The sequence below is a fragment of the Pristiophorus japonicus genome, chromosome 4, assembly GCF_044704955.1.
Source record: "Pristiophorus japonicus isolate sPriJap1 chromosome 4, sPriJap1.hap1, whole genome shotgun sequence".
Classification (NCBI taxonomy): Eukaryota; Metazoa; Chordata; class Chondrichthyes; family Pristiophoridae; genus Pristiophorus; species Pristiophorus japonicus.
In genome coordinates, this window is record NC_091980.1 from 256,580,538 (window position 1) to 256,652,626 (window position 72,089).

Below are 72,089 nucleotides of genomic sequence, written 5' to 3' on the forward strand. Positions count from 1 at the left end.
ATATTCCATGATCTTACTGAATGGCGGAGCAGGCTCGAGGCTCCTGTTCCTATTTCTTATGTTATTCAGACAACTGGTTTCAGCAGTTTATTGGACGTGAGACGCACACAGATTAAATTATTTTCATGGCTCAATTGAAGGGCATGGAGGAAGTTGATGTGATTCGGCCAGTGCTGCTGAAAGAGGTTGAGTGCACTGGGGGTGTGATCCTCAGGAAGTAGATGAATGCAGAATGGGTTCAACAAAACAATGGATAGGATTGAATGATGAGTGGAGGAGGTTATGAGAATGGACAGAATCCTGGAGAACCCTGGAGTTGGCAGCAAAAAAAGAGGGCAAACTAGATAGCTGTGGTAGGAAGCGATGTGATGAGAACCAGTTTTACCAGATGCTGTCAACAGCTTTGGCAGATGACCTGTCATTGCCTTGAGTATCTCAAGTGTTCAAGTGCACAGTTCCAGGGGTACATAAACAATGGAATAAGATGCTGCCAATTATGGATTAGGCCAGTACTTTCAAACTGGTGGTTGAGTTGAGATAACATACTTTCTAAAGTTATACAGGATCACGAAGGGAAATAGGTCCTACATAGGAGGGTATAGCAAGCAAAAAGAAGAAAAACATTGGTTGGTGGTTTTAAAAAAAAAAACTCTAGATGGGTATTTTGGGGGAATGTATCTTGAGGACAATGTTGGGGTCCAGAGGATGGAAAATGCAACAAAGATAACACTTGGAAGGTAAATTTCCTAATTTACTTGCACATTGCGCAGAAACATTGGGAAAATAGGACAATTTTCACAAAACAGAGCAAACTAAGTGCATGCTGTGGAGTCTTGTGGTAGTCTGAATCAGTTAAATTAATAAAGACATTGATTTATATAGCGTTATTCACGACCCTGACATCTGAGTGCTTTACAACCAATGAAATACTATTGAAGTGCAGTCACATGGCATCCAACAATGTCGCATTTCCTCAGTACTACACTGAAGTGCCAGCCTGGAATATGTGCTCAAATCTCTGACGTGGGACTTGCACTCCGAAGCTTCTGACTCTGAGGCCAGATTGCTACTACTGAACCGTATTAAATATGGAATTAGGAACAGGAGTAAGCCATTAGGCCACTCGAGCCTTTTTTTTTACTCGTTCTGGGATGTGGGCGGCACTGACAAAGCCAGCATTTATTGTCCTTGAGAAGCCACCACCTTGAACTGTTGAAGGTACTCCCACAGGCTGTTTGGGAGGGAGTTCCAGGTTTTGACCCAGTGACGAAGGAACGGCGATATATTTCCAAGTCAGGATGGTGCGTAACTTGGATGGGAACTTGTAGGCGATGGTGCTCCCATGCGCCTGCTGCCCTTGTTCTAGGTGGTAGAAGTCGCGGGTTTGGGAGATGCCGCCGAAGAAGCCGTGGTGAGTTGCTGCAGTGCATCTTATTGATGGTAGACGTGGCAGCCACGGTATGCCGGTAGTGGAAGAAGTGAATGTTGAAGGTGGTGGATAGGGTGCCAGAGCTTTGATCTGATGTTAGACACGGCAGCCACGATATGCCTTTAGGTACGCCTGGTGTTGCTGCTGACGTATGTTCCACCATTCAATTAGATCAGTATCTTGTGTTTGTGGGAGTCAGAAGTACTAACCGGCTGCTCTTCCTGGCCACTTAGCCAGGTCAAGATGATCAGCCTCTTGACGCAGAGGCCACACAACCATCCTTGAATGGAGGGGAGCAAGATGATTGAGATTAGAGTGGGAGGAGAAACTGAGTCAAAAGTTAGCTTTTGCGACACGGAGAGCTAAATCTGTCATCAGCATGGAAAGGGATGGACAGGAGGATGTGCAGAAGTTGGGAGAGAATTTTGACAAGGGACAAGAAGCAGTGGAACAGAAAGACACTAAATTATAGAATGGTTATAGCACAGGAGGCCGCCATTTGGCCTGTCAAGCCCATGTCGATTCTAGAAACATAGAAAGTTACAGCGCAGAAGGAGGCCATTCCGGCCCATCGTGTCCGCGCCGGCCGACAAAGAGCCACACAGCCCTTGATCAGTAGCCCTAAAGGTTACATATAAACCTATGAACAATGACGGAAAGGCAAAGAGCACCAAACCAGATAAAAATCCAGGCCAATTTAAGAAGAAAAAAATCTGGGAAAATTCCTCTCTGACCCATCCAGGCGATCAAAACTAGTCTAGGAGATCACCCTGACCGTATTCTATTCCCTGCAGTACTTACCATTATATCTACTCCGTCCAACAAAAGGTCATCTGGTCTAATCCCAATTACCAGCTCTAGGTCTGTAACCCTGCAGGTTACTGCACTTTAAATGCCCATCCAACCAACTCTTAAAAGTGCTGAGGGTTTCTGCATCCACCACTCTTCCAGGCAACGAGTTCCAGATTCGCAGAACCCTCTGTGTAAAGAAGCCCCCCCCCCAAATCCCCTCTAAATCTTCTACCAACCACCTTAAAACTATGCCCCCTTGTAATAGATCCCTCCACCAATGGAAATAGACCCTTACTATCCACTATGTCCAGAGCCTTCAATATTTTGTACACCTCAATGAGGATCTCCTCAACCTCCTCTGTTCCAACAAACCCAGCCTACCCAATCTGTTCTCATAACTAAGATTCTCCATTCCAGGCAGCATCCTAGTAAATCTCCTTTGCACCCTCTCCTAGTGCAATCACGTCCTTCCTAAAATACGGTGACCAGAACTGCACGCAATACTCCAGCTATGGCCTAACCAAAGTATTATACAATTTACGCATAACCTCCCCTCTTATATTCTATGCCACAGCCAATAAAGGCAAGTATTCTGTATGCCTTCTTAACCACCTTATCCACCTGGCCTGCTACTTTCAGGGATCTGTGGACAAGCACGCCAAGGTCCCTTTGTTCATCTACACTATTAAGTGGCCTACCATTTAATGTGTATACCCTTTCCTTATTAGCCCTCCCAAAGTGCATCACCTCACACTTCTCTGAATTAAATTCAATTTGCCATTGCTCTGCCCATCTAACCACTAGATTGATATCCTCCTGCAGCCCATGACCTTCCTCTTCATTATCAATCACAGCCAATTTTAGTGGCGTCTGCAAACTACTTAACTTCTCCAAGAGCACTTCAGCTAGTCATATTCCCCTGCCCTTTCCCCACGTAGCCCTGCAAATTATTTTTCTTCTGGCACTTATCCAATTCCCTTTTGAAAGACACAATTGAATCTGCCCCAGCACCCTTTCACGCAATGAATTCCAGATCCTAACTAGTCGCTGCGTAAAAAAAGTTTTCCCTCATTTCGCCTTTGGTTCTTCTGCCAATCACTTAAATCTGTGTCCTCTGGTTCTCGACCCTTCTGCCAATGGGAACAGTCTATCTCTATCTACTATGTCTGGATCCCTCGTGATTATGAACACCACTAATCAAATCTCCTCTCAACCTTCTCTGCTTTAAGAGCAACCCCAGTCTATTCACGTAAGTGGAGTCCCTCATCCCTGGAATCATTCTTGTCAATCTTTTCTGCGTCCTCTCTAAAGCCTTCACATACTTTCTAAAGAGTGGTGTCCCATTGGACACAGTACTGCAGTTGAGGCTGAACCAGTGTTTTATAAAGGTTGAACATAACTTCCTTCCCCCTTTATAATTGTACCCTTTAGTTTAAATTGCCTCTCCTCGTTCTTCCGACCAAAATGTATCACTTCGCACTTTTCTGTTAAATTTCATCTATCACGTGTTCACCCATTCCACTACTCTTGTCTACGTCCTCTTTGAAGTCTTATCTCTATTCTCACTGTTCACCATACTTCCAAGTTTTGTTTCATCTGCAATGAAGTTTTGGTTAAAATTACAAAAGAGAAATAATTTTGTATAATTGCAGGAGAGATGGAGATAAAATTTGACTAAAACCCAGACTTAATGGAAAATAAAATTTATGCCTTGAATATTTCACAAGAATGAAATTTTGGGAGATTAAGAAGTACTAGGAACTATATTGACACTGGTAATGAATGGCTTTCTAGACATGAGACCATAGATTTACTGTTACTGAAAAATGCCAAGGAATGGCAATACAGAAAATAACACAATTATTCATGTGGACCGGTTTCCCAGTATCTATTTGGAATTTAAAGTGACAGAAGTGTTTTTCCAAGAGTACCATGAATACAATAATAATTAAATCAGTAATGAGTGAATCTCAAGCATGCAGCAAGGGTAAAATTAATTAAGTGTGCTCCATACATGTCTATCATTCAGTTAATCCCACTGATGAAAGAACTTTGAATTTAGCATGAAGGCATGTTGCTGGGATCAGCAACACAGAAATGGGGTGTCACAATCAAGCATTGCTTATGCATGCACTGATGCAGGAAATTACAAGAAAATTATCTTTTCCAATGATTATTGTATGGCAAGTTTAATTGTAGTAGATAACATCAAATAGAAGGAAGACATTCACAAGGGGATATTTTAGCCTTGGGTCAGCCCCTCTAGATTACTGAGCCAGATTGTTCCACCGAAGATTTGCCTGGTTTTTCCTTTGGTGGTCTTTTTCAGTTGGATAACCTTTCATCAAAACTGGAAAAAGTTAAAGATGTAATATATATTTTAAGCGAGGCAGGGAAGGGAGGGGAGGAAAGAACAAAAGGGAAAGTCTGTGATAGAGTGGAAGGCAGGAGTGATTAAATGTCAAAAGGTATGATTGTACAAAGTAAAAGGGGATTGTAACGGAACAAGTAAAGAAACAAAAGATGGGTCTAGAAGAGGTGTAAATGGGAATGGCAGAATCATCAACAGCTGCTATCTGAAAAAATTGGGGCAGAGGTTATGGCCTGAAATTGTTGAACTCAATATGGATCCAGAAAGCTGTAAAATACCTAATCAAAAGATGAGGCGTTACTCCTCGAGATTACGTTAAGCTTCATTGCAACAGTGTAAGAGGCCGAGATCAGAGTGGGAGTGGAGTGGATAATTAAAGTGACCGGACAAGAAGCTCAGAACCACGCTTGCGGACTGAACTGAGGTGTTCCGCAAAGCGGTCACCTAATCTGCATTTGGTCCCCCCAGTGTAGAGGAGACCGCAGCGCGAGCAGCGGATTCAGTATACTAAATTGAAAGAAGTTCAAATAAATCGCTGTGTCACCTGAAAGGAGAGTTTGGGACCCTGGACAGTGGGAAGGGAGGAGGTAAAAGGTGGTACATCTGCGAATGGATGGGAAGGTGCTGAGAGAAGGAGAGGGGGTGTTGTGGGTAATTGAGGATGGGACCAAGGTGTCGCAGAGGGAATGGTCCCTTCGGAATGCTGAAAGGTGAGGTGGGTGGGGAGATGTGGTTGGTGGGATCGTGCTGGAGGTGACGGAACTGGATGATGATCTGTTGAATGTGGGGGCTGGTGGGGTGAAAGGTGAGGACAAGGAGACCCTCATCTTGGTTGAGGGAGGGGAAGGGGTGAGAGCAGAAGTGCTGGAAATAGAACGGACACGGTTCGGGGGCCATGTCAACCACGATAGAGGGGAATCCTCGGTTGAGGAAAAAAAAGACATTGGAAGCATTAGTGTGGAAGGTGGCATCGTCAGAACAGATGCGACAGGGATGGAGAAACTGGGAGAATGGAATGGAGTCCTTGCAGGAAGTGGAGTGGGTGAAAGTATAGTCCCTATGGGAGTCAGTGGACTTATAGTGAATGTTTGTCGCTAGCCTATCCCCAGAAATGGAGATTGAGAAGTCGAGGAAGGGAAGAGTCAGAGATGGATCATGTGAAGGTGAGGGAAGGGTGGAAATTGGAAGAAAAGTGAATGAAATTTTCTAGCTCAGGGCAAGAGCAGAAAACAGCACCTATACAGTCATCAATGTACCGGAAAAAGAGGTGAGAGAGGGAACCTGAGTAGGACTGGAACTATAAATGTTCCACATAACGCATGAAACCACAGACATAGCTAGGACCTATGCGGGTTCCCATAGCACCACTTTTAATTTGGACGACGAAGTGAGTGGAGTCAAAGGAGAAGTTGTTCAATGTGAGAACAAGTTCAGCCAGGCAGAGGAGGGTAGTGGTGAATGAGGACTCGTTGAGCCTCTGTTCAAGGAAGAAGCGGAGCACCCTCGGCCGTCCTGGTGGGGGAATGGAGGTGTGGAGTGAAAAGGATACGGTTGGGGGCCAAGAAACTGGAAACTTAAAAGTGACAGAAGAGTTGCGGATGTAGATGGGAAGAGATTGGACAAGGGGAGAAAAAGGTGATTTGTTAATTTGAGTATTCGGAAAAACGTGTTGTAAACCCTTTGATCCTGTTGGTTTGCAAGAAGGACAGGCTTGTTGGTACAGAATGAAATGTTTTTAAGAGTAGAACAGACACCAAGGAAGTCAGTCTGGGTTTTCGAAACAGGACACTGTACAGGTAGACAAACACCAAAAGGTTGCGAAAGACTGGACTGCAGACAGGGAGAGTGGTTCTGCCTTGTGCTGTCGGACAGGATGCAGAGGGATTATTCTGTAAAGGTAGCATTACAGTGAACACTGATGGGACATGAATTGACCACCTGCAAAACTATTTGTTGGTGATTACTATTTGTTGGTAATTAAGTTAGAACAACAACAACATGTATTTATAAAGCACCTTTAACGTATTGAAATGTCCCAAGGCACTTCACAGAAGTATTATGAGACAGCATTTTTGACACCGAGCCACATAAAGAGAAATTAGGGCAGGTGACCAAAAGCTTGATTAAAGAGGTAGGTTTTAAGGAGTGTCTTGAAGGAGGAAAGAGAAGTAGAGAGGCAGAGAATTCCACAGCTTAGGGCCTAGGCAACTGAAGGCACAGCCACCAATGGTTGAGCGATTATAATCAGGGATGCTCAAGAGGGCAGAATTAGAGGACCACAGACATCTCAGGGGGCTGGGATATGGGCCTGGAGGAGATTACAGAGATAGGGAGGAGCGAGGCCATGGAGGGATTTGAAAACTAGGATGAGAATTCTGAAATTGAGGCATTGCTTAACTACCAAGCATACCAGCAAAATACATAGAAAATGGTTGCCTCCCATCTGAGAAAATAATCTGGGATCAAGCAGACCACAATTTTCATGTCACCAAGTTAAAATTCTTTAAAATATTCCTTCCAGACTGTGATAACTGACAGTGCCATTGGTGCTGGTGGCCCTACGTATGTCACCAAAGTGGCCAGTCGTCTTTGTGAGTAAGGTTAGATAATCCACATCAGCAGGTCATCTATCACAATCAAACCCAATCCTCTCCTCGTCTGACTTCCACACACCCACTTTCTAGCGAAGGATACGGGAGAGTGATCAAAGTAGTATCGTTGGGTGATTTTACTCCTCTAGCTCAGGAGATGTTGAGGTCATGTATAGTGGTTTACCAATCCTTGATTGGTCATAACAGCAAAGATAAGAGAGGAAATCTGGTCTGTGTGGGTCATTGCTACTCTGGACATTGCACTTACCCAACAGACTTCGAGGTTTTTTAATCTTCTTTCCTGCTGCCAAGATTTTGTGTAGGTGGGATTTAAGTTCAGTGGAAAAGAATATCGGCTAACGAGTAAAATAGCTCCAGCACCCCCAGATTTGAAGTTATTCAACACTGTTGGAGGAAGACACTAGACTCTTAAGGGGGGGAAATTGCGTAGCGCACCATTTGGGGGCAGTAACAGCTGTGAGGCGGGATTTCCTGCGCCAGATGCTGTAAGAATAAAAGTGTTTGGTAATGACAAAATTGATTCTGTGCATGTATAAATGTTGAAAGTGTAGATTATATTGAAAGGCTGCAGTTTGAAGAGACAAAATGGATACCTTCTCCAAGTTCATGTCTCCATGGCTTTGAAACTCACCAGACTAGAAAAGATGTTAATTGAAAGCCCTTAACCTAATCAAGGTATGGCACCAGGTCCTCCAGATATACACATGTGTGAGGAGAGCCAATAAGGAACTGCCCTCGAACCATGACCCAATCCTGGGGCTTTCTGAGGAACAATGGACTTAAGGGATATAAAAACCCAAGCACAGACTGCTCCTTCTCTCCTGAGCACACGGCAAACCACCCGCTCAAGACCAGCTGAAACATCAAGCCGTGTGCTCAGCCAGCCAGAGGAAAGTGACGTATACCTTTTTATAAATCATTATTGTAACCTTGTATCTGTTGTAACTAAGTCGATCTGTAGGATAGCTGACGACTGCTGATAGATGTGCATGTGTGTGTTTAATAAACTATTCCAAATTGTTTTAAAAGAATCAGACCCGCTGTCAATTTAATGCCAGAGATTTAGAAATCTTACAAGTTGGGGGCTCATCCGGGATCTGGCGAGACAGCTTTTGATTCTTTTGAACAATTGGAAATTTCGGGAGTTGCGATTCTAACCTATGTTGCGAAGTATAAACTATAAACGGATCGGGAGAGTTACGTCTTAAGGAGCAGTGTTCTCGATAGTTGTAACTGTTTAAGTGGGGACCCACTAGTAGTTAAATTCAAAAGACACAGGATAAAGGGATCGGTCATGAACAGAAAGCCAACAAAAAGAAATGTTGAGATAGTATATCAGGAGAAGTTATCCAAAACGGTATCCATAGCGGACATTGGAGTCACAGGCACGGGCACTGTACTTCCATAAGGGCCGACATGTGTCCTTTGGGGAGCTCGTGGCATTTATCCAGGAGAAAGTAGATCAGAGAGAGCTAAGGCGAAAACGGATAAATGGTCTCTTGGCATTCAGTGCACTTTATTGTGCCCAGAGAGCTGAAGAATTAATGAGGCAGGATGCCAAAGTGATTCAAGATTTAAAAGAACAAAGGGCAAAAGAGATACAGGATTTAAAAGAATTGCAAGTAAAAGAGATTCAACTAAAATAGAGAGAATCAGGGTATAAAACAACAAAAGGAAGAAGGCCTCCAACTTGTGAAGCAGTTAAAAGAGGGAGAAATGCAGCATTTAAGACAAGAAATTTTACAATTAAACCACAGTATTAGGCAATTAGAAAGAGGGGCCGAACAGGCAGCTTCATTGCTACAACAACAAAGCCTCTCAAATTTAAATGCCACAGCAGCCATCGTTAAAGCAAATGAAAACAAATTAGAGTTGAAAAAATATAAATTGGAAAACTTGGGGCTCCAGCAAGAGATAGAAGATGCTAGGGGAGCATTAAGGGAAGTAATTAAGAAGCCACATAGGGAGGCAGATCACTCCCAGTGCCAACTAGAAATAGGGAGGCTAAAAAGTAAGTTAGGGGAGCAGAAGGCCCTGGTATCCACAGTAACATGGTGAGCCATAACAGAGACAGCAGAATGGGACATGGGGAAGATAGATTGGGAAGAGGAAGACGGTATAGTCCCCAGGAGAGTGGTGTAGCATGGGATACCTTGGAGACACAAGAGCCAACCGTAGCCATAGTAACCACTTCTTTACAACGTAATACGCACGGTCACGTCACCAGTAACCAAATCAACTCACGGCCCATATCTGGTGCTGACGCCACGGCATGTAGCCACGGGCCCATTAATGATGGGGATGACCCACTGGGTTAATAGGAGGTGGACAAATTTCAAGGAGGGGTCACCCAGAGTTGGAAGAGAGAGACTTAGCATGAGTCCTCCTCTTGGCCTGTTCCATTTCCCTAAAAGATAATCTGCCAGACGCAGTCCTCCAGCTTGGCACAGCGGCCGATGCACTCATGACCGAAATCCTAAACCATTTACAGATCCAAAACTTGAACTTAGTGGCTCTGCTTAATCAGACCAAGCAGCGCCCAGAAGAGACCCCTAAAGCCTTCAGTAATCGCCTATACAATATCTATCAACGTACGCAGAACCAGGCGCCCGCAAATGTTACAGTAGGAAAGAATCAGGAACAATTTAAATCGATGTTCCTGACCCAACTCCATTCTTTAGTTAAAACCACTCTGGGCATAGCCATGAGGCCCACCAATCAGTGGACAGATATAGAGACCAGTGCTCAAATAGCCTTGGAGATGGTAAAAGACCAGTTAAAGGTGAAGTCACTACCCACTGCAAATAAACTAGTGTCAATGGTGGAGGGATCTCGAAACTACCCCTTTAAGGGACAGTGCTTTAATTGTAAGAAGGTTGGCCACCGAGCAAAAGATTGCAACAGACCCAGAGCGGCACTGAACCATGATGCAAAGCATAGATACCTCCCGAGGGCTGAACCCAAACCCTCTGGGATCAAACAATTAGCTCAGTTAATAACCCTTCTAAAGAAGGACGAATCCAAGCCCTCTGGGACAGATCAACAATTGGACCAATTTGGACATACAAACCGAAATTGCCACGGGGAGGATGCAAAATCATTTACTGGTGCGCACACTCGCCGATGCACACTCATTAGAGAGACCCATTCAAGGATCGACCTTATGACCGGGTTCGGCCCCCAAAGATTGGTCAGAAGTGGGGTTCCAACGTGATGATAGCGGGAGACCAGTAGTCCTTGTTGTCTTAAAAGGGGGCAGGCAGCAGATTATGCTTATCAATACTGGCTCAGTCGTTACCATCATCCACACCCCATACCCTGAACACAATGCAGCGGCGGGCAAGGGTTGTATGACCCTTAAAAGGGTTTAACGGTGATACAACCACTGAACTTCAGTTGGGAGGCCTCACCTGTAAGGTTCCAGTGCCGATGCTGATAACCACCCCCGACGGAAGGGGAATTGTAGGGACTGATGTGTTGGATCAGTATGGCACAGTGATAGATTATAATCAGGACTGTGTTTCGATGGGATTGAGAGATAAGGCAGAAGTGATAGAAATTTCAGATGCTCACTTGGTTTTTGCGATTAAAAATCCATCTGAGTATGACCCACTGGGGAGCGAAAATGAAACTGTGGCAAAACTAATTCAGGAACACCTAGCAGTGTTTGCCACATGCAAGCATGATTGTGGAAAAATGGCAGGCAAGGAATCTATTGAGAAACCTCCCCCACTCCTTCACTAAACAGTACCCCATCCCAAGGGAGAGTCACCCTTACATCCGAGACACCATAAAATCCCTAGTCGAGCAGAGTGTTGTTAGGACAGGCATTTCCACAACCAATTCACCCACATGGCCAGTTAAAAAGCCTGATAGTAGCTGGCGACTGACTATTGATTACAGAAAGTTAAATTCTGTAATACCAGCCTGCTCACCGGTAGTAAGAGAAACTCCCACCATATTATCTCAAATTCCTGCTGGTTCCAAGTACTTCTCGACCCTCGACATCGCCAATGGATTCTGGATTATCCCTGTTAAAGGGGAAGACCAGTACAAATTTGCATTCACATTTAAGGACCAGAGCTACACCTGGACATGCTTGCCTCAGGGGTTCCACAATGCCATCACGATATTCCACAAAAGAATGGCTGCAATTTTAAATGACTTTTTCCGTACTACCTGCTTGCTGCAGTACGTAGACGACACACTGCTGGCAACCGACAGCATGGAGGAGCATCTGTCCCTTTTGCACAAACTTTTGATATTGTTGGCTCAGGCGGGACTAAAGGTGTTTCTATGTTTCTATTATATTAAAAAAGGAGTTAGATGTAGTGCTTACTACTAGGGGGATCAAGGGGTATGGCGAGAAAGCAGGAATGGGGTACTGAAGTTGCATGTTCAGCCATGAACTCATTGAATGGCAGTGCAGGCTCGAAGGGCCGAATGGCCTACACCTGCACCTATTTTCTATGTTTCTATGTTTCTATGTGAATCCCCATAAGGCTTAATTAGTAAAAGAACAGGTCACCTTTCTAGGAGTGTCCATTTTTCCAGAGGGATCATCCCCCTGACTCTCACAAGGTGGAGATAATACAGCGACTGCCATTACCCACTTCTAAAACAGCTCTACGATCATTCTTGGGTTTGGTGGGGTACCAAAGGAACTTTATCCCAGGCTTTGCAGAGTGTGTAAAGCCCCTGTATGATTTAATAAAACTGCACAGTGATGACACATGCCCGGCATGGACTGATCCTCACACCCAGTCCATGGCAAAACTAAAAATTGCAGTGATACAGGCCCCATGTCTGATCCCTCCTGATCCCACGCAGCCCTTCCATTTGGAGGTCGGGGCCACAGAGCAAAGCCTCACTGCAGTTCTGTGCCAACCGCGAGCTGATCGACTACAGCCCATTGCATATACATCTCTAATCCTGCAGGGGGCAGAAAAGACATATACCACATGCGAGCGTCACCTACTGGACGTCTTCTGGTCGGTACATCACTTTACTTGGTTACAGGCTACAATCCTGCACAGCGGACACACACCTCTAAAACTACTGATGAAACCTGGAGATTCGCTAGTTTCCTCGCAGCGCCTCAGCAAATAGACATTGGAATTTATGGAAAGAGACATTGATAGTATTTTCAAACCCACCACATTGCTGCCACAATTTCTGATCTATGAGGGGGACCCGCATGAATGTCTGTTATCCCTGATTAACTTTGAGACCCATCCTGTGCAGGAAGAGCCCATACAGGGTGCCCCAGATGTCTACATCGATGGGTCCTCCTATCACATTGAAGGATCCCCTCACACCGGATATGCTATGGTATTGCCAGAAAGAACCATCCAGCGAAGATGCAACAGACAATCTTCACAATATGCAGAAATCGCCGCACTTCTAACTGCTGTAAAGGAAACCTCAGATAGACCCGTGAATATTTGGTCCGATACTGCCTATGCTATAAACACCATGCTCTCCTTGCCCCAAACCACAAAAATGACTATTGTACGTTAGACGGTAAGGCCCTGGTCCATGGGACCTGGTTACACCTGCTTTGGTCATACCTTAAACAACGATCCCAGCCCTGCTTCATAGAAAAGTTAGCAGCCCATAGAAAAGGGGGTCCACATAGTGAGGGAAATTCCTGAGCAGACAGAGCAGCCAAGGATGCTGTGATTGATGGGGAGATAGTGGATATAGTTGTTGAGCCCTGCAATGCTGTTAGCAAGGCCTCCCCAATAGATCACCTAGATTTAAAATCCCTGCAGCAGCAATACTGGTCATATGCTGTTGTAAGCGCCTGGCATGAGGAAGGCAGACCCCTTCCTCAACCAACAGCCTGGGCTCCCAATACCATACTAGCCACTGCCCCTGACTCAGATGAGCAGTTGCTGATGTTCAAAAGAAAGCCAAACGCCTGCCCGGTGGTGTGTGTTCCACCAGAGGTGCGTCAGGAACTGCTCTCCCTCTTTCACTCCCACCCCACAGCAGGGCACTATTCGGCCCTGGTAATCTTCTACAAGGTAGCATCCACAGCTTGGTGGCCTTCCATGAGGGAAATAATCAACCAATATGTGGCACAATGCCTACCGTACCTGCAACACAATTCTCCCGCATCCACTAACCGAACCTGGCTTCAAAGGCATCCCCACCTCAAGGGCCATGGACTCACCTCCAGATAGACTTCAGTGGGCCACTTCCACAGGCGCAAGGCAATTTTCAGCATGCCCTAGTGGTGGTGGAATAATTCACTAAATGGATCGAAGCATTTTTCTGCAGCTCCAACACCACAATCACAGCAGCCAAAACACTATTGAATCATGTGTTTTGTAGGTGGGGAGTACCAGTACAAGTGGACAGCGATCAAGGTTCACACTTTACCAGTAAAATTTTTACCCACCTGCAGGAAATGTTGGGGATAAAACACAAATTACAGTTGTCTGGGGGGGTAGAAATGGGGAACAAGACCCTCAAGTTAATGTTTAAAAAATTGTGCGCGGACCACCCCACTCAATGGGCTAACATGCTGCCAATATGTTTACTGGCAATGAGGTCTACACCTCATAGAGCAACAGAGGTCTCCCCATATCAGGCCATGACAGGGAGGCTCATGAGAACATCAGGCCGGCTCACACTAATAGAGATGAGTCCCCTGACAATGAAATCCTGTAGCTCTAAGTGGCTGGAACAAGTGGTAGATCACACCAATCAGATCAATCGATTTGTGGCAACCAAATTGGGGAATTAAAGACAAATTAAAAGGTACTTTGACAAGAAAGTACGTCCCTTTGACTACGAGGTGGAAGACTCAGTGATGATTCCAAATCATGGGAAAAAGAAGTTGCCTTTGAGCCAGGTGGTGGGGACCGCATAAGATTATAGATCGATTGAACCCCGCGGTTTATTTGATTTAGTTACCGGGGAAAAGTGGTTTCACATTAATCAGTTAAAAACTGCCAAAGAGTAAATACTGCACTGATCTTGCTTCCCACAGACCATGTCACGGATCCTCACGATTGCCAGGACGATACCGGCCACGACCGAAGCCGAGGGAAGATGGAGAAGCGGGAGCTGCAGCATGACTCAAGAACATCATCAATCATCAATGTGCTTTGAGAAGCGACAGTGCTCTGAAGATACGGGAAGGGGAGAGTCTCCGCTGGAGATGTGATTGGACTATAATAAATCCCCTACTTGGCCTACACCTTACAAGGTGGGGACCAAGTCAGGCCATCCACTTTTCTCTCTCTCTCTCTCTCTCTCTCTCTAAGTTTAAAACCCATTATACAGCAGTCATCCATCTCACAGAAACATAAACAGCAGAGCTATCAGAACTCCCTCAATGTTTATGATATGTGAGCCCTGAGGCGATAAACCATATGAGGAGTCAATAAGGATATTTCCCCCTCAAATTGTGGAGTTTATAAGAATAAAAGTGTTTGGTAATGACAACATTGATTCTGTGTATGTATAAATGTTGAAAGTGTAGATTATATTGAAAGGCTGCAGTTTGAAGAGACAAAATGGATACCTTCCCCAAGTTCATGTCTCCATGGCTTTGAAACTCACCAGACTAGAAAAGATGTTAATTGAAAGCCCTTAACCTAATCAAGGTATGACACCAGGTCCTCCAGATATACACATGTGTGAGGAGAGCCAATAAGGAACTGCCCTCGAACCATGACCCAATCCTGGGGCTTTCTGAGGAACAATGGACTTAAGGGATATAAAAACCCAAGCACAGACTGCTCCTTCTCTCCTGAGCACACGGCAAACCGCCTGCTCAAGACCAGCCGAAACATCAAGCCGTGTGCTCAGCCAGCCAGAGGAAAGTGACGTATACCTTTTTATAAATCATTATTGTAACCTTGTATCTGTTGTAACTAAGTCGATCTGTAGGATAGCTGACGTCTGCTGATAGATGTGCATGTGTGTGTTTAATAAACTATTCCAAATTATTTTAAAAGAATCAGTCTCACTGTCAATTTAATGCCAGAGATTTAAAAATCTTACAAAGCAGAAGTCCCGCCCCGCAATCTAAATTCGGGTTACCTTCCCGAGAGCGAGAAGTGTGCAAAACAACATGCTCCACTCACTCTGTGGGCATGAGTGTGACAGATGTAATACCAGAGGGGCGCGTAGCGCTGCCGCATAGGAAGGTGCTGACTCTGCGGGTCTTCACCTGGACCACCAGGGAGTGGAGTGTCGGGCTGCAAGATCGCGGCACAGACCCCGCCATCCAACATGAAGCAGGCCACGACAGGCAAGTGTCACAATTTTTTTTTCAAAATGCCACCTCCCCTTTAAATTTCACCTCGCGAGTGGCCTATAGTCCAGTACACACCCCTTGAAGCTGTCGCTGGCATCGCCCTGCACAACTTCAGGGACGCTCCTGAATTTTCACTCCGGGGCAAAAACATGTCATCGCCAGCGCAGCAAAGCGGGGCACTACCTGGTGCCGCTGCCGTTAAACTCCCGCGGAATTTTGCAGGAGTCGTTAGTGGCGCTGCGCCCGGGTGAAAAGTCGCTTGCGCCCCCCGGGGGTGCTAACGGGAGGCACAAACACCCCGAATTTCACCTCCCGATTGTCTCCAACATGTTAATTGTGAAGTCAATTCATTTGTCATAAGTGCAACAGCACCACCATTAGGCACTTAATTGTATTGCAGTTGCTTGAGAAGTATATTATTATAGAAACATAGAAATCTACAGCGCAGAAAGAGGCCATCTCGGCCCATCGTGTCCGCACGAGCCGACAAAGAGCCGCATGGTCCTTGGTCAGCAGCCCTAAACCTATGAACAATGACGGAAAGGCAAAGAGCACCCAGCCCAACCAGTCCGCCTCACACAACTGCGACACCCCTTATACTGAAACATTCTACACTGCACCCCAACCGGAGTCATGTGATCTCCTGGGAGAGGCAAAAACCAGATAAAAACCCAGGCCGAAAAAAATCTGGGAAAATTCCTCTCCGGCCCATCCAGGCGATCGAAACTAGTCCAGATCATCACCCTGGCTATATTCTATTCCCTGCAGTATTTACCATTATATCTACGCCATCCAACAAAAGGTCATGCAGTCTAATCCCAATTACCAGCTCTAGGTCTGTAACCCTGCAGGTTATGGCACTTTAAGTGACCATCCAACCATCTCTTAAAAGTGGTGAAGGTTTCTGCATCCACCACTCTCCCAGGCAGTGAGTTCCAGATCCCTACAACCCTCTGTGTAAAGAAACCCCCCGTCAAATCCCCTCTAAACCTTCCACCAACCACCTTAAAACTATGCCCCCTTGTAATAGCCCCCTCCACCAATGGAAATAGGCCCTTACTATCCACTATGTCCAGGCCCCTCAATATTTTGTACACCTCGATGAGGTCTCCTCTCAGCCTCCTCTGTTCCAATAAGAACAAACCCAGCCTATCCAATCTGTTCTCATAACTAAGATTCTGCATTCCAAGCAGCATCCTAGTAAATCTCCTCTGCACCCCCTCTAGTGCAATCACATCCTTCCTATAATACGGCGACCAGAACTGCACGCAGTACTCCAGCTGTGGCCTAACCAAAGTATTATACAATTTAAGCATAACCTCCCTGCTCTTATATTCTATGCCTCGGCCAATAAAGGCAAGCATTCCGTATGTCTTTTTAACCACCTTATGCACCTGGCCTGCTACTTTCAGGAATCTGTGGACAAGCACTCCAAGGTCCCTTTGTTCATCTACACTATTAAGTGGCCTACCATTTAATGTGTATACCCTTTCCTTATTAGCCCTCCCAAAGTGCATCACCTCACACTTTTCTGAATTAAATTCCATTTGCCACTGCTCTGCCCACCTGACCAGTAGATTGATATCCTCCTGCAGCCCATGACTTTCCTCTTCATTATCAACCACACAGCCAAATTTAGTGTCGTCTGCAAACTTCTTAATCATACTCCGTTTATTTAAATCTAAATCGTTGATATATACCACAAAAAGCAAGGGACCCAGTCATGAGCCCTGTGGAACCCCACTGGAAACATCCTTCCAGTCACAAAAACATCCATCAATCATTACTCTTTACTTCCTACCTCCAAGCCAATTTTGGATCTAACTTGCCACTTTGCCCTGTATCCCATGACCAGTCTACCATGTGGGACCTTATCAAAAGCCTTGCTAAAATCCATATATACTACATCATACTCTCTACCCTCATCGACCCTCTTGGTTACCTCCTCAAAAAATTCAATCAGGTTAGTGAAACACGATCTTCCCTTAAAAAATCTGTGCTGACTGTCCCTAATTAATCCTTGCCTTTCAGGATTTTTTCCAATAATTTCCCCACCACTGAGGTTAGGGTGACAGGTCTGTAATTAATCAGCCTAACCATTATTCCCTTCTTCAAAGCACATGGTATTGGGGGTAATGTACTGGCATGGATAGAGAACTGGTTGGCAGACAGGAAGCAGAGAGTCGGGATAAACGGGTCCTTTTCAGAATGGCAGGCAGTGACTAGTGGGGTACCGCAGGACTCAGTGCTGGGACCCCAGCTATTTACAATATACATTAATGATTTGGATGAGGGAATTGAGTGTAATATCTCCAAGTTTGCAGATGACACTAAGCTGGGTGGCAGTGTGAGCTGTGAGGAGGATGCTAAAAAGCTGCATGGTGACTTGGACAGGTTAGGTGAGTGGGCAAATGCAGTATAATGTGGATAAATGTGAGGTTATCCACCTTGGTGGCAAAAACACGTAGGCAGAATATTATCTGAATGGCGGCAGATTAGGAAAAGGGGAGGTGCAGCGAGATCTGAGTGTCATGGTACATCAGTCATTGAAAGTTGGCATGCAGGTTCAGCAGGCATTGAAGAAGGCAAATGGTATGTTGGCCTTCATAGCTAGGGGATTTGAGTATAGGAACAGGGAGGTCTTACTGCAGTTGAGAGGGGATCTCATAGAAGCACATAAAATTCTGACGGGACTGGACAGGTTAGATGTAGGAAGAATGTTCCCGATATTGGGGAAGTCCAGAACCAGGGGACATAGTCAAAGGATAAGGGGTAAGCCATTTAGGACTGAGGTGAGGAGAAACTTCTTCACTCAGAGAGTTGTTAACCTGTGGAATTCTCTACCACAGAGAGTTGTTGATGCCAGTTCATTGGATATATTCAAGGGGGAGTTAGATATGGCCCTTACGGCTAAAGGGATCAAGGGGTATGGAGAGAAAGCAGGAAAGGGGTACTGAGGGAATGATCAGCCATGAACATTGCATGGTGGTGCAGGCTCGAAAAGCCAAATGGCCTACTCCTGCATCTATTTTCTATATTTCTAGATTTCTATGTTTAAACAAGGGTACTACATTAGCAGTCCCCCAGTCCTCCTTCACCATGCCCAGATCCAAAGAGGACTGGAAAATGATGGTCAAGGCCTCTGCTATTTCCTCTTTTACTTCACTCAACAGCCTGGGATGCATTTCATCTAGGCCTGGGGAATTAGCTACTTTCAAAACCCCTTAATACTTCCTCTCTCACTATATTTATTTCATCCAGAATATCACACTCCTCCTCGACAGGAGTATCTGCATTGCCCCTTTCCTTTGTGAAAACAGATGCAAAGTATTTGTTAAGAACCCTACCAACATCTTCTGCCTCCACACAAAGATTACTCTCATGGTCTCTAATAGGCCCTACCCTTTCTTTAGTCACCCTCTTATTCTTAATATATTTATAGAACATGCTAGGGTTTTCCTTCATTTTACTGGCCAAGAATTTCTCATGCTCTCTCTTAGCATTCCTAATATCCTTTTTAATTTTGCCTCTTAACTTTCTATATTCCTCTAAAGATTCTAAAGTATTTAGCCATTGGTATATGACATAAGCGTCCCTTTTTTTCTTAATCTTCCCCTGTAAGTCCTTAGACATCCAGGGGGCTCTAGAATTATTTTTCCCAGCCTTTTTCTTTAAGGGCATATGTTTGGCCTGAACCTTCCGGATTTCCTCCTTGAATGGCTCCCCTGTTCCAACACTGATTTATCCACAAGTAGCTGTTTCCAGTCCACGATGGCCAAATCACTCCTGAACTTAGCAAAATTAGCTTTTCCCCAATTCGGAACTTTTATTCCAGGTCTATTCTTGTCCTTATCCATAACCAACTTGAATCTGACTGAATTATGGTCACTGGCTCTCCCACTAATACCCCTTCAACCTGCCCAATTAATTCCCGAAAACTAAATCCAAGACCACCCCCTCTCGTGCTGGGCTTGCTACATACTGACTAAAAAAGTTCTCTTGAATGCATTTCAAGAATTCCGCACCCTCTATACCCTTCACACTGTATTTGTCCCAATCAATATTTGGATATTTAAAATCCCCTACTATTACTCCCCTATGGTTTTTGGACTTCACAGCAATTTGCCTACATACTTGCTCTGCTATCTCCTTCCCACTGTTTGGGAGTCTCTTCTACACACCCAGCAGTGTGATTGCCCCTTTTTTATTTTTCAATTCGAAACATATGGCCTCATTTGATGATCTCTCTATCATATCATCCCTCCTCACCACTAATAGTTTTTTAAAATCAGTTCCGCGATACCCCTCCCCCCACCCCACCCCCTCCTTTTTATCCCCCTCTCTATCTTGTCTAAAAATCCTGTAGCCAGGATTTGCCACACCTGCCCCTCTTTCAGCCATGTTTCTGTAATCATTATAATGTCATACTCCCAAGTGTCTACTATTTGCTATACTCCTTGCATTAAAGTATATACCATCCTTGCTTACTACATACTAAGCCCTGTTTCCTCGGTCTTACAAATTCGCTTTCTAGATTCTTGCTTTCTGCTTTACTTCCTTCGCTTTTGAATTCGTGGCTTGAGGAATGGTGCAAGGGGGAGGGATTCAAATTCCTGGGACATTGGAACCGGTTCAGGGGGAGGTGGGACCAGTACAAACCGGACGGTCTGCACCTGAGCAGGACTGGAACCGATGACCTGGGCAGAGTGTTTGCTAGTGCTTTTGGGGAGGGTTAAAATTAAAATGGCAGGGGGAGATGGGAATCTATGCAGGGAGGCAGAGGGAAGTAAAAAGGGGGCAGAAGCAAAAGGTAGGAAGGAGAAAAGCAAGAGTGGAGGGCAGAGAAATCAAGGGCAAAAATCAAAAAGGGCCACATTATAACATAATTCTAAAAGGACAAAGAGTGTTAAAAAAACAAGCGTGAAGGCTATGAGTCTCAATGCGAGGAGCATTCGTAATAAGGTGGATGAATTGACTGCGCAGATAGCTGTTAACGGATATGATGTAATTGGGATTACGGAGACATGGCTCCAGGGTAACCAAGGCTGGGAACTCAACATCCAGGGGTATTCAATATTCAGAAAGGACAGACAGAAAGGAAAAGGAGGTGGGTTAAAGAGGAGATTAACGCAATCGTAAGGAAGGACATTAGCATGGATGATGTGGAATCCGTATGGGTGGAGCTACAGAATACCAAAGGGCAGAAAACGTCAGTGGGAGTTGTGTAGAGACCACCAAATAGTAGTAGTGAGGTTGGGGATGGCATCAAACAGGAAATTAGGGACGCGTTCAATAAGGGTACAACAGTAATCATGGGCGACTTTAATCTACATATTGATTGGGCTAACCAAACTGGTAGCAATACTGTGGAGGAGGATTTCCTGGAGTGTATAAGGGCTGGTTTTCTAGACCAATATGTCGAGGAACCAACTAGAGAGCAGGCCATCCTAGACTGGGTCTTGTGTAATGAGAGAGGATTAATTAGCAATCTGGTCATGCAGGGCCCCTTGGAGAAGAGTGACCATAATATGGTAGAATTCTTCATTAAGATGGATAGTGACACAGTTAATTCAGAGACTAGGATCCTGAACATAAAGAAAGGAAACTTCGACGGTATGAGACATGAATTGGCTAGGATAGACTGGAGAATGATACTTAAAGGGTTGACGGTGGATAGGCAATGGCAGACATTTAAAGATCACATGGATGAACTACAATAATTGTACATCCCTGTGTGGCGCAAGAATAAATAAGGGAAGGTGGCTCAACTGTGGCTAACAATGGAAATTAGGGATAGTATTAAATCCAAGGAAAAGGCATATAAATTGGCCAGAAAAAGCAGCAAACCTGAGGATTGGAAGAAATTTAGAATTCAGCAGAGGAGGACTAAGGGTTTAATTAGTAGGGGGAAAATAGAGTACGAGAGTAAGTTTGCAGGGAACATAAAAAATGACTGCAAACGCTTCTATAGATATGTGAAGAGAAATAGATTAGTAAAAACTAATGTAGGTCCCTTGCAGTCAGAATCAGGTGAATTCATAATGGGGAACAAGGAAATGGCAGACCAATTGAACAAATACTTTGGTTCTGTCTTCACGAAGGAAGACACAAATAACCTCCCGAAAATACAAGGGGACAGAGGGTCTAGCAAGAAGGGGAAACTGAGGGAAATCCTTATTAGTCAGAAAATGGTGCTAGGGAAATTGAAGGGACTGAAGGCCGATAAATCCCCAAAGCCTGATAGTCTGCATCCCAGAGTACTTAAGGAAGTGGCCCTAGAAATAGTAGATGCATTGGTGGTCATTTTCCAACATTCCATGGACTCTGGTTCAGTTCCTATGGATTGGAAGGTAGCTAATGTAACACCACTTTTAAAAAAAGGAGGGAGAGAGAAAACAGGGAATTATAGACCGGTTAGCCTGACATCGGTGGTCTGGAAAATGCTGGAATCAATTATTAAAGATGAAATAGCAGCGCATTTGGAAAGCAGTGACAGGATCGGTCCAAGCCAGCATGGATTTATGAAAGGGAAATCATGCTTGACAAATCTTCTAGAATTTTTTGAGGATGTAACTAGTAGAGTGAATAAGAGAGAACCAGTGGATGTGGTGTATTTGGACTTTCAAAAGGCTTTTGACAAGGTCCCACACAAGAGATTAGTTTGCAAAATTAAGGCACATGATATTGGGGGTAATGTATTGACGTGGATAGAGAACTGGTTGGCAGACAGGAAGCAGAGAGTCGGGATAAAGGGTCCTTTACAGAATGGCAGGCAGTGACTAGTGGGGTACTGCAGGGTTCAGTGCTGGGACCCCAGCTATTTACAATATACATTAATGATTTAGATGAAGGAATTGAATGTAATATCCCCAAGTTTGCAGATGAAACTAAGCTGGGTGGCAGTGCGAGCTGCAAGGAGGATGCTAAGAGGCTGCAGGGGGACTTGGACAGGTTAGGTGAATGGGCAAATGCATGGCTGATGCAGTATAATGTGGATAAATGTGAGATTATCCACTTTGGTGGCAAAAACAGGAAGGCAAATTATCATCTGAATGGTGACAGATTAGGAAAAGGGGAAGTGCAACGAGACCTGGGTGTCATGGTACATCAGTCATTGAAGGTAGGCATGCAGGTACAGCAGGCAGTAAAGAAAGCAAATGACATGCTGGCCTTCATAGCGAGGGGATTTGAGTATCGGAGCAGGGAGGTCTTACTGCAGTTGTACAGGGCCTTGGTGAGACCACACCTTTATTGTGTGCAGTTTTGGTCTCCTAATCTGAGGAAGGACGTGCTTGCTATTGAGGGAGTGCAGCGAAGGTTCACCAGACTGATTTCCGGGATGGCAGGACTGACATATGAGGAAAGGCTGGATTGGCTAGGCTTATACTCACTGGAATTTACAAGAATGAGAGGGGATCTCATAGAAACTTATAAAATTCTGACGGGACTGGACAGGTTAGATGCAGGAAGAATGTTCCCGATGTTAGGGAAGTCCAGAACCAGGGGTCACAGTCTAAAGATAGGTAAGCCATATAGGACCGAGATGAGGAGAAACTTTTTCACCCATAGAGTTGTAAACCTGTGGAATTCTATGCCACAGAAAGTTGTTTCCAGTTCGTTGGACATATTCAAAAGGGAGTCAGATATGGCCTTTACGGCTAAAGGGATCAGTGGGTATGGAGAGAAGGCAGGGGTGGGGTACTGAAGTTGCATGATCAACCATGATCATATTGAATGGTGGTGCAGGCTCGAAGGACTGAATGGCCTGATCCTGCACCTATTTTCTATGTTTCTATGAATTCGTTCTCAGGTTCCCATCCCCCTGCAAAGCTAGTTTAAACTCTTCCCAACAGCACTAGCAAAACTCCCCGCGAGGATATTGGTCCCAGCGCTATTGAGGTGCAATCCGTCCAGTTTGTACAGGTCCCATCTCCCCAGAAGCGGTCCCAATGCCTCAAGAATTTAAAGCCCTCCTTCTTACACCAACTTTCCAGCCACGTGTTCATCCTCTCTAGTCTTCTATTCTTATACTCATTAGCACTTGGCACCAGCAGTAACCCAGAGATACTACTTTTGAGGTCCTACCCTTTAATTTTCTTCCTAGCTCCCTGAATTCTTCCTGTAGGACCTTATCCCTCATTTTACCTATGGCATTGGTCCCGATATGGACCACGATCTCTAGCAGTTTACACCTCCCCCCCAGGATGCCCTGCGTCCGCTCTGTGACATCCTTGACCCTGGCACCAGGGAGGTACAAAACCATTCGGGAGTCATGTCTGCGGCCGCAGAAACGCCTGTCTGTTCCCCTAACTATAGAATCTCCTATCACTAGGGCTCTTTTGTTCTTCGTCCCTCCCCCCTGTGCAGCTGAGTCACCCGTGGTGCCTTGGAATTGGCTCTGGCTGTACTCCCCAGAGGCACCATCATCCTTACCGATACTCAGAAGTGAATATCAGTTTGAAAGTGAGATGGACTCACAAGGGGGACTCCTGCGCTACCTGCCTAGCACACTTACTACGTCTCTCTTTTCTCTCTGCACCTCAGGCCCTTTCTCCTTTCCTGTCACCCAGCCTATCATTTCTTCCCTGTCAGGCACTTTGCCCTTCCAATCTCTACCCAGCCTATCACTGTCCCTCTGACTTCCTACTCTCCTGTTGCTATCCTAGGCTTGAATCCCCCTTGAATAAGCCCACAGCTACCTTCTGTACCTTTCTTCAAATCCTCCAGAGGGCATCAAGGCACCTGGCACGGCCCCATCCTAATCATTTCCCCTGGTTTGGGCGCCATCTGTGCTCTCTCAAGTCCAAGGTTTGCAGACTTGAGCGTTTCTGGTGCACCACTGGCTTAGCCATCTATTAACACATCTGGCTGGACCACTTCAAGCTCTACTAAGCCTCACTCTGCTGCCAAAACTGTATGCTACACTAGGATCATCCTGAAAGATAACCCCAGTTTATTTTCTCACCACAAACTATCCCTTGCTTCATCCACCCTCACCTCCAACTAGTGCAAGGGCTTATATATTTTGTCATGAAGATAGAGACCATCCGTTGAGCTACCTTTGCTGCTTCCACGACTTCCTCTCGTCCACACACCTGAATCTGCATATCTCTAGTTTCTCTTCCATCTTCCCCCAAGCCCTCTGAGCTCATCGCATCCATAAACCCTACCTCCTGCTCCCTTGATCCCATTCCCACTGCTACTTCCTTTATTTGACCCATCTGTCCTTGCAAACCACCAGGCTATCTCGAACCTCTCTTTCTTTACCAAAGTCCTTGAACATATTATTGCTTTTCAAATCATAGAATCATAGAAATTTACAGCGTGGAAGGAAGCCCTTTTGGCCCATCATGTCCATGCTGACCAACAAAGGGCAGCGTCGGCGAGAGGTGCGTCGGAGAGGCGTGAGTTCCGGGGTCGGCGAGAGGCCTATAAAGGCCCAACGCAGCAGCAGTCGGGAGCAGCGTCGGCGAGAGGTGCGTGGAGAGGCGTGGCTTGTGCAGCTACAGGGAGAAGGGAAAAAAGAAGTAGAAAGAAACAGCCAAGGGGGTAAGTGATTGGCTGGTGATTGGTGAGTAGTTTTTCTTTTTTCTCTTCTATAACAGTGAGTAAACTTTAGCATTGTTGTTGCCAATTTAAGTGGATCTAAGGGTTAAGTCATGGCAGGAGAGCTCGGTCATGTGATATGCTCCTCCTGTACCATGTGGGAACTCAGGGACACTTCCGGTGTCCCTGACGACTACGTGTGCGGGAAATGTATCCACCTCCAGCTCCTGACAGACCGCGTTGCGGAATAGGAGCTGAGGGTGGATTCACTCTGGAGCATCCACAATGCTGAGAATGACATGAGTAGCACGTGCAGCGAGTTGGTCTTACCGCAGGTGAAGGGTCCACAGCCAGCTAGGGAATGGAAGACCAGCAGGAAGAGCAGTGCAAGGAAGGTAGTGCAGGGGTCCCCTGCGGTCATCGTCCTGCAAAACAGATACACCGTTTTGAGTACTGTTGAGGAGGATGACTCATCAGGGGAGGGCAGCAGCAGCCAAGTTCATGGCACCGTGGCTGGCTCTGCTGCACAGGAGGGCAGGAAAAAGAGTGGGTCAGCAATAGTGATAGGGGATTCGATTGTAAGCGGAATAGATAGGCGTTTCTGCGGCCGCAACTGAGACTCCAAGATGGTATGTAGCCTCCCTGGTGCAAGGGTCAAGGATGTCTTGGAGCGGGTGCAGGACATTCTGAAAAGGGAGGGTGAACAGCCAGTTGTCGTGGTGCACATTGGTACCAACGATATAGGTAAAAAAAGGGATGAGGTCCTACGAGACGAATTTAAGGAGCTAGGAGCTAAATTAAAAAGTAAGACCTCAAAAGTAGTAATCTCGGGATTGCTACCAGTGCCACATGCTAGTCAGAGTAGGAATCGCAGGATAGCTCAGATGAATACGTGGCTTGAGCAGTGGTGCAGCAGGGAGGGATTCAAATTCCTGGGGCATTGAAACCGGTTCTGGGGGAGGTGGGACCAGTACAAACCAGACGGTCTGCACCTGGTCAGGACCAGAACCAATGTCCTAGTTGGAGTGTTTGCTAGTGCTGTTGGGGAGGAGTTAAACTAATATAGCAGGGGGATGGGAAACAATGCAGGGAGACAAAGGGAAACAAAAAGGAGACAAAAGCAAAAGACAGAAAGGAGATGAGTAAAAGTGGAGGGCAAAGAAACCCAAGGCAAAAAACAAAAAGGGCCACTGAATATAAAGGAGCTGCAGGAGGGGTCAAAACTAAAAATCATGGTTTAAAAACTAGTATTAAAACACTCCACCTAAACGCACGCAGCATTCAAAATAAAGTAAATGAGTTGACGGCACAAATCATTACAAATGGGTATGATTTAGTGGCCATTACAGAAACGTGGTTGCAGGGTGGCCAAGACTGGGAATTAAACATACAGGGGTATCTAACGATTCGGAAAGATAGACAAGAAGGGAAAGGAGGTGGGGTAGCTCTGTTAATAAAGGATGATATCAGGGCAGTTGTGAGAGACAATATTGGCTCTAATGAACAAAATGTTGAATCATTGTGGGTGGAGATTACAGATAGTAAGGGGAAAAAGTCACTGGTGGGTGTAGTTTATAGGCCCCCAAATAATAGCTTCACAGTGGGGCGGGCAATAATCAAGGGAATAATGGAGGCATGTGAAAAAGGAACAGCAGTAATCATGGGGGTTTTTAACCTACATATCAATTGGTCAAATCATATCGCACGGGGTAGCCTGGAGGAGGAATTCATAGTATGCATACGGGATTGTTTCTTAGAACAGTATGTTACAGAACCTACAAGAGAGCAAGCTATCTTAGATCTGGTCCTGTGCAATGAGACAGGAATAATAAACGATCTCCTAGTAAAAGATCCTCTCGGAATGAGTGATCACAGTATGGTTGAATTTGTAATACAGATTGAGGGTGAGGAAGTAGTGTCTCAAACGAGCATACTATGCTTAAACAAAGGGGACTATAGTGGGATGAGGGCAGAGTTGGCTAAAGTAGACTGGAAACACAGACTAAATGGTGGCACAATTGAGGAACAGTGGAGGACTTTTAAGGAGCTCTTTCATAGTGCTCAACAAAAATATATTCCAGTGAAAAAGAAGGGCGGTAAGAGAAGGGATAACCAGCCGTGGATAACCAAGGAAATAAAGGAGAGTATCAAATTAAAAACCAATGCGTATAAGGTGGCCAAAGTTAGTGGGAAAATAGAAGATTGGGAAAATTTTAAACGACAGCAAAGAATGACTAAGAAAGCAACAAAGAAAGGAAAGATAGATTACGAAGGTAAACTTGCGCAAAACATAAAAATGGATAGTAAAAGCTTTTACAGATATATAAAACGGAAAAGAGTGACTAAAGTAAATGTTGGTCCCTTAGAAGATGAGAAGGGGGATTTAATAATGGGAAATGTGGAAATGGCTGAGACCTGAAACAATTATTTTGCTTCGGTCTTCACAGTGGAAGACACAAAAACCATGCCAAAAATTGCTGGTCACAGGAATGTGGGAAGGAAGGACCTTGAGGCAATCACTATCACTAGGGGGGTAGTGCTGGACAGGCTAATGGGACTCAAGGTAGACAAGTCCCCTGGTCCTGATGAAATGCATCCCAGGGTATTAAAAGAGATGGCGGAAGTTATAGCAGATGCATTCGTTATAATCTACCAAAATTCTCTGGACTCTGGGGAGGTACCAGCGGATTGCAAAGCAGCTAATGTAACGCCTCTGTTTAAAAAAGGGGGCAGACAAAAGGCAGGTAACTATAAGCCAGTTAGTTTAACATCTGTAGTGGGGAAAATGCTTGAAACTATCATTAAGGAAGAAATAGCGGGACATCTAGATAGGAATAGTGCAATCAAGCAGACGCAGCATGGATTCATGAAGGGGAAATCATGTTTAACTAATTTACTGGAATTCTTTGAGGATATAACGAGCATAGTGGATAGAGGTGTACCGATAGATGTGGTGTATTTAGATTTTCAAAAGGCATTCGATAAGGTGCCACACAAAAGGTTACTGCAGAAGATAAAGGTACGCGGAGTCAGAGGAAATGTATTAGCATGGATAGAGAATTGGCTGGCGAACAGAAAGCAGAGAGTCGGGATAAATGGGTCTTTTTCGGGTTGGAAATCAGTGGTTAGTGGTGTGCCACAGGGATCGGTGCTGGGACCACAACTGTTTACAATATACATAGATGACCTGGAAGAGGGGACAGAGTGTAGTGTAACAAAATTTGCAGATGACATAAAGATTAGTGGGAAAGCAGGTTGTGTAGAGGACTCAGAGAGGCTGCAAGGAGATTTGGATAGGTTAAGCGAATGGGCTAAGGTTTGGCAGATGGAATACAATGTCGGAAAGTGTGAGGTCATCCACCTTGGGAAAAAAAACAGTAAAAGGGAATATTATTTGAATGGGGAGAAATTACAACATGCTGTGGTGCAGAGGGACCTGGGGGTCCTTGTGCATGAATCCAAAAAGTTAGTTTGCAGGTCCAGCAGGTAATCAGGAAGGCGAATGGAATGTTGGCCTTCATTGCGAGAGGGATGGAGTACAAAAGCAGGGAGGTCTTGCTGCAACTGTATAAGGTATTGGTAAGGCCGCACCTGGAGTACTGCATGCAGTTTTGGTCACCTTACTTAAGGAAGGATATACTAGCTTTGGAAGGGGTACAGAGACGATTCACTAGGCTGATTCCGGAGATGAGGGGGTTACCTTATGATGAAAGATTGAGTAGACTGGGTCTTTACTCCTTGGAGTTCAGAAGGATGAGGGGTGATCTTATAGAAACATTTAAAATCATGAAAGGGATAGACAAGATAGAGGCAGAGAGGTTGTTTCCACTGGTAGGGGAGACTAGAACTAGGGGTCACAGCCTCAAAATACGGAGGAGCCAATTTAAAACCGAGTTGAGAAAGAATTTCTTCTCCCAGAGGGTTGTGAATCTGTGGAATTCTCTGCCCAAGGAAGCAGTTGAGACTAGCTCATTGAATGTTTTCAAGTTAAAGATAGATAGGTTTTTAACCAATAAGGGAATTAAGGGTTACGGGGAGAGGGCGGGTAAGTGGAGCTGAGTCCACGGCCAGATCAGCCATGATCTTATTGAATGGCGGAGCCGGCTCGAGGGGCTAGATGGCCTACTCCTGTTCCTAATTCTTATGTTCTTATGTTCTTCTGCAACTGTATCGAGTATTGGTGAGGCCGCACCGGGAGTACTGCGTGCAGTTTTGGTCACCTTACTTAAGGAAGGATATACTAGCTTTGGAGAGGGTACAGAGACGATTCACTAGGCTGATTCCAGAGATGAGCGGGTTACCTTATCATGATAGATTGAGTAGACTGGGTCTTTACTCGTTGGAGTTCAGAAGGATGAGGGGTGATCTTATAGAAACATTTAAAATAATGAAAGGGATAGACAAGATAGAGGCAGAGAGGTTGTTTTCACTGGTCGGGGAGACTAGAACTAGGGGGCACAGCCTCAAAATACAGGGGAGCCAATTTAAAACCGAGTTGAGAAGGAATTTCTTCTCCCAGAGGATTGTGAATCTGTGGAATTCTCTGCCCAAGGAAGCAGTTGAGGCTAGCTCATTGAATGTATTCATGTCACAGATAGATAGATTTTTAACCAATAAGGGAATTAAGGGTTACGGGGAGCGGGCGGGTAAGTGGAGCTGAGTCCACGGCCAGATCAGCCATGATCTTGTTGAATGGCGGAGCAGGCTCGAGGGGCTAGATGGCCTACTCCTGTTCCTAATTCTTATGTTCTTATGTTATCTAGCCTAATCCCACTTTTCAGCTCTTGGTCCGTAGCCCTGTAGGTTACGGCACTACAAGTGCATATACAGGTACTTTTTAAACGTGGTGAATGTTTCTGCCTCCACCACAGTGAGTTCTGGCAGTGAGTTCTGGACCCCCACCGCCCTCTGAGTGAAAAACATTCCCCTCAAATCTCCTCTAAACCTCCCCCCCCCAATTACTTTAAATCTATGCTCCCTGGTTGTTGACCTCTCTGCTAAAGGAAATAGCTCCTTCCTATCCACCCTATCTAGGCCCCTCAGAATTTTAGACACCTCAATCAGGTCTCCCCTCAGCCTCCTGTTCCAAAGAAAACAACCCCAGCCTATCCAATAATAATGTGGTGGCCAGAACTGCACTGTACTATAGCTGTGGCCTAACTAGTGTTTTATACAGTTCAAGCATTACCTCCCTGCTCTTGTATTCTGAGCTTTAGTTAATAAAGGCACGTATTCCGTATGCCGTCTTAACCACCTTATCTACCTGGCCTGCTACCTTCAGGGATCTGTGGACATGCACTCCAAGGTCCCTTTGTTCCTCTGCACTTCTCAGTGGCCTGTTACTGTGTACTCCCTTGCCTTGTTAGCCCTCCCCAAATGCATTAGCTCATACTTCTCAGGATTGAATTTCATTTGCCATTGCTCTGTCCACCTGACCAGTTTATTGATATTTTCCTGCAGCCCGCAGCTTTCTTCATTATCAACCACACAGCCTATTTATTTCCATTTCTCCTGTAACTGTGTGAATCGCTTTAATCATGTTTCTACCCTTCCCACAGCAACAAACCAGCCCTAACCAAAGTCACAAACAATACTATCCATCACTGACGCATTATTCCTTCTCGTCCTCTCTGCTGCCTTTGATGTAGTCAACCACACCATCTTCCTGCAACGCCTCTACTACATTGTCGGACTCAATGGAACTGTCCTCGCTTGGTTCCTCTCATCTATTCAATTACAGCCAGTCCATCTCAAGCAATGGATTTTCTTCAAGCTCTTGCACTGTTACCTCGGAGTCCGCCAGGATCTATCCATTGTCTCCTCCTATTCCTCATCTATATGCTACCCCTGTGCGGCATACATGGGGTCAGCTTCCACATGTATATTGACTATACCCAGCTCTATCTCTCCACCACCTCTCTTGACCCCTCCGCTGCCTCTGTGCTGTCAAACTGCTTGTATGACATTCAGGGGTCGACATTGTCCCTCCCGATAAGGGTTCTGGCCGCCTGAAAGTGGCTGCCAGGGGGCGGTGCGGAATGGCCGCCGATTTGCGGCAGACTGACCGACATTCGCGGCATTGCCCTCAGGGCTTTTTGCTGCAGTATGAGGATTCACTCCACTCCCCCCACTTCCGCCCTGCTCCTGCAGAAACGTCCTTAACGACGCCATCAGAGTGCGCACTGCAGCAAGCTCTGCCCTGGAAGGTAACTTCAGGTCAAAAAGTCTTCTGGCCGCCTGTTGGTGCCAGTGACAGTTTTTTGGGTCAGTGCACAGTGCCGGCTCAAGACCGCTAGCGGCCTTTAAAGGCGTGTTGAGTGTAGCACCATTCTTTTTGCCGAGAATTTTTCGGACTTTTCACAAGTTTTCCAGTTGCCTTGTTCAGAGCGGGAGTGAGTGCTATTGGGCTAGGGTCTTCAATTTGTACAACACAGAGGCCTCACTGTGGAGATTGGGCTCAGTGCTGGCAGCGGGGAGGCACACAGGAGAAGGCGCTGCCGCCTCCAATGGCTCCAGAGGCAGCGGGTAAGCGACGCAGCACACATGGATGCTCAACATGCAGAAGGCCATGGAGATGGCGATAGACCTGAACTCAGAGAGGTGGCCCAGGAAGGGTCTGCCATCAGGAGGAGGTTCAGGTACACTGACCTCCCCCGCACCAGATAGTGGGCGGAATCGAGAGAAGGCAGGATGTACAGGAGGTAGATGTTTGCCAGTAGCAGGCTGCAGAGGGCGAGGAGCAGCAAGAGCATGAGGGAGAAGGCAATGAGGCAGCTGCCATAGGCAGCCCAACCATTGCTGTGAGGGGAGAAGGCCCTATCGTGCAAGGGTCTACAGGCAGCAGTTTTCGTTCATGGACCTAGCAGATGACCAATGTCTCCGTAGACTTCAATTCCGGAGGAACACATACTAGATCTGTCCAGAAGCAACTGGTTTGTGCACAAGTCTTTATCGTGAGGGAGCTGTGCAATTTCCTGCAGCCAGACCTCCAGCGTCAGACAAGGCTGACGACAGCTCTGAGCGTCACAACCAAAGTGGCCATAGCACTCAATTTCTATGCCACTGGCTCTTTCCAAGCTGCTACAGCAGACATTTCGAACATTTCTCAGTTCGTCGCGCATCGCTCCATCCGTCAAGTGACTGGCGCTCTCTATGAGAAGGAGCGACTACATTTCTTTCCCAATGAGCAGGGAGAAGCAGTTGGAGCAGCAGACCAGGTTCGTGCGGATTGCGAGCTTCTCCAGGGTTCAGGGCGCCATAGACTGCATCCACATCGCATTGAGGGCGCCACAGAACAATCCTGAGATCTTCAGAAACCGCAAGGGATTCCACTCCCTCAACATGCAGCTGGTGTGCGACCACCACCGCAAAATCATGGCAGTTGATGCCCAGTATCCTGGCAGCCACGATGCTTTCACCCTGCGCCAGATCAGCGTGTTTGCTGGCCCAAGCTAAGATTGCGGCTGGCTCCTTGGAGACACTTGGCTTCTGACTTCCCTTTGCAACCCCAGGACTGCTGCGCAGCAAGCCTACAATGACTCTCATTCAGCCACTAGGTGCTTAATTGAGCAGTGCATCAGGATCCTTAAGTAGAGGTTCTGTTGCCTGGATCGCTCTGGTGGAGTGACACAGTACTCGCCGGAGCGGGTCTCCCTATTCGTGGTGGCCTGCTGCATGCTTCACAACCTGGCAATCATGAGGGCACAACCATTGGAGGACGAGCTATCAGTACCACCTGAGGAGGAGGACCAGGAGGACGAGGAGGCGTAGGAATACGATGCACACGAGGAGGAGGAGGAGGTGCCCGAGGAGGACCAGAATGCGGGTTGCCGGGCACACAGGAGGTGGCGTCGTCATCCAAACCCTGCAAGGGAAGTGCAGAACCGTCTCATCACTGCTCATTTCCGATGAGTTCATGCCCACTTCATCCTTCATCTTTGCATCTCCATGGCCATCCCAATGAGCCCTTTCAAACATTATTGCCCACAGTGAAATGACAGACCTGCACAGATATTGGAACACAAAAGAAGGATTTATTACACAAGAAAGAAAGGTGCAAAAAACATACACATTATCAATTCTCACCCTTGTGCATCTCCTTATAACCCCTCTTAAGCAAGCCTATTCTGGAACTACATCGCAGTGGCTGCATCATGGGTCTGGGAAGGCTGCTGTGTTTCAGGTGTCAAAACTATAGATGTCCTTCTAGGATGCCCTCGACCAGCTCTGGCCCTGGAAGGGCCGGCCACAGACTGGGCAGCACCCTCCTTGGTGTGTTCAGTCGGCCTTGGCTCGGGTCAGTCCATGCTTGTCGGCAGTGACGGAGTGACAGGTCTGGGCTCAGGACTGTGATCCTGAGTGAGTTCATCATCCTGATCTGAAGAGCCTGCGTCACTCCCCTGGGGCAGCACATCACCATCACCACCAAGCTGCTGGAGCACAGGTCGGTGGTGTGGCGCGACATCGGAAGGTCCCGTTGGACCGTGGTGGACGCAGCCGCGATGGCAACACTCAGATTTCGCGTGGCATCCAGCTGAGATTACATGAGAGCAGACACAGTCTCGATGCCACTAGATATGACAGCAGTAAGACGCTGTGTGACCTGTTGCCCAGAGTGCATGACAGCATTCTGAGCTTCCAGGGTCCCAGCCATCCTATCCAATACAGCACTCAGTTATTGGTTCCCTTGCCCCTGTGCTGTAATGGCAGCTGCCGCAGCACAGCTGGATCCACACGGTCTCTCTGGGAGTCCACCACCATCTGCACACTGGCAATGATGGGCTGCATGGTGTGCACGGAGCTGTCCACAATGCGGGAGGCGGACTCCTCCACGCTCCTGACCACTTGCGACAGACTCTCTGGCACCCTTGTCATTGCCCCCAACATCTGGGAATGCATGGCCTCCACCCTTCTTTCATAAGCCTCAACATCGATGGACTCATCGGAGTCCCCTTCAACAGAACTCGCATGCGAACTCGCCCCCCGGAGAGATGGCACCTGAGGTTGCCTTGGCCCTTCACCATGCTGCAGCCCACTAGGCCCCGGTGCGTCACATAGTGCAGACCCCTCTGCTAAATCCAGAATTCCCGACCGCATACTCCCAGTATTTGAGCTGGCGCGGCGAGTGTAGGAAGCAGTGACGTGTATGCTGCCAGCAGTGTCGCCTTCTTCATTCCCCTCATCGGACATGGCGCCAACATATGGAATGGCCTCTCAGGTGTCGTCGTGGTTTTGGTTTCCAATGCTGTCGCTTGTCTTTGCCTCCCACTCGCATCAGCCTCTCTGTCTGGCTTCGGCTGCCAGTGCCCTCTATGTTGCCGTCCTGGCTTTGGCTCACACTCTGGCTCTCATCTGCAATCATAAATGGCACAAGGGCTCTTGTGAGGGTGAGGTAGGGCATAGCAGCATGCAGCCTGCAACTATCATAAGCAAACGCTGCCACTTTCAAGGAGAGATGGCATTAAAGGAAGGCCTCCACTTATCCATGCTGCCCCCAGTGGGATCGGCATGGCCGACAGCCACAGGGAAGGCAACATGTGGGCCCACTAGCCTCTGAACCCTTTATTCCAGATGAGTGAGCTGCTGGATCTCTGGCTCACCACCACCAGTCCTCTGTTGCTCTATACGGTTGAGAGAAACCTTCGCCTGCAAAGCAAAGCAGGCTTGCTGAGTAGCTTCGTCATGAAACCTCGGCAATGAGTACACAAGTGTGTGGCCATTATATGCAGCTGTAACTATATATACAGGCCTCAATAATCAAATGCTGCTTCAGTGACTATGTAGTGAAGGTTGGAAATAAGAGACGGTGAAGGAGAGGGTCGCAGATGGAAGGTGAGGAGTTGGGGGAACATGTACTTACTTTCATCAGGCGAATTATGTCGTTGAGCCTTTTGCAGCATTGGGTCACGGTGTGGACAGGAATGGAGGTCCCCGAGACCTCCACGGCGATCTCTCTCCAGGCATTGAAGAACATAGCGCGAGTCGGTCTGCCTGTGTTGGGGTAAAGAACGCGCTTCCTTCCCTCCACAGTTTGGAGGAGGGTCTCCAGTTCTGCATCAGAAAATCTGCTGGCCTTCCTTGTTCCTCCTGGATTCGCCATGCTCTCGATTCAAGCTGCTTCCCTGCTCATGGCCCAGCTGCAAGCCCGGCCCTTTAAGAAGGCCAGGGAGCAGCTGGCTCATTAGCAGCAAATCACCACCAGCTGAAACTCGCGGCCCGATCGGCCACTCCGCACACACACCACTGCAAACTGCCCATTCCCTCCACCAATACCGCTCTACTCCTTTTTTTCAGCAAAAATGCTGAACTTCGCTCTAATGGCCACCGCATCCATTGCGGCGACAATGAACAGCAAAAAGCAGTAGGTGTGCCCTGTTTCGGGCGAGGTGAATTTCTACCCCTTAGTCTCAAATGAGCTCCAGCTATTGAAAGACTGAAACCATTGTCTTCAGCCCCCGCCAAAAACTCTCTATCTTTGCCGATGACTTCATCCCACTCTCTGGCCACTGTCTCAGGCTGAATCAGACTGCTTGCAAACTTGGTATTCTGTTCGACCCCAGCTGAGCTTCCAACCCAAATATGGACTTCACCTCCGTAACATCACTAAGCAACAACTTAACATAATTAAACATCCTAAGACACTTCACAGGAATGTTAGCAAACAAAATTTGACACCAAGCCACAAAAGGAAATACTAGGACAGATGACCAAAAGCTTAGTCAAAGAGAAAGGTTTTAAGGAGCATCTTACAGGAGGAGAGGTAGGCGAAGAGGTTTAGGGAGGAATTCCAGAGATTAGGGCCTAGGCAGCTGAAGCCACAGGATGCTTGGGGGGTGTGGGATGATGGGATCTAGTACCAGAGCTTCCAGTAGCATAGGGCAGGCAGGATCTCTGTATTGTAGCCGTAGTAGCAAAAGCACCTGCTGGCCTCATGCAAATGACCCACTGACCCTGCCATTAAAGCCATTAAAGACTGGAAGCCATTAAAGACTGACTAGGTTACACCTTGTCACTGGCTCACAGTATAGAGTTCATTGTATCATTTCATACACCACAGTTAGTACACGGGCTGCTGAGTTTTGGATGACTTCAAGTTTACGTAGTGTGGAATGTGGAAGGCCAGCCAGAGTGAGTTGAAGTAGTCAAGTCTAGAGGAGGTTGGGAGTTCGGAGGCCGAGGGGTCGGGAGGCCACAGAGGTCGGTGAGTTCGGGAGGCCAGAGGTCGGTGAGGTGAGTTGGTGAGTAGCTCTCTTTTCTCTATTTTTTTTTAAAGTAAATTTTAAGCTAGATAAGTCTGGCAGCGCAGCTCAGTCCCATGGAGTGCACATCCTGTGGCATGTGGGAAGTCCTGGTCACTTCGCGCAGCCTAGACAACCATGTGTGCAGGAGGTGTCTCCAGCTTCAACTGCTCGAGCTCCATGTTTCGGAGCTGGAGCAGCGGGTGGAGTCAATAAGGTGCATCTGCGAGGCTGAGAACTACGTGGATAGTACGTTTCAGGAGGTGGTTACCCCACAGCTTAAAGGCATGCAGGTGGAGGGGAAGTGGGTGACCACCAGACTTAGTAAGTGTGCTAGACAGGTAGCGCAGGAATCCCCCATGAGTCCATCTCGCTTTCAAACCAATATTCACTTCTGAGTATCGGTAAGGACGATGGTGCCTCTGGGGAGTGCAGCTAGAGCCAATTCCAAGGCACCACGGGTGGCTCAGCTGCACAGGGGGGAGGGATGAAGAACAAAAGAGCCCTAGTGATAGGGGATTCTATAGTTAGGGGAACAGATAGGCGTTTCTGCGGCCACAGACATGACTCCCAAATGGTTTTGTGCCTCCCTGGTGCTAGGGTCAAGGATGTCACATTGCGGACGCAAGGCATCCTGGGGAGGGAGGGTAAACAGCTAGAGGTCGTGGTCCATATCGGGACCAACAACATAGGTAAAATGAGGGATCAGGTTCTACAGGAAGAATTTAGGGAGCTAGGAAGAAAATTAAAGGGTAGGACCTCAAAGGTAGTAATCTCCGGGTGACTACCGGTGCCACATGCTAATGAGTATAAGAATAGAAGACTAGAGAGGATGAACACGTGGCTGGAAAATTAGTGTAGGAGAGAGGGCTTTAAATTCTTGAGGCATTGGGACCGCTTCTGGGGAGATGGTCCCTGTATAAATCGGACGGGTTGCACCTCAACAGCTGTATAAAAGGCTGCTCACCACATTGCTGCCTCACTCTGGGTTACAATAAACAGAGTAAGGTCACAGCAGTTCAAGCACAGCACTAGGCCTCGTGAAATTATTCTACAGATAAGTAGAGACACATTACTGACTAAAAAAGATCTCCTGAATGCATTTCAAGAATTCTGCACCCTCTATACCCTTCACACTAAATTTATCTCGTCTTGCATTTCTCTTGGGACCGCTGACCAGCCCCCATTGAGGACGCAACTTTTTACAAGAGATAACATAGGGTCCTACTTGGTCCAGGTCCTGATCTGGCGGGCCGTTACGGGTGACTCTTCGCTTTCGAAGACGCAGGCACAGGTCTGCGGGCTGCGCCATTTCCACCCCGGTGGTGGGCAACGGTAGCCGGCTGAGGGCATCGGCGCCGTTCTCAGTGCCTGGCCTGTGGCGGATCGTATAATCGTAGGCCGACAGTGTTAGTGCCCATCTTTGGATTCGCAATGAAGCATTGGTGTTTATGCCTTTGCTTTCCGAAAACAGTGAGATTAGGGGCTTGTGGTCGGTTTCTAACTCGAACCGGAGTCCGAACATATACTGGTGCATTATTTTACCCCAGAGACACAGGCCAAAGCCTCCTTCTCAACCATACTGTAGGCTCTTTCGGCCTTGGATAGACTTCTAGACGCATATGTAATTGGTTGGAGTTTACCCGCTACATTTGCTTGCTGTAAAACACACCCGACACCGTACCACGATGCGTCACATGCTAAAACTAGACATTTGCTTGGGTCATACAATATAAGCAACTTGTTCGAACACAGCAAGTTTCTGGCCTTTTTGAAGGCGGCCTCTTGATTTTGACCCCAAACCCAGTCGTCTCCCTTGCGTAGCAACTTGTGCAACGGTTCGAGCAAGTTGCTCAACCCTGGAAGAAAGTTACCGAAATAGTTGAGGAGTCCCAGGAACGAGCGCAACTCCGTTACATTTCGTGGTCTGGGTGCATTCTTGATGGCCTCTGTCTTCGAGTCCGTGGGTCTGATGCTGTCTGCCGCAATCTTCCTCTCCAGGAATTCTACCTCTGGCGCCAGGAAGACACATTTGGATCGTTTCAACCGGAGTCCGACTCTGTTTCGTCGACTTAAAACCTCTTGCAGGTTGTGCAGGTGTTCGGTAGTGTCGCGACCAGTGATTAGGATGTCATCCTGAAATACAATGGTGGGTGGAACCGATTTCAACAGACTCTCCATGTTCTTTTGGAAGATGGCTGCAGCCGAACGGATCCCGAATGGGCACCTGTCATACAAAAACACTCCCTTGTGTGTGTTAATGCACGTTAATATTTTCGATGACTCAGCCAGCTCCTGGGTCATGTAACCAGAGGTTAGATCCAGCTTGGTGAATGCTTTTCCCCCTGTTAATGTCGCAAAGAGATCATCGGCTTTGGGTAGTGGGTACTGGTCCTGTAATGAAACTCGGTTGATCATTACCTTGTAGTTGCCGTAGATTCTGACCGTGTCATCGCTCTTAAATATCGGAAAAATCGGGCTGGCCCACTCGTTGAATTCGACTGGTGATATGATTCCCTCACGTTGAAGTCTGTCCAATTCGATCTCCACTTTCTCCCTTATCATGTAAGGGAGCGACGAGCCTTGTGATGAACAGGCCGTGCCTCGGGGACCAAGCGTATCTGCACTTTGGCGCCTGTGAATTTGCCGATGCCTGGTTCAAATAGGGATGGGAACTTGCTCAGCACTTGAGCACAGGAAGCATCGTCCACTGAAGATAGTGCTCTGACGTCTTCCCAGTCCCACTGAATGTTCCCCATCAGCTTCTGCCAAGCAACGTTGGACCGTCGCTTGGTACAACCCACAGTGGCAATTCATGTATCTCTCCATCATAGGATACCTTTACGTTCGCACTGCCAATAACTGAGATCAGTTCCTTGGTGTAAGTGTGTAGTTTTGTCTGAATCGGGCTCAGCTTGGGTCTTTGTTCTTTGTTGCCCTACAGCCTCTCAAATGCCTTCTGGCTCATAAGTGAATGACTCGCCCCCGTGTCCAACTCCATGGAAACAGGAATGCCATTTATCTTGACTTTCATTATCATGGGGGGACTTTTGGTAGTGAAGGTGTGCACCCCGAGCACTGCTTCCTCAGTCTCAGTCGCCTCTTTAGCTTGTACTTTATGATCCTTGCTGGATCGGAAACCTCCTGACAACTCTGCCATGTTTTGAGTTCTTCTGCACATTCGCTGTGGGTGGCCCTTTTGGCTGCAGCCTTTGCACACATAGTGCCTGAATCGACACAGATGGACCCGATGATTACCCCCACAATGCCAGCATGTTAAACAATTCACATTTACACCCCTTGGCGGACTCTAAGTCAGACTAATTCTTTGATCAACAGTTATTTTCTGCACAGTACCTGCCAGTGAGTTTTGATTCTGGGAGAATCTCAACGTTGAGGTCGTGAACGCCTGGCTTAAGGTGAGGGTCTGTTTCACGTCCCATCCCGTCGCGAAAACGTCCTGCTACACATTGTTCAGGAGTTTGCTGAATTCGCATGGTTCTGCAAGCCTTCGTAGGTCTGCGACATATTCCGCTAAATCCTGGCCCTCGGTGCGGCGGTGTATGTCGAAGCGATACCTGGCTAGCGAAACCCGAGTAAAGGCTTCACCCTTTGTAAACTTTTCTAAACTACCAACAGCAGCCATCTCTGCATGTAAGTCCGTGATCTGTTCATGGCGCTAGTTATGTGTCTCTACGTATCTGTAGAATAACTCCACGAGGCCTCGTGCTGTGCTTGAACTGCTGTGACCTTCAGCTCTTTATTGTAACCCAGAGTGAGGCAGCAATGTGGTGAGCAGCCTTTTATACAGCTCCTGCCTGGGCCTCTCACAGTTGCACCCTCTGGTGGTACCAGCATAGTATGTACAGAGTATATATATATGACAGTAAGTATGTAGCAAGCCCAACACGAGAGGGGCGGTCTTGGATTTCGTTTTGGGGAATGAAGCTGGGCAAGTTGAAGGGGTATTAATGGGGGAGCATTTGGGTGCCAGTGACCATAATTCAGTCAGATTCAAGTTGGTTATGGATAAGGTCAAGGATAGGCCTGGAATAAAAGTTCTGAATTGGGGAAAAGCTAATTTTGCTAAGTTAAGGAGTGATTTGGCCATAGTGGACTAGAAATAGCTACTTGTGGGTAAATCGGTGTCGGAGGCATTGAAGGAGAAGATCCAAAAGGTTCAGGCCAAACATGTGCCCTTAAAGAAAAAAACTGGGAAAAGTAATTCTCGAGCCCCCTGGATGTCTAGGGACTTACAGGGGAGGATTAAGAAAAAAAAGGACGCTTATGTCACATATCAACGGCTAAATACTTTAGAATCTTTAGAGGAATATAGAAAGATAAGAGCTAAAATTAAAAAGGATATTAGGAATGCTAAGAGAGAGCACGAGAAATTCTTGGCCAGTAAAATTAAGGAAAACCCTGAGGTGTTCCATAAATATATTAAGAGTAAGAGGATAACGAAGGAAAAGGTAGAGTTGATTAGAGACCATGAAGGTAATCTTTGTGTGGAGGCGGAAGATGTTGGTAAGGTTCTTAATGAATACTTTGCATCTGCTTTCACAGATACTGCTATAGAGGAGGAGTGTGATATTCTGGATGAAATAAATATAGTGAGAGAGGAAGTATTAAGAGGTTTCGCAGCTTTGAAAGTAGATAAGTCCCCAGGCCCGCATGAAATGCATCCCAGGTTGTTGAGCAAAGTAAAAGAGGAAATAGCAGAGGCCTTGACCATTATTTTCAAGTCATTTTTGGATCTGGGCATGGTGCCGGAGGATTGGAGGACCGCTAATGTAATACCCTTGTTTAAGAAGGGAAAAAGGGATATGTCGAGAAATTACAGGCCTGTCAGCATAACGTCAGTGGTGGGAAAAGTATTGGAAAAAATCCTGAAAGACAGGATAAATCTGCATTTGGATAAGCAAGGATTAATTAGGGATAGTCAGCATGGATTTGTTAAGGGACGATTGTGTTTGACTTTTTTGAGGAGGTAACTGGTTTATATGCAACACTATGTAACCAGCATTCTACCACCAGAGGGCGTATCTGTTGGAGTCCCTAGGGATCCCAGCATCCCTTGGGAGCACTGTATGTAAGCAGGCATCCCATGCTGTACCAGTACTCTGGAGTTAGAATAAAGAGACTAAAGTCACACTTACTCACGTCTACAGTACACAGTCACATTGCTTAATTCGAGACATAACAACTGACGATGAGATAACGAACCATCATGCGAAAATGCAGAGAAATGTTGGTATCCTGCAGAAATTCTCAGAAGGGGACGATTGGGAGGCCTTCGTAGAGCGACTCAACCAATACTTCGTAGCCAATGAGCTGGAAGGGAGTGTGAATGCTGCCAAACAAAGGGCGATCCTCCTCACCATCTGTGGGGCAACAACCTATGGCCTCATGAAAAATCTTCTTGCTCCGGTGAAACCAACAACCAAATCGTATGAAGAACTGTGTACGCTGGTCCGGGAGCACTTAATTCCGAAGGAGAGTGTTCTGATGGCAAGGTATCGATTTTATACATGTCAACGGTCTGAAGGCCAGGAAATGGCAAGCTACGTTGCTGAACTAAGGCACCTTGCAGGACATTGCGAATTCGATGGATTCCTGGAGCAAATGCTAAGAGACATTTTTGTGCTTGGCATTGGCCATGAGGTTATCCGTCGCAAACTATTGACTCTTGAAACACCGAACCTGAGCAAAGCCATAACGATAGCCCAGGCATTTATGTCCACCAGCAAAAATACCAAACAAATTTTGCAGCACAAAGATGTTTTGACAAGTACTGTACACAAAGTAACGTCGTTTTCAGGCAGGAATGCATATGGCAGAACATACACACCTGCAGCTGCACGACCTTAGATGACTCAGAGTCCGCCATCAAGCGTTAATGCAAGGCAATTGACACCTTGTTGGTGCTGCGGAGGTGATCATCGAGCCCATCAATGCCACTTCAAACACTATGTATGCAAAGGCTGTGGAGCATTTGGACACCTTCAGTGAATGTGCAGACGAGCTGCAAACCCTGCAAACCACCACGTTGCAGAGGAAGACCGATCCATGGAGGATCAAATTGAACTAGAGACTCAAACCGAGGAGGCAGAAGTGTACGGGGTACACACCTTCACCACGAAATGTCCACCAATCATGTTAAAAGTTGAACTGAACGGAATTCCAGTATCCATGGAATTGGACACGGGTGTGAGTCAGTCCATCATGAGCAAAAAGGTCTTCAACAGTCTGTGGTGTAACAAGGCACATAGGCCCAAGCTGAGCCCTATTCACACCAAGCTGAGAACTTACACTAAAGAGCTGATCCCTGTAATTGGCAGTGCAGCAGTAAAAGTCTCCTATGATGGAGCGGTGCACGAACTATCACGATGGATTGTGCCAGGAGATGGCCCCACACCGTTCGGCAGAAGCTGGCTGGGAAAATTCCGCTGGAACTGGGACGACATCTGAGCACTTTCGTCCATCGACGATGCCTCATGTGCCCAGGTTCTGAGCAAGTTTCCGTCGTTATTTGAACCAGTCATCGGAAGTTTCTTGGGGCGAAGGTGCAGCCACTTAATTAATGGTACACGGCCCATCCACCACAGGGCACGAGCGGTGCCATATATGATGCGAGAGAAAGTGGAGATTGAACTGGACAGGCTGCAACAGGAGGGCATCATTGTGTCGGTGGAGTTCAACGAGTGGGCCAGTTCGATTGCTCCGGTTCTCAAGGGCGATGGCACGGTCAGAATTTGTGGGGGCTATAAAGTAACAATTAACCATTTTTCGCTGCAGGACCAGTACCTGCTACCCAAGGCAGACGACCTATTTGCAACGCTGGCAGGAGGAAAGACGATCACCAAGTTGGACCTGACCTCGGTCTACATGACGCAGGAGCTGGCGCAATCTTCGAAAGGCCTCACCTGCATCAACACGTACAAAGGTCTGTTCAGCTACAATAGATGCCCGTTTGGGATCCGAGCGGCCACGGCTATTTTTCAAAGGAACATGGAGAGTCTGCTAAAGTCGGTTCCGCGCACCATGGTTTTCCAGGACGACATATTGATCACAGGTCGGGACAGCATTGAACACTTGCAGAACCTGGAAGACGTTCTAAGTCAGCTAGATCGTGTGGGACTCAGGTTGAAACGCCTGAATTGTGTTTTCCTGGCGTCAGAGGTCGAGCTCTTAGGGAGAAGAATCGTGGCAGATGGCATCAGACCCACTGACGCCAAGACAGAGGCCATTTAGAACGCGCCGAGACAACAGAACGTGATGGAACTGCGGTCGTTCCTGGGACTCCTCAATTATCTTGGTAATGTCCTACCCAGATTAAACTTCTTGCTAGAACCTCTACAGGTGTTGCTACGCAAGGGAGATGGGTTTGGGGGAAATCGCAAGAGACAGCGTTTGAGAAAGCCCGAAATCAGTTATGTTGCAACAAACTGCTTGTGCTGTATGATCTTTGTAAACATTTAGTGCTAGCTTGCGATGCGTCTTCGTACAGGGTCGGGTCTGTGTTACAACAAGAAAACGGATCGGGAACATTGCAACCGGTCGCTTATGCGTCCAAGGCCAAAAAGGCCTAAGTATGATTGAAAAGAAGCTCTGGCATGCGTTTACAGGGCAAAAAAATCCATCAGTATCTGTTTGGACTTAATTTTGAGTTAGAAACTGACCATATGCCGCTCATATCGCTATTCTCAGAGAGCAAAGGTATCAATACCAATGCCTCTGCTCGCATCCAAAGATGGGCACTCATGCTGTCTGCATATAACCTCACCACAGGCCAGACATAGAGAACTGTGCTGATGCTCTCAGTCGGCTACCATTGCCCACCACCGGGGTGGAAATGGCACAGCCTGCAGACTTGCTCTTGGTGCTGGATGCATTTGAAAACGAAAAGTCACCCGTTACGGCCCACCAGATCAGGACCTGGACCAGCCACGATCCTTTACTGTCCCTTGTAAAAAGCTGTGTCCTCCATGGGAGCCCGTCCACCGTCCCAGTGGAGATGCATAAAGAGATCAAGCTGTTCCAGCGGCGTAAAGACAAAATGTCCATACAGGCAGACTGTCTTTTGTGGGGTAATCGCGTGGTTTTGCCCAAGAAAGGCAGGGAAACCTTCATATTCGACCTGCACAGTACCCACCCAGGCATAGTATTGATGAAAGCTATAGCCAGATCACATGTGTGGTGGCCCGGCATCGACTCAGATTTGGTGTCTTGCGTGCACCAATGTAACACTTGCTCTCAACTGAGCAATGTACCCAGGGAGGCACCGCTAAGTTTGTGGTCATGGCCCTCCAAACCGTGGTCTAGGATCCACGTTGACTTCACTGGCCCGTTTCTAGGCAAAATGTTCTTGGTTGTTGTGGATGCTTATTCAAAATGGATTGAGTGTGTAATAATGTCTGTAAGCACGTCCATTGCCACCATCAAAAACCTACGAGCCATGTTTGCCACGCACGGCCTGCCTGATGTCCTTGTCAGCGACAACGGGCCATGCTTCACCAGTGATGAATTCACGGAATTCATGACCCTCAATGGGATCAAGCAATGGGGTCACATCTGCCCCGTTCAAGCCCACATCCAACGGCTAGGCAGAACGGGCAGTCCAAACCATCAAGCAAAGCTTGAAACGAGTGTCAGAAGGCTCCCTGCAGACCCGCCTGTCCCGAGTCCTGCTCAGCTACCGCACCAGACCCCACTCGCTCACCGGGGTTCCCCTAGCCGAGCTGCTCATGAAAAGGGTGCTCAAAACAAGGCTCTCTCTAGTCCACCATGATCTCCATGATCATGTTAAGGGCAGGCGGCATCAACAAAGCATGTACCATGATCGCACAAATTTGTCACGCGATATTGAAGTCAATGACCCTGTATTTGTACTCAACTGTGGACATGGTCCCAAATGGCTTGCTGGCACTGTCATAGTCAAAGAAAGGAGTAGCGTGTTTCAGGTCAAACTCGCAAATGGACTAACTTGCAGAAAGCATTTGGACCAAACCAAACCGCGATTCACGGACAGCCACGAGCAACCTGAAGAGGACACCACCAAATTCGACCCTCTGAGACACACACAAGTGGCAACCAACATCACGGTTGACCACGAAGCTGAACTCACCATCCCCAGCAGCCCAGCAAGGCCAGCTGCACAGCAGTCCAGCGAAGAACCAACCAACTCACCTGCATCTGCATTTGTACCGAGACGATCAACTAGGGAGCGGAAAGCCGCAGATCGTCTCACCCTGTAAATGTGTACTATTGACTTTGGGAGGGAGTGATGTTATGTATGCAACACGATTTAGCCAGCATTCTACTGCCACCAGAGGGCGTATCTGTATATAAGCAGGCCTCCCATGCTGTACCAGTACTCTGGAGTTAGAATAAAGAGACTAAAGTCACACTTACTCACGTCTACAGTACTCAGTCACATTGCTTTATTCGAAACATAACAGTAACCAAGAGGGTCGATGAGGGTAGTGTGTACGAAGTATATATGGACTTTAGCAAGGCTTTTGATAAGGTCCCGCATGGTACACTGGTCATGAAGGTTAAAGCCCATGGGATCCAGGGCAAAGTGACAAGTTGGATCCAAAATTGGCTTGGAGGTAGGAAGCAAAGAGTAATGATTGATGGATGTTTTTGTGATTGGAAGGATGTTTCCAGTGGGATTCCGCAGGGCTCAGTACTGGGTCCCTTGCTTTTTGTAGTATATATCAACGATTTAGATTTGAATATAGGAAGTATGATTCAGAAGTTTGCAGACGACATTAAAATTGGCTGTGTGGTTGATAATGAAGAGGAAAGTCATGGGCTGCAGGACTGGTCAGGTGGGCAGAGCAGTGGCAAATGGAATTTAATTCAGAGAAGTATGAGGTGATGCACTTTGGGAGGGCTAATAAAGAAAGGGTAGACACATTAAACGGTAGGTCACTTAATCATGTAGATAAACATAGGGACCTTGGAGTGCTTGTCCACAGATCTCTGAAAGTAGCAGGACAGGTGGATAAGGTGGTTAAGATGGCATACGGAATGCTTGCCTTTATTGGCCAAGGCATAGAATATAAGAGCAGGGAGGTTATGTTTAAATTGTATAATACTTTAGTTAGGCCACAGCTGGAGTACTGCGTGCAGTTCTGGTCGCCTATTATAGGAAGGACGTGATTGCACTAGAGAGGGTGCAGAGGAGATTTACTAGGATGCTGCCTGGAATGGAGAATCTTAATTATGAGAACAGATTGGATAGGCTGGGTTTGTTCTCATTGGAACAGAGGAGGTTGAGAGGAGACCTTATTGAGGTGTACAAAATATTGAGGGGCCTGGACATAGTGGATAGTAAGGGTCTATTTCCATTGGTGGAGGGGCTATTATGAGGGGGGCATAGTTTTAAGGTTTAGAGGGGTTTTGAGGGGGGTCTTCTTACACACAGGGTTGTGGGGATCTGGAACTTGCTGCCTGGAAGAGTGGTGGATGCAGAAACCCTCACCTCTTTTAAGAGATGGTTGAATGGGCACTTAAAATGCCGTAACCTGCAGGGTTACGGACCTAGAATTGGGAATTGAGATTAGACTAGATGACCTATTGTTGGTCAGCACAAATATAATGGTAAGTACTGCAGGGAATAGAATATGGGCAGGGTGATCTCCTGAACTAGTTTCGATCGCTTGGAAGGGTCGGAGAGGAATTTTCCCAGATTTTTTCTCCCTAATTTGGCCTGGCTTTTTATCTGGTTTTTGCCTCTCCTAGTAGATCACATGGCTCCAGTTGGGGTGAAGTGTAGATGATTTAGTATAAGGGGTGTTGCAGTGATGTGGGGCGGACTGGTTGGGCTGGATACTCTTTGTCTTTCCGTCATTGTTCATGGGTTTGTATGTAACCTTTAGGGCTGCTGACGAAGGGCCGTGCGGCTCTTTGTTGGCCGGTGCAGACACGATGGGCCGAAATGGCCTCCTTCTGCATGGTAAATTTCTATGTTTCTATGTTCCTATGTTTCTAACTGTGGCGGGGTCAGCGCTGGAAGGCCCCAGTGACCATGATCCCCTTGTTACTGCCAACATGAATGAGCTGAACATATGCTATAATGCAAGATCAGTTCATTCATATAAATTTGCAATGCTTCTGGTATATAACATATGTTGCACTACGAATGCACAAAGGTCATCAGGTGGGTCTTCTGGCACCAGCAACTTTTTGAAATGGCCGCTGGTCACCATTAAAGCTGTCCTGCTACTGAACACTGGTTTCAATAGCTGGATCAATGACTCAAGTCAGGGAGTCCTGCTCCAGGAGGATCTGCAAAGAAGGAATTGAGGGCCATCATCAAGAGTAGCACCCTAGCAGTCCAGATGGAAGTGGCTGAAATAGTGAATGTTGTCTCAGCTCTGCACTGAACATCAATTAGGCAAGGAAAAAAATTGTTGCTCGCAAAGGTTGTAAGGTCAGCATGATCGTTAGGATAACCAGCACATGTTGCTTAATTGTATATTGATCCCTTAAAATGACTCATAGCAGTACTTCACTGCTAGCTTATTGGAGTATCACACAGGGAGAATGCCCAGCACTGGGGAAAATGGCTGTGCAATTTTCAAAAGCACAGGCATACCTAGGGCATTCTATATTGCTGCCATGTCAATGTATTTGCTCTGTGACCTATTAAACGTAGCAAGCTACAAACAGCAAGCACGTGATCAAGAAAAGTTAGCTGCATGCTGCACATAAGGTGGACTGGGCACTTGGGTGTCAAAAATCTTCTCTCATATTACATCTTCCAATATATGTCCATTTTCTATCTGCTTGCAGGAGAAGGCTGTACATAACAGGTGGCAGTGCATGCTGACCAGAGGCGGCCAGGTATGCTCACCTCATCTAAAACACATGACTGCCTGCAAGAAGACACTGAAAGCAATTGAGTAGGGAGGCTGACATTAGAGCTCATAGATAGCATAAACCTTTTCATTATGTTTTTTCGCTCCATAATCACTCACTCATTAATTCCCTCATATACAGCACTGGTGTGGAGTACACAATAGAATATCTTGCTGTGTAAGTTCCGTTTCAAGTGGTTCTGCTCCTTTAGGTGTCCAAGAGCCCAATGTCTGGTCTCAACTGACATGTACAGTGACAAGCGGCAGTACATATACATGCTGTTGCGTATGCAATAACTCAATTGGCTTAGTACTGTGAACTCAATCAGGTATAACCTGACTCTACTTTATTAGCTCTCAAAGTGAGGACTAAACATGGAGGCTTTCTTTATATACCAGGGCTGCATCTATGTGTCTGTGACCCAATGACCTCTGATGGTCACTCCCCCCTGGTGGCAGGTAAACCCAGGCATACATACATTACACATGCATTGGTGGGTAGGGAGTATCTGAATCGTGATGCATAAAGCATCATGATTGTATGGAACAGATTAGGTGGACCAGCTAGTCTTGTCCTGCCTGACATTTTCATATGTTTGCATATTCACTTCGGGAGGGACAATTAATGAGTTGGATAATTTGGCAAAATACAGAGCACATGAGGTGGTCACCCCGCAGCATAAGAGTGTGCAGGGAGACAGGGAATGGGTGACCATCATACAGTCAAGGAGGCCCACGCAGGTAGTGCAGGAGTCCCCTGAGTGTATCTCACTCTCTAACCAGTATTCAGGACTGAATACTGGTGAGGGCAATGGTTACTCTAGGGAGTACAGCCAGAGCAAAGTCCATGGTGGTACACTCAATAAAGGATGAAACTGAGTACTATGTACAATGAGCAAGTGTGACCTTAGCTCCTTTATTAAGACTCCAGAGTGCAGGTACCTCGTGGGTGGCCAGCTTATATATCTTGCTCCCAAGGGATCCCTTGGGACACCAACAGGTGGGCCCTTTGGTGGTCAGGTGTCATACAAGTTACAAGGAGTTAAATACATAACATCACTCCCCCATGAAGTCAACAGTACACTTATTTACAAGGTGAGACGATCTGGGGCTTTTCGCTTCCTTGTTGATCATCTCGGTACAAATGCGGGTGTAGGTGAGTTAGTTAGTTCTTCATTGGGCTGTTGGGCAGCCAGCCTTGCCGGATGATGAGTTTGGCTTCGTGGTCATTCATGATGTCACAGTTGCCACTTGTGTGTGTGTTGGAGGGTCAAAGTTAGTGGTGTCTTCTTCGAGTTGGTCGTAGCTGTTGGTGAACCGCAATTTGATTTGGTCCAAGTGTTTTCTGTGCATTTGTCCATTGGCCAATTTGACCAGAAACACCCTACTCCCCTCTTTGGCTGTGACTGTGCCAGCGAGCCATTTGGGACCATGTCCATAATTGAACAAAAACACAGGATCATTGATCTCAATATCGCGTGACAAATTTGCACGGTCATGGTACACACTTTGTTGATGCCGCCTGCCCTCCACGTGATCATGGAGATCAGGGTGGACAAGAGAGAGCCTTGTTTTTAGCACCCTTTTCATGAGCAGCTCGGCTGGGGGAACCCCAGTGAGTGAGTGGGGTCTGGTGCGGTAGCTGAGCAAAACTCAGGACAGCCGGGTCTGCAGGGAGCCTCTGACACTCGTTTCAAGTTTTGCTTGATAGTCTGAACTGCCCGTTCTGCCTGGCCGTTGGATGCGGGTTTGAACGGGGCATATGTGACATGCTTGATCCCGTTGCGGGTCATGAGTTCCTTGAATTCAGCACTGGTGAAGCACGGCCCATTGTCGCTGACTAGGACATCAGGCAAGCCATACGTGGCAAACAGGGTTCGTAGGCTCTCAATAGTGGCCGTGGACGTGCTTACAGACATTATTGCACATTCAATCCTTTTTGAGTAAGCGTCCATGACAACCAAAAATATTTTGCCTAGAATTGGGCCTGCATAGTCCACGTGGATCCTCGACCATGGTTTGGAGGGCCACGACCACAAACTTAGCAGTGCCTCTCTGGGTGCATTGCTCAGCAGAGAGCAAGTGTTGCACTGGCGCACGCATGACTCTAAATCTGAGTCGATGCCAGGCCACCACACATGGGATCTGGCTCTGGCTTTCATCATTACGATGCCTGGGTGGGTGCTGTGCAGTTCACATATGAACGTATCTCTGCCTTTCTTAGGCAAGATCACGCGATTGCCCCACAATAGACAGTCCGCCTGCAGGGACAACTTGTCTTTGCGCCTGTGGAACGGCTTAATCGCCTCCTGCATCTCCACTGGGACACCGGACCAGCTCCCATGGAGGACACAGTTTTTTACCAAGGACAGTAAAGGATCCTGGCTGATCCAGGTCCTGATCTGGCGGGCCATAACAGGGGACTTCTCGTTCTCAAATGCCTCCATGACCATGAGCAAGTCCGCTGGCTGTGCCATTTCCACCCCGGTGGTGGGCAATGGCAGCCGACTGAGACCATCTGCGCAGTTCTCTGTGCCCGGTCTATGGCAGATTACATAGTTGTATGCTGACAGCGTGAGCGCCCCTCTTTGGATGCAGGCAGAGGCATTGGTGTTAATCCCTTTGCTCTTAGAGAAAAGCGATATGAGTGGCTTGTGGTCAGTTTCAAGCTCAAACTTGAGGCCAAATAAGTACTGGTGCATTTTTTTCACCCCGTAAATGCACGCCAGAGTCTCTTTTTCAATCATGCTGTAGACCCTTTCAGCCTTGGACAGACTCCTGGACGCATAAGCGACTGGTTGCAAAATCCCCGATTCGTTAGTCTGTTGTAACACGCACCCGACCCCATATGACGACGCATCGCAAGCTAGCACTAATCGTTTACATGGGTTATTACAGGACAAGTAGTTTGTTTGAACACAACAGATTTCTGGCTTTCTTAAAGGCAGCCTCTTGTGAATTCCCCCATACTCAGTTGTCTCCCTTGCGCAGTAGCACATGTAGGGGTTCTAGCAGGGTGCTTAACCCGGGTAGGAAATTACCAAAATAGTTAAGGAGTCCCAGGGACGACCGCAGCTCCGTCACGTTCTGTGGTCTCGGCGCGTTCTTGATGGCCTCCGTCTTGGCATCGGTGGGTTTGATGCCGTCTGCTATGATTCTTCTTCCCAAGAACTCGACGTCCTGCACCAGGAAAACACACTTCGAGCGTTTCAACCTAAGCCCCATGTGATCCAAGGAGCTCAGCGCCCTCCCAGATACACTTCCTCCACTTAGGGCGGTCTTTGGCCAGGGATTCCCAGGTATCAGTGGGGGTGTTGCACTTTATCAGGGAGGCTTTGAGGGTGTCTTTGTAACATTTTCACTGCCCACCTTTGGCTCATTTGTCGTGAAGGAGTTTCGAGTAGAGCACTTGTCTTGGGAGTCTCGTGTCTGGCATGCGAACTATGTGGCCTGCCTAGCGGAGCTGATCAAGTGTGGTCAGTGCTTCAGTGCTGGGGATGTTGGTCTGGTCGAGGACGCTAATGTTGGTGCATCTGTCCTTCCAGGGGATTTGTAGGATCTTGCGGAGTCATCATTGGTGGTATTTCTCTAGCGACTTGAGGTGTCTACTGTACATGGTCCATGTTTCTGAGCCATACAGGAGGGCGGGTATTACTACAACCCTGTAGACCATGAGTTTGGTGGCAGTTTTGAGGGCCTGGTCTTCAAACACTCTTTTCCTCAGACGGCCAAAGGCTGCACTGGCGCACTGGAGGCAGTGTTGGATCTCGTCGTCAATGCCTGCTCTTGTTGATAGGAGGCTGCCGAATAAGGGAATTGGTCCACATTGTCCAGGTACAGTAGAAGGTATTAGGTGGGGTCAGACTAAGTGAGAATACAAGAAAGTGTGTGTTTGCACGAAGTGTGGTAAATAAAGTTGGTGAGCTGCAGGCGCAAATAGACACATGGGAATACGATGTTGTGGCGATAACGGAGATCTGGCTCAAAAAAGGGCTGGATTGGGTCTAAATATTCCTGGATATAAGGTGTTCAGGAAAGTTAGGGAAGGAAATAAAGGAGATGGGGTGTCAGTATTGATTAAGGAGAATATTACAGTGCTGGAGAGAGAGGATGTCCTGGAGGGTCAAGGACAGAATCTATTTGGTTAGAGTTGAGAATCAATGAAGGTGCCATTACACTACTCGGTATATTCTATTGGCCGCCAACTAGTGGGAAGGATATAGAGGAGCAAATTTGCAGCAAAATTACAGAGAGGTGTAAGAACTATAGAGTAGTGATAATAGGGGACTTCAATTATCCTAATATAGACTGTGTTGTGTCCTTACACACGACAGCAAATCAACACGAGGCACATACTGGAGACAAGGCCACTCTGTGACCTGTACCTTTATTCACAGGACCAAGGAGTGCTGACCCTGCGTGGGACCTCCCTTTATATACCTGGGTGACCAGGTGAGGAGTGTCTCCCACAAGTTCATTCTCTGTGGTCAAGGTGTGCATTTCTTAGGTGTATACAGTGTACAGTGTTGTTACATGAAGGTTACAGTTACATGAAGATTACATACATGACAGACTGGGATAGTAATAGTTTAAAGGGAAGAATTTCTGAAGTATGTTCAGGAGAAATTTCTTGGTCAGTGAATTTCTGGCCCAACAAGGAAGGAGGCATTGCTGGATCTGGTTCTGGGGAATCTGGTGGGACAAATGCAGCAAGTGTCAGTAGGTGAACATTTCAGGAACAGTGATCACAATATCATAAGGTTTAGATTAGCGATGGAAAAGGACAGGGTGCAATCTAGAGTCAAAATACTTAATTGGAGAAAGGTCAATTTCAGTGGGTTGAGAACGGATCTGGCCCAGGTAAATTGGAATCAGAGATTGGCAGGCAAAACTGTAACTGAACAATGGCTGCCTTTAAAGAGATGATTTGGGTACAGTTGGGGTACATTCCCATGAGGGGGAAAGGTAGGGCACCTAAAGTCAGAGCTCCCTGGATGACAAAAGAGATAGAGAGTAAGATGAAGCAGAAAAAGGGGATGTATGATGGATGTCAGGTTGAGAATACGTGAGAACCAGGCTGAATATAGAAAGTTCAGAGGGGAAGTGGAAAAGGAAATAAGAGGGGCAAAGAGAGAGTATGAGAATAGATTGGCAGCTAACATAAAACAGTACCCAAAAGTTCTTCTATAGGCATATAAATAGAAAGCAGGGTAGTAAGAGGAGGGGTGGGGCCGGATAGGGACCAAAATGGAGACCTACACATGGAGGCAGTGGGCACATTTGTGATACATTTTGGTAGGAAGGAGAGGCAATATAAACTGAAGGGTCCAATTCTAAAGAGGGTACAGGAACAGAGAAACATGTGGGTATATGTGCACAAATCATTGATGGCAGGGCAGGTTGAGAAAGCGGTTAAAAAATAATTTGGGGTCCTGGGCTTCATAAATAAAGGCATAGAGTACAAAAGCAAGAAAATTATGATCAACCTTTATAAAATATTGGTTCAGCTTCAACTGGAGTATTGTGTTCAATTCTGACCACCTCTCTTTAGGAAGGATGTGAAGGCCTTGAAGAGGTTGCAGAAAAGATTTACAAGAATGGTTCCACGGATGAGAGATTTCAGTTACGTGGATAGACTGGAGAAGCTGGGGTTGTTCTCCTCAGAGCAGAAAAGATTGCGAGGTGATTTGATAGAGGTGTTCAAAATCATGAGGGATCTAAACAAAGTAGATAGAGAGAAACTGTTCCCATCGGCAGAAGAGATGAGAACCAGAGGACACAGCTTTAAGGTGATTAGCAGAAGAACCAAAGGCGACATGAGGAAAAGCTGTTTTACGCTGCGAGTGGTTAGGTTCACTGCCTGACAGGGTGGTGGAGGCAGATTCTGTTATAACTTATTAAATATACTCTGTTCTGCATGCGTAATGTATGTACTGTATCATTAGACCACTGAATGTATCTTCACACTGTATACACCATACCTGTACCACCAGAGGGTGCTATTGGTGGAGACCGAAGGATCACCTGCACACTGCAGGTAATCAAGTATAAAAGGGAGCTCACTTCATTGTGTCCTCACTCAGGGAGCTACAATAAATGGACTAAGGTCATAACAGTTCAAGTACAATACCTTACCTCGTGGCGTCATTACTAGAGTGCTGACATACATAACAACTGGCGACGAGATTAGCAAAATGGCTAACCTAAGCAACTTTCAACAATTCGCTGATGGGTAAGGTTGAGATGCCTTTTTCATTGCTAATGACATGGCAAGAGACGACCTGACCTCACTAGCTGATAAGCGCAGAGCTATCCTGCTCAGCAGTTGTGGGCCCACTGCCCATGGCCTCGTCAGGGACCTGTTAGCCCTAGCGAAGACCACAACCAAAATGTACATGGAGCTCGTAACAATAATACAGGAACAGCTCAAACCTAAAGAGAGCATCCTCACAGCCAGACATCGGTTCTACACCCACCGGCAGCCCAAAGGCCAAGAAATCCCAAAATATGCTGCAGACCTGAGACGATTGGCTGCTCCATGTGATTTTGGCGACCACCTCACCGAAGCACTGAGGGACATCTTTGTTATTGGAATCAGCCACGAGAGCCTCCTCCACAAGCTGCTCTCTGCGGTCACTACGGTTACCCTGCAGAAGGCAATTAAAGTGAGCCAGGCATTCATGATCTCCGCCTGCGATTCCAAAAGGATGATGACTCACCCCCAGGACTCTAACCCGACGAGTACAGTGAACCGAATGGCGCCTTTCAGAGACAAGGCTGCTACTCTGAGTCCCGCAACCCTGAGTCCGTCACATGGGGCCAACCGGCCAGCCCCATGCTGGCACTGTGGAGGAAATTACAGGGCCCACCAGTGCCGTTACAGAGACTATACTTGCAAAGGCTGTAACACGAAAGGTCATCTCCAGCGAATGTGTCGAAGAAATTTTACTCATCAAGTCGCTGAAGAGTTGGCCAATCACCCGGGCTCCAGCGCTGATGAAGACGAAGAGAGAGTCTATGAGGCAGCTCAGCCCCAGGAAGAGGTGTACGGAGTGTATACTTGTTCCACCGAGAGATCCCCGTTGAAAATGGAAGTAGAAATCAACGGTGTACCAGTCTCGATGGAGGTTGACACAGGGGTAAGCCAATCGCTAATGAATCAGACGGCCTTTGAAAAACTCTGGGACAATCCCACCGAACGACCTATAATGCTCCAATCCAAGTGAAGCTGCTCACTTACACAAACAACACCATCCCAGTCATTGACAGCGTGGATGTCCATGTGTCCCACGGCGGCGCGATGCACAAGCTACCTTTGTGGATCGTTGCTGGCGATGGTCCAATGCTGCTGGGAAGAAGCTGGATGAAACAAATCCAAATCTGTTGGAGCTGGGAAAGCCTCCAGGCCCCGGCAATTGACGTCCTACGTGGCCCCAAATTTGGGTCCATTACCTGAAGATCCTACCATGCGACTTGACTGCGCGGCGACGACACAGACCGCACAACTCAATGGCGAGATGATCCAACCCAAACGACCAGACCTCACCTTCCGGGTTCAAGTGGCAGGACTCTGAAGGAAGATGATCAGTGCAGAAGGTAAATTCCCGGCTTCCGTGGCAGAACGTGGGGAGAAAAGGATCACCGCAGCCTACCTCGTGGAGAGAAAGAAGATGGCGCCTGCACCACGAGGTGAAGCACCTGAAATCAAGATGGCCGCGACCAAACCACGAATGGCAGCGTTGAGGGAGCAACACATGATGCTGAGCAGTGAACCGGATTTGGGGTAAAGATTGCAAGGCCCTCTTAAAGGAGACCGGCAACCCAGAACAATTAAAGGGACAGTTCCACTCTTTGTACAGCGATGCCGGTGACACTAATGAAAAAGACGTAATTAACAAATGCAAGTATCTAAATGTACCGTTGAACAGCGATGTCGGTGACACTAATGTAAAAGATGTGATCAACAAATGCAAGTGTCTAAATGTAACCTTGTACAGCGATACCGATAGTACACAAGAAAGAGATGTAATTGACAAATGCGAAGATGTAATTGACAAAGGCAAATTTGTAAAGACAGCTAACAATGTCGAGTCGGCTGATTGCGATCGGAGCCAATGTATCATGAATGCAAATGATGAAATGAGATGTGATGCCGGGTTCTACTTGTACGTTGACAAAACTAAGGGCAACCTCCCGTGGGAAGCACCCAGGTCCAGCGGACTACCCGATCATGTAGCCTGCGCCTCTGGGACCAATGTGATGCTCCAGGGAGTGGGAGCATACTCACTGCAGGGCCAGCGATCAATGGACGGCACAGCACCCACTAATGGCACCCTGCTCCAGATTGGCCCTACCCCTCTGGCCACCAGGGCCAGCACTGGGAGCAAGAGGCCAGCAACCTCCAGCCCTCCCGACGGGACCTGGGATGACCAGATTCCCACCACCGCTAAAGGGCAGCAGGGAAACCGTGCAGCTCTCAAAGGAGGACAGGAAGACCACACATTCTGATGGCTCTGCCCACCACTAGGCAACAACAGGCCCTGATAGACAGCCAGGTGAGCAATCCGAGCCCACCCAGCTGGCAGGGGGCACAGTCCGATTGCTCCGGAACGAGCATCCTCACCCACCTGCACCCACACCCCAGGGGTAAGACTGTAATACCACGTATGTACCTTACCTGTAAAATGTACTTATCCCACCACTGCTGAACTCAAAAACAGTGATATAACTAATCCTATTCTTCATTCTCTGTACATGTATGCCAATGCAGATGTGAGCCACACCATGGTCTATGTATGGGGAGTGGGGGGGGTGGGGGGCGGGGGGCAGAAATGGATGTATGTAGCCATGGACACACATGGATCACCCACACAACCCTCACCACAACCACCTACCATCCACTGCTGACCATTTCCCCATGTCGTGGCAATAAGGACTGGGGGTCTACAGGGAGAGAGCCATTCCCAAGCACAGACAAAGTGCAGGGGCTTTGGGCGGTCAAGTCGAGGGCCAGAGCACACAGTGCAAAAGCCAATGGCACAAGACTTAGGGGGCAGTGATGTTGTGTATGCTTAATGTATGTACTGTAACATTAGACCACTGAATGTATCTTCACACTATATACACCATACCTGTAGCACCAGAGGGTGCTACTGGTGGAGACCTAAGGACTGCAGATAACCAAGTATAAAAGGGAGCTCACCTCACTGTATCCTCTCTCAGGAGCTACAATAAATGAACTAAGGCCACAACAGTTCAAGTACAATACCTTACTAGAGTCATTACTAGAGTGCTTACATACATATCTCACTCAATACAACAGAGTTTGGGGGAATAACTCGTGGGTTTAATCAAATATTCCCAGACAAGATGGATGCCATCATAACTACAAAACATGCTTTTGAAAGTATCGCCCATAGAGGGCACTGTGACAAAAACTCTTAACTCCAGGTTACTACAACTCCTCCCCTTTTAGAACACTAATACCAGAACTTCCAAAACTACAATAGGGTTGAATTTTGACAACAACATGTTTGGGAAAATCAGGTACTTAGATTTTTTATGAACATTGTTATACACATGTAGTTGTTCTGAAAACAAGTCTTTTTTTGTTCTACTATTGGCGAAAACAACAATAATACTGTTATAATTCCAAAGGTTGAGTATTTGTACATTATTGTCCAGAGAGTGTTTATAGGGTACTTGTAATTATACTTAAGTATCAACACAAAACATGGAAACATAGAAAATAGATGCAGGAATAGGCCATTCGGCCCTTCGAGCCTGCACTACCGTTCAATAAGATCATGGCTGATCATTCACCTCAGTACGCCTTTCCTGCGTTCTCTCCATAGCCCTTGATCCCTTTAGCCGTAAGGGCCATATCTAACTCCCTCTTGAATATATCCAACGAACTGGCATCAACAACTCTCTGCAGTAGAGAATTCCACAGGTTAACAACTAAGTGAAGAAGTTTCTCCTCATCTTAGTCCTAAATGGCTTATCCCTTATCCTTAGACTGTGTCCCCTGGTTCTGGACTTCCCCAACATCGGGAACATTCTTCCTGCATCTAACCTGTCCAGTCCCGTCAGAATTTTATATGTTTCTATGAGATCCCCTCTCATCCCTCTAAACTCCAGTGAATACAAGCCCAGTCGATCCAGTCTCTACTCATATATCACTCCTGCCATCCCGGAAATCAGTCTGGTGAGCGTTCGCTGCACTCCCTCAATAGCAAGAACGTCCTTCCTCAGCTTAGGAGACCAAAACTGAACACAATATTCCAGGTGAGGCCTCATCAAGGCCCTGTACAACTGCAGTAAGACCTCCCTGCTCCTTTACTCAAATCCCCTAGCTGTGAAGGCCAACATGCCATTTGCCTTCTTCACCACCTGCTGTACCTGCATGGCAACTTTCAATGACTGATGTACCATGACACCCAGGTCTCGTTGCACCTCCCCTTTTCCTAATCTGCCGCCATTCAGATAATATTCTGCCTTCGTGTTTTTGCTACCAAAGTGGATAACCTCACACTTATCCACATTATACTGCATCTGCCATGCATTTGCCCACTCACCTAACCTGTCCAAGTCATCCTGCAGCCTCTTAGCATCCTCCTCACAGCTCACACTGTCACCCAGCTTAGTGTCATCTGCAAACTTGGAGATATTATACTCAATTTGTTCATCTAAATCATTGATGTATATTGTAAATAGCTGGGGTCCCAGCACTGAGCCCTGCGGCACCCCACTAGTCACTGCCTGCCATTCTGAAAAGGACCCGTTTATCCCGACTCTCTGCTTCCTGTCTGCCAACCAGTTCTCTATCCACCTCAGTACATTACCCCCAATACCATGTGCTTTAATTTTGCACACCAATCTCTTGTGTGGGACCTTGTCAAAAGCATTTTGAAAGTCCAAATACATCAAATCCACTGGTTCTCCCTTGTCCACTCTACTCGTTACATCGTCAAATTTTCTAGAAGATTTGTCAAGCATGATTTCCGTTTCATAACTCCATGCTGACTTGGACCAATCCTGTCACTGCTTTCCAAATGCACTGCTATTTCATCTTTAATAATTGATTCCAGCATTTTCCCCACTACTGATGTCAGGCTAACTGGTCTATAATTCCCCATTTTCTCTCTCCCTCCTTTTTGAAAAAGTGGTGTCACATTAGCTATCCTCCAGTTCATAGGAACTGATCCAGAGTCGATAGACTGTTGGAAAATTATCAATGCATCAACTATTTCTAGGGCCACTTCCTTAAGTACTCTGGGATGCAGACTATCACGCCCTAGGGATTTATAGGCCTTCAATCCCATCAATTTCCCGAACACAATTTCACGACTAATAAGGATTTCCTTCAGTTCCTCCTTCTCACTAGACCTAGTATTTCCAGAACGTTAATTTGTGTCTTCCTTCATGAAGACAGAACCAAAGTATTTGTTCAACTGGTCTGCCATTTCTTTGTTCCCCATTATAAATTCACCTGATTCTGACTGCAAGGGACCTACGTTTGTCTTCACTAATCTTTTCTCTTCACATATCTATAGAAGCTTTTGCAGTCAGTTTTTATGTTCCCAGCAAGCTTCCCCTCATACTCTATTTTCCCCTTCCTAATTAAACCCTTTGTCCTCCTCTGCTGAATTCTAAATTTCTCCCAGTCCTCAGGTTTGCTGCTTTTTCTGACCAATTTATATGCTTCTTCCTTGGATTTAACACTATCCTTAATTTCCCTTGTTAGCCACGGTTGAGCCACCTTCCCCGTTTTATTTTTACTCCAGACAGGGATGTACAATTGTTGAAGTTCATCCATGTGACCTTTAAATGTTTACCATTGCCTATCCGCCGTCAACCCTTTAAGTGTCATTCGCCAGTCCATTCTAGCCAATTCACGACTCATACTGTTAGGTATTGTCCATGTACATTAAATGTATAGTTACAATGGTGCACCACAAGGGGCAGTGTGGTGGGAGACCCGAAAGTACCTGCGAGACAGAGTATAAAAGGCTGCCCACCACACCTGAGGGGCACTCTAGAGTTACACAATAAAGGACCAAGGTCACAGCAGTTACTACAACACCAGACTGTGTGGAGTCAGTGATTTGAGTGCTACATACATCACAAATTGGCGACGAGAACACGGACGAGCTCTTCACGCAACCATGGCTACTTTGGGCACGCTAAAGGATTTCGCAGAGAGTAATGATTGGGATGCCTTTATGGAAAGGCTCGAGTACTATTTTATAGCAAACGACCTGACAGGGGACACGAACGCACAGAGAGAAGCGTAAGGTGATATTGCTGTCCAGTTGTGGCGATGAGGTTTACCGTCTCGTCAGGGATTTGATGGCACCCGCGAGTGCCAAGAGCAAGTCATATGAGGAGCTGATTGAACTCATTCGTAACCAACTGAAACCGAAGGAGAGTATCCTCATGGCCAGGCCCAAATTCTACCACCACTGCAGACCTGAGGGCCAGGATGTCACAAACTATGTTGCAGACATCAGGAGACTTGCGGCGCCGTGCGATTTTGGCACACACCTTGACGAGGCGTTGCGAGACGTCTTTGTTATGGGGATTGGCCATGAGGGTCTCCTTCATAAGCTGCTATCTACTGAACCTACAGTCAGCCTGCAGCAAGCCATCAACATCAGCCGAGCATTTATGACCTCGACTTGCAGCACCAAGCAGATGATCCACACGGTCTCGAACCCGGCAGGTACTATTCACAGGATAGCGTCCATCACAGACAAAACTGCAGAATGTGGCTCTGCCCAGGGCAGAGGGCACAGACCTCAGGGTCCTGGAACTCAGAGTCCGCCGAGGGGGGCTAATCGAGTAGCACCATGCTGGCGCTGCGGAGGAAGCCATGGGGCTCACCGGTGCAGGTTTGCGGAGTTTACGTGCAATACCTGCCACACGAAAGGCCAACTTCACCGTATGTGCAAAAGAGTCACGACTCACCGTGTGGCTGAGGAGATGACAGATGATCTACTACCCAGCGAGGAGCATTGCGGTTTGGCTCGACGGGCATCCCAGCCCCAGGTAGAAGAAGATGATGCGTTTGGACTGTATACGTGTACCGACGATTCGGCCCCAGTGATTATGGAAGTAAAGATTAACGAAGCCCCAGTGAGTATGGAAGTGGACACGGGGTCGGGTCAGTCGCTGATGAGTCAGGAAACTTTTGATAAACTATGGATCAACCCAGCTGCACGACCCAAGCTGGTCCCGGTCACGGCGAAGCTGCGCACCTACACCAGGGAACTGATACCTGTTCCTGGCAGAGCGGATGTGCAGGTATCCCACGGTGGCGAGACGCACGGTTTACCTTTGTGGATCATTGCAGGCGATGGGCCGACGCTACTCGGCAGGAGATGGATGGGGAAGGTCTGTGGGAGCTGGGAAGACTTCATTCCTCCACAGACCGCTGTCCCCCGTGTTCACAGGCAGAGCAGGCCTCCACCTTCGGATCGGATGGCAGCGAAGGAAGCGTGTGTGGGGTTGGGCAGAGCAGCGGCGGCCGTCGACTCGAAAGAGGCGCTGGAACCAGCAGCAGCGCCGACCGAGCTGGAGAAGAGAGAAGGGCTTCGACGGGCTGCTCCAACAAGCACCGTCGGCCCGCAGGCAGAGGCGGTCGTTCATGGGGCTTGCAGCGGGAGGAGCAGTGAATCGGCAGTTTCGGGAGCGGGACTCGCTTGGCGACGTCATGAGGGCCGGTGCTCCGAGAAGCGGAACTTGTCCAGGATCGGCTGCGGCAGTGAGGAGGTCGGCTCAGGAGGACGTGTGTGTGTGTGGCGACTCCCGGGCACAAAGGTCAGCTGCGTGTGGTGCTCCGGAGGATGCGGCGGTGCGGGGGCTGGTGCGTTGCGGCTCCCGGGTGCATTCAGAGTGTGGTGGCTTGTTCTTGAGAGGGAGCAGCACAGCGAGTTCAAGATGGTGGCAAGCCTCGTGGCACCAGAGTTCTGCAGAGAGAGGCAGGCAGGCACCAGCAGAGCACCTAAAATGGCGGCGCCCAGTAGAAACCTCATGGGAAAAACAAAGTGGCATCTTAAAAGGGAAATATACCCGGGAGTCTTAAAGGGGCCTTACACCTTGGTGGTCCCCACAAAGAGACTTTTGTAAGGGCAAGAGTGAGTCAAAATGATTACTGTGATTTGTATGATGACGTGATTTATGACATGAGTTAACATTTTGATGCTAAAATGATTACTGTGATTAAAATGATTGATATGATTGGTGAAAAGAGTTAATATCACAATGCAGAGTTAAAAGGGTTAATGGATCTGTGACTAACATGACTAATGGATTAATGCGATTTCTGATTTTATGTGATTTATGCAATTGTTCAGCCCCAAGGGGCCTCGCACAACAAGATTGCTAATTAGTCTTTTGCTTAAGACTCACAGATCTGGGGAACCATAGTGATCCGGCTTAGTGCGAACGCGAGTTGATCTGCAAGGTTCAGTTTCTGGTTTATTGTTTGATGGGCTAGTCGGCTCAACTGGCTTTGGGCATTGTTCTTCCATCGATGGTTGTTGTACAGGGTCTGGAGCAATATCAACCATCTCCTTCCTCTCTGGTGACGAAGTGGGGAAAACTGGATCCATAATGGATGGAGTGGAATCATGTCGGTAACAGATATGATCGACATGACATCACCACACATGTCCATGCTCATATTGGACGTTGTATATGAGATGGTCAATTATCGCTGTGACATGACCTGCAAGGCAATTCGGTTCATGCGCGAAGTTTGCACATAGATGGTGTCCTTGACACTGAACCAGCGAGGTTAGGCATGTTTATCATGATTCTCCTGTGTGAGCTGTTTGTTATTAACGCAATGATGGACATCTGGATGGACTAAGTCAAGTCGCGTCCGTGGTTGGCGATTCATCGATATTGTCAATCCTGTCGTGGAATGTGGTGTGATGCGATATGTCATCAAGAATCGCAATAACTTTGTTTTAACTGTACCTTCATTCATGCGTTTCATTCCAGCTTTGAATGATTGAACTGCTCTTTCAGCCAAACCATTGGATAATGGGTGGATTGCCGCTGATCTGACATTCTTAATGCCATTCATTCTCATGAACTCCTCGAACTCTGCACTGGTAAAGTTACTGCCATTATCAGTGACAATGAACACTGGCAATCCATGTGTCGCGAAAGTCTGATGAAGTTTTTCCACTGTAGCATTGTGCATTGTGTGAATATCAAAGCCATTTACTATGCGCATCCACGATAACCAGAAACATTCGGCACATAAATGGCTCTGTGTAGTCCATGTAAAGGCGCAATGATGGCCGCCGGGGCCACTCCCAGGAGTGAAGTAGCACGACTCGAGGTGATTTCCGTGAGGTTTGACAAACAGCACATTGCTTAACTTTGTTCTCTTGATCCTTGTTCATACTGGGTCACCAGACGTAGCTGCAACATAGTGAGAGAGGAGGTATGAAGGGGTTTAGCAGCTTTGAAAGTAGATACATCCCAAGGGCCGGATGAAATGTGTTGTGTATGCAATAACTGTTAGACTGAATACTGTTTAACTCCAAGAGGTATGACCTCGGCTCTGCTTTATTACGGCCCAAAGTGACTAATATACAAAATGGCTGGCCTTTTATACTTGGACTGCACACACGTGCGTGCAGCCCAATGGCCTCCAACAGTGACGCCATCTAGTGGCTAGTGATCCCAAAAGTACATACATGACAATATCCCCCGCTGTGAGATATTAACACAGTCTTTTACAAATTGAGACAGTTCGGTGTTTTCCGCTCCCGGGTTGACTGTCTCAGTTCAATTCCAGCCATGGGTGAGTGTTCAGAGTCTGTTGTGACTGGTGGCTGGGTGGCTGACCTGGTGGGAGTGGCAATGGCCATGTCAGGGATTGAAAATCCATTTTCATAACACGTCAGTGATTGAAAGTCCCGATTCACTGATGACCACTGAGTCCTCTAATGACTGGGGGTAGGTTGGTTGGTCGTCGATTGTCTCTTCCTCCGACTGTTCCGGTTTGTCTGTGTGCCGCAGCTTTATCTGATCCATATGTTTCCTGCATGTTTGCCCATTTTTGAGCTTGACAATAAATACTCTGTTGCCCTCCTTGGCCATGACAGTACCAGCGATCCATAATTCAAAACATATACAGGATCATTTACAGAAATATCGTGTGACACAGCTGCTGACTTTGTCTTCTATATTCAACATGATTATTCAAGTCAGGGTGTACAAGAGAGAGCTTGGTCTTAAGACCTCTCTTCATCATTAGTTCAGCAGGCGAGACCCCAGTAAGTGTGTGTGGTCTTGTCCTGTAACTAAGCAGTATGCATCACAGGCGGATCTGCAGTGACTCTTGGGTTACACGTTTCATACTCTGTTTTATGATTTGGACATGTTCTGCATGCCCATTGGACACAGGTTTGAACGGTGCTGACCTTACATGAACTCTTGAAACTCCTGACTGGTGAAGCACGATCCGTTGTCGCTAACAACGATGTCAGGCAGACCATGTGTCGCGAACATGACACTGAGATTTTCAATGGTAACTGTGGATGTGCTGGATGACATGATTATACACTCTATCCACTTCGAATATGCATCCACCACAACTAAAAACATCTTCCCCAGGAAGGGACCTGCAAAGTCTATGTGGATCCTGGACCATGGTTTGGACAGCCACAACCACAGACTCAGCGGCGATTCCACTGGTGCTTTGCCGAACTGCATGTAAGTGTTGCACTGATGCACACATGATTCCGGTTCAGAGTCAATTCCTGGATACATGAGACCTGACGATGGCTTTCATCATTACAATGCCAGGATGTGTGTTATGTAGCTCACGTACAAATTTCTCTCTCCCTTTCTTGGGCATAACAACACGATTGCCGCACAGTATACAATCCGACTCAATAGACAGTTCGTCTTTGCGACGAATGTAAGGTTTGATCTCCTCGCACATTTGCTTGGGTATGGCAGACCAATCACCTTTGAGGCTGCAGCTTTTCACCGCTGACAAAATCGGGTCCTGGCTGGTCCAGGTCTTTCGTGAAGACTAAACCATAATATTTGTTCAATTGGTCTGCCATTTCTCTGTTCCCCATTATAAATTCACCTGATTCTAACTGCAAGGGACCTATGTTTGTCTTCACTAATCTCTTTCTCTTCACATAACTATAGAAGCTTTTGCAGTCAGTTTTTATGTTCCCAGCAAGCTTCCTCTCATACTCTATTTTCTCCCTCCTAATTAAACACTTTGTCTTCCTCTGCTGGATTCTAAACAGCGAGGGGAATTCGCTCAGTACTTGGGCACATGTATCTTTCTCCGGCGACAATGCCTTGATTTTGTTCCAAACTCATCTGATGTTTTTCAAGCCAGTTCCTGCTGAACAGCGTTGGGCCATTGTCTGGGACAATCCATAGTGGTAACTCGTGAACCACACTGTCATACGACTCTTTAATTGTGGCACTGCCAATCACTGTTATGAGTTCTTTGGTGTACGTGTGCAACTTACCATTGACTGGATTCAGCCTGGGCCTCACAGCCTTAGTATCCCACAGCTTGTCGAATGCCCTCTGGCTCATTATCAATTGACTCGCCCCGTGTACAGTTCTATCGATACCGGCACTCCATTAAATTTCACGTTGATCATTATTGGTTTGCTCTTAGTTAGGAACAAGTACAGTCCATACACTTCCTCCTCTGGTATCTCGGATTGTGTATCTGCATTAGTCTGACCATCATCCTCCACGTGATGTGTCGCAGCACACTTGCTCATCTAGGGACACTTGCGCTGGAGATGCCCCATTCTCAGACAGCCTTTGCAACTATATTGTTTAAATTGGTACTGCTGGTGCCTGTGATTTCCCCTACAATGCCAACACGGAGAAATTGGATGCATTCCCGCTGGCGGACTTTGGAAAGCCACAGGTTTCGTGTACGCAATCGGGTAGGCCCTGCCATGTGCTGCTATGCCGAACGCCGAATCAATCTTATTTACAGTACTTGCCGAATTTCAATTTTTCACTGATGTCTGCTTTAGACGTCTATCCAAGGTTATGCATGACTGAGTGATCGTGATGGCCCTGTTCAAGTCCAACATCTCCACCGCCAGTATTTTACACAGGATCACTTCGTGGTTGATGCCGATTACAAAGAAGTCCTGCAGCATGTCTGCCAACACAGCCCCGAACTTACACGGTCCCGCTAGACTTCTCAGGTCGGCAACGAATTTTGCCATATTCTGGCCCTCTGAGCGAACGTGCATGTAAAATCTGTATCTTGAGATGATGATGCCTTCGTCTGGCTTAAGGTGGTCCTATACCAGTGTACACAATTCTTCATACGTCCTCTCTGTTGGACTCACAGGTAGGAGTAGATTCTTTATCAGACCATAAATTTTTAGACCACAAACCGTGAGGAACACCTCCCGGCGCCGATCTGTGTCGCCGGCCTCCTCCATTTTGTTGGCCATGAAGAACTGGCTCAAATGGCTCACAAAGTCTGCCCAATCTTCTCCTTCCACGAATCGCTCCAAAAATCCAATTGTGCTCATTTTTGCATGCAAAGATTCTTGTTGCCTCGTTGCCAAATGTTGTGTATGTAATAACTGTTAGACTGAGTACTGTTTAACTCCAAGAGCTTTGACCTCAGCTCTGCTTTATTACGGCCCCAAAGTGACTAATGTACAAAATGGCTGGCCTTTTATATTTGGCCTGCACACATGTGTGTGCAGCCCAATGGCCTCCAACAGCGACGCCATCTAGTAGCTAGTGATCCCAAAAGTACATACATGACAAAATGTATCCCAGGCTGTTAAGAGAAGCAAATGAGGAAATAGCAGAGGCTCTGACTATCATTTTCCAATCCTCTCTGGCTACAGGTGTGGTGCCAGAGGACTGGAGGACTGCTAATGTTGTACCTTTGTTTAAAAAGGGAGAAAGGGATAGACCACATAATTACAGGCCAGTCAGTGTAACCTCAGTGGTGGGAAAATTATTCGAAAAAATCCTGAGGGACAGAATAAAGCTTCATTTAGAAAAACATGGATTAATCAAGGACAGTCAGCATGGATTTGTTAAGGGACGGTCGTGTCTGACTAACTTGATTGAATTTTTCGAGGAGGTAACCAGGAGGGTCGATGAGGGTAGTGCATATGATGAAGTGTATATGGATTTTAACAAAGCTTTTGATAAGGTGCCACATGGCAGACTGGTCATGAAAGTAAAAGCCCATGGGATCCAGGGAAAAGTGGCAAGTTGAATCCAAAATTGGCTCAGAGGCAGGAAGCAAAGAGTAATGGGTGTTTTTGTGACTGGAAGGCTGTATCCAGTGGGGTTCCACAGGGCTCAGTACTTGGTCTCTTGCTTTTTGAGGTATATATCAATGACTTGGACATGAATGTTGGGGCTTTGATTAAGAAGTTTGCAGATGATACTAAAATAGGTTGTGTGGTTGATAATGAAGAAGAAAGCTGCGGATTGCAGGAAGATATCAATGTACTGGTCAGGTGGGCGGAACAGTGGCAAATGGAATTCAATCCGGATAAATGTGAGGTAATGCATTTGTGGAGGTCTAACAAGACAAGGGAATACACGTCAAATGGTACGACACTGAAAAGTGTAGAGGAACAAAGGGACCTGGGTGTGTAGGTTCACAGATCCCTAAAGGTAACAAGCCAGATAGATAAGGTGGTTAAGAAGGCATATGAAATATAAAAAAAATATGGCATACTTGCCTTTATTAGACAAGGCATGGAATACAAGAGCAGGGAGGTTATGCTTCAACTATGTAAAACACTGGTTAGGCCGCAGCTGGACTGCTGTGTGCAGTTCTGGTCACCACATTACAGGAAAGATGTGATTGAACTGGAAAGAGTGTAGGGGAGATTTACAAGAATGTTGCCTGAACTGGAGAATTTTGGCTATGACGAAAGATTGGAGATGCTGGGTCTGTTTTCTTTGGAACAGAGGAGGCTGAGAGGAGACCTGATTGAGGTGTATAAAATTATGAGGGGCCTGGATAGAGTGGATAGGAAAGACCTGTTTCCCTTGGCAGAGGGGTCAATAACCAGGAACATAGATTTAAAGTCATTAGGGGGAGGTTTAGAGGAGCTATGAGGAGAAATTTCTTCACCCAGAGAGGGTCTGGAAGGCAGAAACCCTCACCACGTTTAAAAAGTACTTGGATGTGCACTTAAAGTGTCGTAATCTACAGGGTTATGGACCAAGAGCTGGAAAGTGGGATTAGGCTGGTTAGCTCTTGGTCGGCCGGCACGGACATGATGGGCCGAAATGGCCTCCTTCTGTGCTGTAAATTTCTATGATTCTATGACTTCATACACGAGATTCCCGGGTGTAATTTGTGTAATTCCTCAATGATACGCTGTCGGCCTTGTGGGGGGATAACAACTCATGACCCCTACATGATACAACCATCTTGAACGCTCAATTCATATTTGCGGCAGATGTATGGCTTCATTGCCTTTCCTTCATATTCCTGTGGCCAACCATTCATTAGGAATGACCACACTTGTGATAGTACTGGATATTGTCCCGTCCACAGACAAACTATTTCAGGGCTGACTGTAGTTTACTCCAGGTGATCCATGACCGTGACATGATCAGCTGGAATAAGTACCTGGGCGAGCATGTAGGGTAATGGCAATCTGCTCAATGCATCATCATTATCATTTAACTGTCCAGGTTTGTAGATCAAACGATAGTCATATGCCAAAAGCGTATGCGCCATCTCTGAATTTTGGACGATGCCATGGGGGGGGGGGGGGGGGGGGCGGGGTTATTGCTCGCTCCACACTGGACAAGCCGAACAATGGCTTGTGGTCAGTAGAAATCTCAAATTTCATGCCATACACATACAGGTGAAACTTTTTCACTCCAAATATCGCTAATCCTTCTTTGTCCAAAAGCGAATAATTGTGCTCTGGCGGTGATAACGATCATGATGCATATGCGATTGGATGCTCTGTGCCATCAGACATACAGTGGGCTCGTACAGCACCCATGCCATACAGGCTTGCATCACACGATAACACTAACTCCGTTTCTGGATCGTAGTGTACAAGCACTTTTGCTGACATTAACAGTTCTTTGGATGCACAGAAAGCTTCCTCCAGTGCTGGACTTCATGACCAGCATATGTGTTTCCTCAACAGACGGTGCAATGGAGCTAGAACTGACGATAAGTTTGGCAAAAACTTAGCATAGTAATTGAGGAGACCCAACTACGAATTTAACTCTGTGATATTATGGGCTCCTGGTGCATCCTCACAACCTGCACTTTCTCCATCATGGGACACAGGCCTGCAGCGTTGGTGCGGTGACCGAGGTACACCACCTCTGATGTGACGAACACGCATTTCTCTCGCTTCAGGCGAAGTCCTGCGCTTTGTAGACGGTTAAGTACTCTCTCGGGATTAGCAATGTGCTCAGACTCGGTAAGCCCTGTCACAAGGACATCATCGAGAAAAGCAATGGCTTGCGGCATATTGGCTAACAAGCTTTCAATTGTCTGTTGGAAGATTGTGGGTGCCACTGAAATACCAAAAGGTATTTGTGTGTGCTGAAATAGCCCTCTGTGGGTATTAATTGTCACTAGTTCACGTCATTCCTCATCCAGCATGTGTTGCAGATAAGCGTGGCTGATATCTAGCTTACTAAACATTTTGCCACCTGACATTGCGGCAAAGAGTTCCTCCACATGAGGAAGGGGGTATGTATCCGCATTAGCAGCTTGATTGACCGTGGCCTTGTAATCACCACAGATTCAAATTTTACCGGACTCTTTAATCACTGGAACTATGGGTGCTGCCCAACGAGAAAATGTCACTGGTTCAATTTTCTGGAGTCCATCGAGCTCGTCTTCCATCTGTTGTTTCATTGCAAAAGGCACAGTTCTTGCCTTGCGGAACCTGGGCTTAGCATCCGAGTTAATGTTTATTTGTACTGTCTAACCTTTGACTTCTTCCAAGTCATCGCGAAACAACTCTTCGTGTTGCTCCACAATCGCTGCAGCAGATGACGCTTGTCTCACCTGGCATATGTCCTGCCACGCTAATCGTAGATGGCATAGCCAATCACGTCCAAGAAGGTTTGGCCCTTGGCCTGATATGACAAGAAGTGGGAGTTGTGCTGTTTGATAGAATGCATAGGGGATTGTTTCTTAGAACAGTATGTTACAGAACATACAAGGGAGCAAGCTATTTTAGATCTGGTCCTGTGTAATGAGACAGGAATAATAAACGATCTCCGAATAAAAGATCCTCTCGGAATGAGTGATCACAGAATGATTAAATTTGTAATACAGATCGAGGGTGAGGAAGCAATGCCTCAAACGAGCGTACTGTGCTTAAATAAAGGGGACTACAGTGGGATGAGGGCAGAGTTGGCTAAAGTAGACTGGGAACACAGACTAAACGGTGGCACAATTGAGGAACAGTGGAGGACTTTTAAGGAGCTCTTTCATAGTGCTTAACAAAAATATATTCCAGTGAAAAAGGTCGGTAAGAGAAGGAATAACCAGCCGTGGATAACCAAGGAAATAAAGGAGAGTATCAAATTAAAAACCAATGTGTATAAGGTGGCCAAGGTTAGTGGGAAACTAGAAGATTGGTAAAATTTTAAACAACAGCAAAAAATGACTAAAAAAGCAATAAAGAAAGGAAAGATAGATTACGAAAGTAAACTTGCGCAAAACATAAAAATAGATGGTAAAAGCTTTTACCGATATATAAAACGGAAAAGAGTGACTAAAGTAAATGTTGGTCCCTTAGAAGATGAGAAGGGGGATTTAATAATGGGAAATGTGAAAATGGCTGAGACCTTAAACAATTATTTTGCTTCAGTTTTCACAGTGGAAGACACAAAAATCATGCCAAAAATTGCTGGTCACGGGAATGTGGGAAGGGAGGACCTTGAGTCAATCACTATCACTAGGGAGGTAGTGCTGGACAGGCTAATGGGACTCAAGGTAGACAAGTCCCCTGGTCGTGATGAAATGCATCCCAGGGTATTAAAAGAGATGGCGGAAGTTATAGCAGATGCATTCGTTATAATCTACCAAAATTCTCTGGACTCTGGGGAGGTACCAGCAGATTGGAAAGCAGCTAATGTAATGCCTCTGTTTAAAAAAGGGGGCAGACAAAAGGCAGGTAACTATAGGCCAGTTAGTTTGACATCTGTAGTGGGGAAAATGCTTGAAACTATCAATAAGGAAGGAATAGCGGGACATCTAGATAGGAATAGGGCAATCAAGCAGACGCAACATGGATTCATGAAGGGAAATCATGTTTAACTAATTTACTGGAATTCTTTGAGGATATGACGAGCATGGTGGATAGAGGTGTACCGATGGATGTGGTGTATTTAGATTTCCAAAAGGCATTCGATAAGGTGCCACACAAAAGGTTACTGCAGAAGTTAAAGGTACACTGAGTCAGAGGAAATATATTAGCATGGATAGAGAATTGGCTGGTTAACAGAAAGCAGAGAGTCGGGATAAATGGATTCTTTTCGAGTTGGAAATCGGTGGTTAGTGGTGTGCCACAGGGATCGGTGCTGGGGCCACAACTGTTTACAATATACATAGATGACCTGGAAGAGGGGACAGAGTGTAGTGTAACAAAATTTGCTGATGATACAAAGATTAGTGGGAAAGCGGGTTGTGTAGTGGACACAGAGAGGCTACAAAGAGATTTAGATAGGTAAAGCAAATGGGCTAAGGTTTGGCAGATGGAATACAATGTCGGAAAATGTGAGGTCATCCACCTTGGGAAAAAAAACAGTAAAAGGGAATATTATTTGAATGGGGAGAAATTACAACATGCTGCGGTGCAGAGGGACCTGGGGGTCCTTGTGCATGAATCCCAAAAAGTTAGTTTGCAGGTGCAGCAGATAATCAGGAAGGCGAATGGAATGTTGGCCTTCATTGC